The sequence below is a fragment of the Astatotilapia calliptera genome, chromosome 7 (genome assembly GCF_964374335.1).
Source record: "Astatotilapia calliptera chromosome 7, fAstCal68.1, whole genome shotgun sequence".
Classification (NCBI taxonomy): domain Eukaryota; kingdom Metazoa; phylum Chordata; class Actinopteri; order Cichliformes; family Cichlidae; genus Astatotilapia; species Astatotilapia calliptera.
In genome coordinates, this window is record NC_137428.1 from 3491194 (window position 1) to 3563282 (window position 72089).

At 40.9% G+C, this 72089-nt stretch overlaps 2 protein-coding genes and 1 long non-coding RNA gene across 7 annotated transcripts; 1 reads left to right on the forward strand and 2 right to left on the reverse strand.

The window, feature by feature from the left end:
* The first annotated feature begins 351 nt into the window (after window positions 1-351).
* On the forward strand, window positions 352-12713 carry LOC113025109 (troponin T, fast skeletal muscle isoforms-like). Of its 5 annotated transcripts, none has more exons than XM_080303382.1 (12): window positions 352-617; window positions 2453-2493; window positions 2745-2755; window positions 6479-6497; window positions 6633-6678; window positions 6770-6886; window positions 7348-7425; window positions 7754-7867; window positions 7938-8050; window positions 8248-8338; window positions 9330-9370; window positions 12401-12713. In XM_080303382.1, exons 2-12 carry the CDS (start codon window positions 2474-2476, stop codon window positions 12432-12434), a joined length of 684 nt encoding a protein of 227 aa, XP_080159508.1. In that variant the 5' UTR covers window positions 352-617; window positions 2453-2473; the 3' UTR covers window positions 12435-12713. The 5 variants fall into 5 exon arrangements, with proteins under 5 accessions (XP_080159508.1, XP_026028320.1, XP_080159507.1 ...); XM_026172535.2 differs by having other exon boundaries at window positions 529-683; XM_080303381.1 differs by lacking the exon at window positions 352-617 and adding an exon at window positions 620-683 and having other exon boundaries at window positions 2745-3337.
* A 3391-nt stretch (window positions 12714-16104) lies between these two features.
* Window positions 16105-19827, reverse strand: LOC113025108 (myoblast determination protein 1 homolog). The gene is made up of 3 exons (XM_026172524.2): window positions 19095-19827; window positions 18386-18467; window positions 16105-17687 (listed from the first exon to the last, which is right to left on the reverse strand). The coding sequence occupies exons 1-3, from the start codon at window positions 19680-19682 to the stop codon at window positions 17458-17460; spliced, it is 900 nt and encodes a 299-aa protein (XP_026028309.1). The 5' UTR covers window positions 19683-19827; the 3' UTR covers window positions 16105-17457.
* Window positions 19828-27440: 7613 nt separating this feature from the next.
* Window positions 27441-28516, reverse strand: LOC145429657 (uncharacterized). Its single transcript, XR_013909922.1, has 2 exons — window positions 28263-28516; window positions 27441-27689 (listed from the first exon to the last, which is right to left on the reverse strand). It is a non-coding gene; the product is annotated as an uncharacterized LOC145429657 (long non-coding RNA).
* Between the last annotated feature and the right edge of the window lie 43573 nt (window positions 28517-72089).

Below are 72089 nucleotides of genomic sequence, written 5' to 3' on the forward strand. Positions count from 1 at the left end.
ATATCATTAAATTTAACTATACTTCCATGCACTAGTGATGGCAAAACATTTCCATCTAGTATTTGCTTTTGCATTCTGGGCTACTGCAGTCAGAAAAACGATCTGAATCAGAGCCACTGTTTAGCAGGACTATATTTGTCTGTCAGATTGATTCTTTTAAACCAGCGAATCAAAGCCTCAAAACAAGAGGTGGTTCAACATGTTGGATTTACAGCTTGAACTGACAAATCTCTCAGCTTCTCATGCTCGCACAAGTATGCTGTACATTATGTTTATGTGTCCCAGACTTCTGTGGGAGGATCAGAAACACCACCTGCCTCGCTTCCCTGACGTCCAACATCTCTCGCTCTCAGATGAAATTTGCTTGCCTAATGCAGCAGCCCCAGAATAGCATCCTGGGGTCATTTTGGCTGTCCCCTTCTCCAAACTTGAGCCTCCCTCCTTAGCACTCGACCCATCCATCTCCTTATTGAGTGCCAGAGGAAGGAGGTGGGGGCAGCAAAGGCGTGGACCATGTTCTGCCACGGTGGACGGCCTCGCCTCTGAGCTCATTCTTTGGCCAATAGGGAGGCCGAGCGGATCGAGTATCACTATAACAGAAGGACATAATCAGCGCGGTAAGTTTGCAGAACCTTACAGCCTGTCTTGGCCAGCAGGAGCTCGTTTCTTTCAGCTTTTCTGAGGTAAGGAAGTAAGGGGAGTGAATGAGAGTGTGAATGGTAGCGAGGAAGCTCAGGTTTAGGCCTAATGTCCCCCAAACATCACCCAGCCTCAGGACAGTTGAGTCCACATGTGCTAAAATCACTGCCATGAGTAGCAGAGGCTGCTGCTGAGGGCAGGTGTGAGAAGGAAACAATTAATAGTGGATCTCGGAGTAAAAAAGGCCTCCCTCTTCTGTGTTTGAACCCTGTTAATGAAGTCCAGTGTTTGACGGTGCTGAGTGCCTGAAACCTTGGTAAACAACTTGTGTTTAGTGCCTTTCTGTATCTGTGAGCACCCAAAAGAAGCTCAGCCTTTGGATTACTTTTTAGCAAGTTTGTAATCTATCTAAAATCCTCAGCTGATGTTTCAGACATTTGAAAGTTCTCTAGGTTCTCACCAGACAAGCAGCTGGACTTTGTTGTTGTTCCTGTTGCTGTTTGGTTTGAGTCCAGTGACCCAGTGGGGGTTCATGCCTTTGGGATTTACAGTTGGCTTAAAGCCTCTGAAGCAGCTTTCCGCTTCAGGAGACAGAAGGTGACACTAACGAGTTATATAACACCACGAGAACTGCGGCGACTAATCCCGTTGTTGTTTTTGGTATTTGACCTCAGATCTTTTCTGGATTGCAGGTTTTCTCTTATTTACGTTACATTTTGGTGAAGCTGTGAAAGGGCGTGGCATGTTCTCAAACTGAACCTCACATAGCTTGAGGATAAACAGTTTATCATCTCGAACAGGAGCCGAGGGGCTCACGAGTGGATGTAAAGGAATCGTCATTTTGTCATTACACCGAGCTTGGAATTTATGACATTTGGGAATTAGACCTTCAAGGCGGCCTTCCTGGGTTTATTTTAATTCTTGAGCAAAGTTCCCCCAGGTGATAGGGATCCTCAGAAGGATGATTGAAGGAACCATGTGAGAGGAGAGCCTGATAAGGAAATGAAGGTGGAATGATGGGTTGTGGTCCAGGAGAAGGAACCCAATCTTTAACAGTGGGTGCACTGAAACTGGATCTGTGGGACCTGTGCAGCTGTCTCTTGGAAATAGCTGTGATGTCGGACGCCTTCATGGTGGTCTCACGCTAGTGAGGCCAATGGGCAACTAATCCGAAATCTAATCACTGGGAAATTAAATCATGCATAAATCCAGGTCATGTGTGTTTATCATTGCAGGCTTTTGATTAGATCTTAGATCCAAACCGGGATTTTCCAGCAGGATCAGGATACTGTTGATGACTGTAGAGTGGCAGCATCCTTTATTCTTTGACACATGGTGATGGAAAAGATTTAAGTTTCTTTAAGGTTTCTTTTTTTCACCCGACAGCAGCCCAACATCTATCCTCTGAGCAGCTGGAAAAAAGACTATTTGCATAAATCTATGTTTGGCTTCCTTCTCACTTATCATGAGAGAAGCAAATTCAGCCCTGAGGCTCAAATTTCAGTCGACAGTCTAATTATAAACTGAAGAAGATTTGGAAGCGACAGATCTTAGGAATGCCTTTAATGCAACATGCAAGATAAATTTTATTGACAATCATTTCTAAATAATTCTACTCAAAGATTTCTATATTATTATTTTGTGGAGGTGTTGGAGAAAACTGTGCAGGCAGGCAGGGTGAGGTATGGTCTGGGTGGAGCCACTGAGACATATTTAAGACATCTGCAACTTAATCCTGAGTTATAAATACATGCAGGCTGGGCAGTCGCTTCTTACACACACTTAAAGTTTCTGTTTTCTCTTCTGATTTCAGGTTGCAAAGTCCACTGTCATCATGTCCGACACAGAGGAAGTGTAAGTCAACCCACATTTTTATTCACAAATTCTAAGATTTTAATCTTCTAGCAGTAGATTGGCCAAAAAACGTTTGACTTAAGGCCTTTTTGTGAGCTAGAATCTTAAATTGCTGGACAACACTAATAAAGAAGATCCTGAGCTAAGATGATTTAGTCAAATAGCCGTTTTCACTGTAAACCACAAATTTTCATGTTTGATTTTGATGAGCTGCAACAATTCTAAGCATTCCTTTGTGTTCTGTTTTGCAGTGGGGTCGAGGGTAAGTAGCACCACCACTCCTGATTATATATCTAAAAAAATGATCCACTCCTAAAATTAGGTCCAGGTACAGTCGGGAGTTCCATGCTAAAGGCCCAGGATTACTTCTGAATCTTGTCTAACTGACTTTCCATCCCCTGTAGAGAGTTATTTGAACTGGACAAATTGCAGGTTTGGCTTGACTCCTCCAGATTCAAGTTGTGCAATAATGCTCTCTCTCCTTCAAGCAAATGACCACACCAGCACTGACAACAGGACAGTGCCTTTTATGCTTTGTGAGATTAAAATATAAACTTTTAGAAACATAAATCGCATAAAGCGGCGCAGTCCTGTTGGCAGAGAGTCCTGCAGCTCTGCATGACAATCTGCAAATGTGCAGTCCTCCTGAGCTGAACACACTTTGAAAACAACTTGGAAGTTTTGCTCCAATCAGCTCATGAGGACTGTTTTGTGTATGCTTAGCATGGATCCCCAGTGTACCCACATTTTGCTTTTGTATTCTGTCAAAAATGGGTACATATGGGATCTTTTGATAATGTTCTTCTGCTCCTCTCTTTCTCGGACGGACGTGAAGAATACGATGGTAAGACACAACCTCCAGACTCCGGATGATAAGTCTCACGTCACTGATACTAATTTGTTAGTCGTCCCTGAACAGGTTTTTGTGGCATGCTAGTTAACTCTAACATAACCTGAGATAAGTGAAGACACAGGTTGTAAACAAAGTTGGTTGGCGACAGGTTAGAATCTCTCTTTTGTCTTTGACTGCATCCAATTGCAGTGCAGGTATTTCCAGGAATCGATCACATTTCATCAATGAGTGACTGACCTTTTCTTTCCTGTAACTGCTTGCGGTCTCACCTGCTTTAGCATCATCCGGTGACAGTTCGTTTGAACTGCCTCACCACGAACCTCCTCATATCTCATATCTCACATCTCCTCCTTTCATCCACTGACCGCCTCCTCCCCTCTTCCATTTCTCCTGCTTCCATTAACCCTCTCACTGCCCTTCCTCTCCCCTTTTGACTCGCTGCATGTTGTGTAGCTGTAGAAGAGGAGGTAGTAGTGGAGGTAGAGGTGGCCCCTGAGGTGGCCCCTGAGGTGGCCCCTGAGCCAGAGCCAGAACCACAGCCAGAGCCAGAACCAGAACCAGTGGTAGAACCAGAACCAGAACCAGAACCTGAGCCTGAAGGTATGTGGCATGAAGGGGGGAAGAGGGTATTGGATCCTTTCCCAGGCGTCACATGCGCTCCGGCAGCTACAGCCAGTTAGTTCGATATAACTAACCCTGATGTGCAGCCCAGTCTCACTGCAAAATGAGCAGGAGCAATGCTGGTCCCCATGAGTGTCACAATAAAGGCTTTAAACATGTAATTATGTTCGTATACATGTAACTCCACAAGACATGATTGTTGAAAAGCCCCTAAAGTATTTCAGTGAAAGTTGACATGACATTCAACCTCTTGAGTTTATTTATATTTGACTTTACTGTCATTTCTAGTTTATGTTCAATCACCCTTTGGTTATGGTAAAAGGTAAATGGTCTGCTTCTTATATAGCTCTATCTGAGCACTCAAAGCACTTTACACAACTTGCCTCTTCACCCATTCACACCCGCACTTTTTTCTATGCTCTTTCAATGTTTGCAAACTAAAAGCATTTGGTTAATTTTAGACAGACTTAGCCTTTTCCCAACTTCTTTTCCCACAAAAAATGTCCACAGTTATACACCCTGTATTGTAAACACACAACATGTTTGTATCCTGAACACTTAGCACTGAACATTTTGCTGTGAGATTGGTCTATACCTTCTCCATGTCTGCTAATGTTAAGCTAACACTACCTTTCTTTTACCTCCACATGAATTCAGAGAATGAGTTCATGAGTTCATGCAGAAGCTGAAAATGCTATGTTTGAACTACTATGGTCAGAAAGTGAAAACATGCTAATAAGCTCACTCCTTCAGCTATAGCTAATAGAGTTGTGCTAATACTTTAACTTTCCATTAGCTCTCCATTCTAAAAATGTTATCTTTGAGAAGCTGGGACATGTTTTTGGAGTTATCTTTCTAAACACCATTAAATTTGCATCTGCTTCTTTAGTAACAAATGATTTTACAGTTCTTGCTAGGTGGCTTTTCCACTAGCCTAGCTCACTGTATGCTAAAATATTACCACAAAATCATTTGAGAGTTGAAAAATCTAAGACAACCAATAGAAAAATAGAAAATAGATTTTTTTTTATTTCAACCCTGTGTTTACTACTGCACAACATGCAACCAATTACTCTCTTTGATAGGATTTAAAAATTGGATAAAATTGGTACCATACCTGCAGGATAGGCTACATCTGATTGCTCCCTGTGGGAAGACAACCCTTAGTGCTAATAGGAGGAAAAAAAGATTTTAAAAAATAGACTCATTTTTCATCTTCCTCTTAATCTTGTATTCTGCTCAATCATGTAACATGCAAAAAATATGCCAAAACATGCCAAAAATAAAACATGCTAATTTGTTTTAAAACTACGTACATATCCCTATATCTTCTCAGTCCAGCCTCTATGGTGAAAAGGGTGAATGCAGGGTAAGGTGTAGCTGAGACCTCGATAAAAACAAGGACTTGGTGCAGCCAATCATAAATGATCAATTAATATTTAAGGGATGTATTTATCTCAACCCCTTCAGTAGAAATATGAATAAGTTTGGATTTTTTGACAGCTTATTCCCTTCTATAACTTTAGTAAACAGTTTGTTTGTTTTCTTTTGTAATTTAAAGCTAACATGAAAAATATTACCGTATACATAAATGTGATTCAGTACAAATTGAACTACTGTTTTACCATCTTAGTTATCGAAGTAAAGGTAAAACTTTGCCCTTATAAGCAGCTGGCTTTCTTAATCAGTTGATTGTGGTAACCAGTTTCTTTATTTTTTTTAAACATGCTAAGCTTGAGTAGATCAGCTGTGTGCCTTAGTTAGACTCTGTACAGTTTGCAGCTCCCAGGCTTCCCGCTAATGCTGTTCTGTTCTGCTTTTTGTTTTGGATGCCTGCTGCATGCAGACCCCACTGAAGAGGAAGGTATGTAGATTTAAAAACTTCAATCTTAAATCTGTCATTCTGGTTTTGGGAAGGACTACAGTGTCCAGGTCTGACATCTGTACTCAGGGAACGCCTGCTGTCTGTCCAAATTTTACCTGTCTGTGTGAATCCAGGAGCGCTGGCCCTAATTGGCATCCAAATATGAAGGTGAAAAATTTGGAACCACTAGTGGAGAAGGAAGGGTGAATGAATATGAAATGCTAACACGTGCTTCACTGCACAGCAACCCCACACTCTTGCTATGCCACTTGTCATCTGCATGGCATGAAGCCGCCAGAATCTGGGTTCAGATAAATGAAGGAAACAGGGAAATGTTTTGCTTGGGGTCAAGCCAAAAACAAAAAAAGACATATTCTCTGTATCAGTGTGAAACCAAAGACCAACGTTAACAATTCAGGTTTACTTTAACTGCACACCTGTTTAAACTGTTTGCAATACATGTTTGCTCTTATTTGACTGTTGTTCTAACCCTAACTTAAAAAGTGAATAGCCTATCCTTTTAAACTGTCTAATCTGTCACCTTGATCCAAAGCCACACTGAGTAATGCTTGGGTTTAGTGAAATAATCTGTTTTCTTTCTAATCTGGTGAAATTCACTCATCCCCTCTTCACTTCTTAACCTGCAGAGGAGAAGCCAAAGTTCAAGTAAGTTCCTTCTTATGTAGTCTGACTTGAAATGATTCCTGTAGACATTTAAATCGGAGTTATTTGGGCAAAAAAGACAAAGAAAGGTTCCAATTAGTGTGCCAGTACACTCAAAACCCCCACGCTCTCTTGCAGGCCCACCGCCCCAAAAATCCCAGACGGTGAGAAAGTGGACTTTGATGTAAGTCCGCCTGCAGTGTAGAAGAGATTTTGTTCATTTCCGGGTGTTTCTTTGCACAGCTGAATACTGCTTCTGTTGATCCGCCCCACAGGACATCCAGAAGAAACGTCAGAACAAGGATCTGATTGAGCTGCAGGCCCTGATCGATGCTCACTTTGAGCACAGGAAGAAGGAGGAGGAGGAGCTGATCGCCCTCAAGGAGAGGATTGTAAGTATTTAGCTAATGGGTAGTTTTATCTGTTCATATTTCCATGGAACTGGAAAATTGCAAAAAGCCTTCCACAATAATTCATCCACACAGGAAATACTTCCTGCCTTTTGCAGTTGGTGACTGGCTCTCATTTCTGGCCAAGGAATGGCTTCTAAAGGCTGAGCTCTGCTGGCTCTGCATGTCTTCTCAATGTGATTCATTTTATTAAATAAAATTTGGCTCACAGACAAGCTGATAATGACACAAATCAAATGGAGAAAAGACAAAACATCAACAATAAAAACACTAAAAAATATCATGGGAACAATAAAAAACTATATTTTTAATTTTTACATTTTTGTAATTAAAAAAATCTTTCAATTATCTTAGTAGAGATACAAAGCAAAAACAAGGACACTCACTGTGTGGTGTGTGAGTTATCTTTGTTTTCTAACCCAACGTTTGCTCCTGTCCCACAGGAGAAGCGTCGTGCCGAGAGGGCCGAGCAGCAGAGGGTCCGCGCTGAGAAGGAAAAGGAGCGCCAGGCCAGACGTGAGGTGTGTTATTTTCAAACTATGAAAATGTGACTGCTATATGAATATATGGAGCAAAGACAAAATGTCTTGGTGCAGATATATAAATATAACCTTTTAAAATGTTCCCTTGAAAAGAACGAACGTAGTTGGAGTTTCTTGTGACTTCCATTTGTAGGCAGCAAGTATTTAAAGCCAGTTTTTCCAGGTTCAGGATGAATAAGTGCAGCTAATGTTAGTCCTGGGACCCGATGTTGTAAGTACTCTGTTCAAATTGGTGGTTACCAGGGACGATCAGAGAGCGGGTGGTGGATGCAGAGGTCTCACTCTGAGGTATTTTTTGTCAAATCAGGAGGAGAGGCGGATCAGAGAGGAGGCTGATGCCAAGAAGAAGGCAGATGATGATGCCAAGAAGAAGTCAGCTCTGTCCAGCATGGGCTCCCAGTACAGCAGTCACCTGCAGAGAGTCAGTATACATGCAGACAGACACACACGTGTCTATGGGATCAGCTGTTGACCTGCATCTGTCCAAACAGGCTGACCAGAAGAGAGGAGGAAAGAAAGAGACTGAGAGGGAGAAGAAGAAGAAGATCCTGGCCGCCAGGCGCAAGCAGCTGAACATCGACCATCTGAACGAGGATAAGCTGAAGTACGACTCGGCTGTGAAACTAAAACTATAACCTTAGACTTTTACGCCTGTGTAAAATAGTTTGAACGTCTTAGAAATGTCCTAGAAAATGGTGAAAAACCTCAACAAAGTAAAGACAAGGAACTGAATGTGCCAGAAGCAAAATCCACCTGTCAGAAGAACTGCTTGGTTTATTTGTGTTCTTGTGTTTGCTGCAGGGAAAAGATCAAAGAGCTGCATGACTGGATGACCCAGCTGGAGTCTGAGAAGTTCGACCACACGGAGAGACTGAAGAGGCAGAAGTACGAGGTGAGACGGCGTCCTCGTGAGCGCCCACGATGGCGTCTCTGACTGAGAACTTCTCAGCCAATTTCATGCATTTAGACAAGAACAATAAGACGGGTTTGAGAGAGGTCAGTGGGATGAGAAAAGCATAATATTTTACATTTCTTTCATTTGAATTATTTAATACTTATTTAAATACCATAAAACTATTTTCCTGCTTTTCTTTGATTTCAGTTTAAAATGTGTTATTTCATTTTCTGGGTTTTCCCTTTTATATGAGACAAAAAGTTATCTTTCCATATATTTTATCACATTTTTTTGGTTTATTCCCATAATTAGTTGATGAGTTTATCCTGACATTAATCTAAACATGTTTTGAACTGAATGCTAAAATATGATTATGTTTTTAAAAAATTTAAGGTTTTTAGGACATTTTACATTGAAAATATTTCATTACAATTTCATAAAAACCAGAAGGTGGGATTTCTTTCACTACTAGTTTGTTCTTATTTACTTGATTCTCTTGATTTTTTTATAGTTCACTAAATCCAAAGATTTGTGGGACACCTAATATTTTTTATGACTTAAGAAATCATATATGTAAGTAATCATTTATGCAACAAATTATATTATCAATTATTGTATATAATGAATTATTAATTTTTTACATACAATAATTAATCATTGGTTACATGCAAATTAATAATTAGTATATAATAAACATTCAGCTACAGAGGACACAAATTTGCTTTTGTTGAACTTTTATCTACTTGATTGTTGTTAAACATTATGTTTATTTACAGACTTTTACTTTACCTCAAATTATCTTGATTAAATTAAATTTGACCATTTAATAATATAGATAAATAGTCATAAATAGTCTAAAGTTAAGAGCACAAATGACTCGGTGCTTCAGACGTGCCAGGTTTGTTGTAGTTTGGTTTTGGTTGATGAGGTTGGCATCCCAAGGTCACCTCGGGATTTGAACCCTCGATATACTCTTGATTTCCTCCAGGTTACTACCCTGCGTAAGAGAATCGAGGAGCTCAGTAAATTGTAAGTAGTGCAGCTGAGCAGCAGTCATGCCGGCTCCCTGCATGTTAGCACGGGGAAAGTCAGAGCAGAGCGCCCCCGCTGGCTGACATAGGAAACAACACACCACCTGATTAAAAAGCGAGAAAGACAAAAGAGGACGGAGGAGTTTGTTTCCAAAAGGTGACACGTGCTCATGGGATTCCAGGAACCTCTTATGAATAAGAGTGGGGGTTTTAACTTTTTGCCAGGATTGTTTTTTTTAAAACAAGGATCTCAGAGAACCAGTCTTAAAATGACTGGAACTGATTTTATATTCAGTGAGTTTAAATGTGGACAGAGGTCCTGCCTGCATATACTTTAAAAAATGGGCTTACCTGTATATAATATCTATATATAAATCTATTTATAGCCTCTATATTAGCACAAGAGCTCTCTGTTTATATTATTGTAACTACTACATGACTATGCTACTGTACTGTTTGACCTGTTTTGCAGGTGACAACTGCAAAGAAAAATAAGATATTTTACTGAGAAAAATAAAGAAAAAGGTAGGGGTGGTAGATGTCGTTTAGACGCTTGGCAAGAGTCTTTATAGGCCCAAGAAGCGCCTCTATACCAAGTTTGGTTGTTCAACTCCAGATCGTGTAGAAGTATTTGTGCATTATAGTAAAATATACATCTAATGTCATGCATTTAATGTTAAATGGATGCATTGCAGAGAACTGCAACCGCACTTTTAAATTAGTAAAACTCCAATATTTGTCGTAAGCCACAGTTGCTTGTACGTTGGTGAAACAAAGAGAAACTGGATGAACACGGTGCCAGTTTTGGACTCAAACTCTCTGTTTGCAAGCAGATGAATAATCTGAAGTGTCTGTAAAGGTGGTGCTGAGTGACTGTGATGCTCAGTTTTACATCACACAGCCTCAGCTATGTGTTTGAGCGAGCATAAAGGTAAGTCAGGGTTTGGTGAGGTTTCACAGCTGAGCTAAAGGGGAATTAAATGTTTGTGCTCCTTTGTGGGAAACCACAGCAGACGTGCTTAATTTGGTGACATCACAGGACAGAAGAAACTCTGGGTAACAAAAAGATTCTTATGCACGGCGCTGCCTTGGTTTCCCATGATGCTTTGGCCCGCAGCTTTCAGCCCACTGAGCCCGTTCAGCTGAAGGAGTCGTTCTCCGAGGTAAAGGTATCCTGCTGCAAGTTAAAGCTGCTGCTGTGTCATTTCCAGGTTCTCACGTACAGGATTCGCATTGATGAGTTGCAGAAGCAGTGAGTATTGTCATTGCTGACTTCGCCAGCACCCAATAATCCCCCCCAAAGTATAACTTAATTTAATTCCACATGATAACGTGATAATGTGATAACTCTCCCCTCGGAAAGACATAACTGTCATCACACTGAGACAGTTCATGTTGGTTTAAGGCTGAAAACTAATAGGGACAGAGTACATCAAGCTATGAAACACTAGACACCCTGCAGGGAAATTTTAGTGTCTAAGAGAGCAGCCTTTTATTGTGTGTGCAGGAATAACAGCTGAGTTATCACAGTGCATTATTTGTTTTCCGTGTCAATTTAGACCAGGGGTAGGCAACTCCAGGCCTCGAGTGCTGGTGTCCTGCAGGTTTTAGATCCCACCCTGGGTTAACACACCTGAATCAAATGATTAGTTCATTGCCAGACCTCTGGAGAACCTCAAGAAATGCTGAGGAGTCATTTAGCCCTTTAAATCAGCTGTGGTGGATCATGGACACATCTAAAACCTCCAGGACACCGGCACTCGAGGCCTGGAGTTGCCTACCCCTGATTTAGACCCTTCAGTGATAACACCCTAGCCTTGACCCTAACCATTTAATTTATCATTAACATTATAAAATGACATGAAAAGGTCTTAGAAAATCAAGCATGCATCTTATGATGAATTTTAGATAGAAGACTACTAGTTTTATCCCTCAAACAGTAATAATCATACAGTAAACACAAGAACACCTCAGTAACATGCCACAGATGGTTCAGTTCCAATCCCGGTCCAGACACAGGCCAAAAACATCTCAGCTGTCATGTTGTTTGGACTCTGTTGGTCAGCCAGACTAACGAGCACAAGTACTTAATGCAGAGGTGTTTAATAGAAGGGTGCAGCTGCATCATCACGCTTCTACCCTGAACATTAAGTACTCACCCTAAGACATCAAACATGACACATGAAACCTTTCACGATATGTCAGTTGCATTCGCTTTCTTTCTGGCAGCAGGTGGGCGGAGCTTTGGTGCTTACATACTGAGCTGCGTGCCTACGTTGACCATATTTGGGAAATATGCTCTTTATTAAGTATAGAAAACAAAAACTGTCTGGACGTTTCGAGCAGTCTAAGGCCTGAGCTTCTCACAGACTCACAGGTCTTAATTAGAGCAAACACGACTGTAACGGTGCATACACGATCGAAAATAAAGGGGATGGATTTGAGGTAGTGCCTTTGGATTAATTAAGCCCATGCAGGTAAGTACAGCATGAGTTGTGCATGCGAGCTGAATTTCCCGGGTTGTTTTTTCTGCTTCCAAAATCCCACTCAAAACATACACTAAACAGACCCTAAACAATTTATGAGGATTTTCATGTTTTTTTCTGAATTAAGATATTTTTCATATCTCAAAAAGATAATTTTAATATTTTCAGTTACTTTTTTGAATGATTGCTGCACAAAATTTTAACAAAAATCTAAATCTGTACGGTTGGATAAAAACACACCCATCCGTTTCTTTAACTGAGAAGAGATTTTTATTTTAAGCAGCCAGTTTCCTCAAGAGATTTTGGACAAACATGCTTGCAGCTAGTGAAATGCTCTCAGCTTCATATGTGATGATGCAAAACATGTTTTTGCACTCTCCTCGTGCTTGACTTCTACAAAGGAGTCTTTGAGCTGTTCACTGCTGTTCTCTGAAGTTTGAGTTTGAGTATAAATTTGCAAATCAGCATCGACGGCATCGCACAATGTGAGAACAGCTCAAAGTTCTGAAATATGTCCAATTTCTTTGCGTTTCGCATTACAGCAGCAAGAAGGGAGCCGCCCGCCGCAGAAAGTAGATCAACTCGGCCCGCCAGTGCTCAGAAACCAAACCAGGATAATCTCGGACACATGCCTGATGAAGCAATGCACGCTGTGGCAAAGGTCTTAGCTCAGAAGAAGCCTGTAATGCTGAGGTTTACCCTGCAGCCAACCAACCACACTATGAAACATGCAACCAGGAGCCTTTAGCTGCTCTTCAGTAGGAATAAAAACCATTAAACTTTGTTGCCGTCACGCTTCCTCACCCTCGACTGTTTGGTTCTCAGTATTTTTGTAAATAAAGTGTGACACTTCAAGCCATGTCTGTAGATCTGTTGTTCTTTAGTAAATCAATAAAGTTCAGTATTTTTAGATGTGTAATTTTAAAGTCGTTTCTTCAACACTGTTAAATGACCCGGCAGGAAACAGAGGCCCTGCTTTTATCAGAGTCTCCAAATATTTTAGGTTTTGCAAGTGATCAGTATGCACATTATCATTTGTAACTGAGGGAGGGAAACCAGTTTATATATAATACTACTTATATAAAAAAAAATCTTATTTTTAATCTAAGATAGGAGCTTATGAAAGCATATTAAATGTTGAATTTAATGCAAGGAACATTCCGTTATTTACCGCAGTCAATCTGTCCAGCTACTCTGGAGGAGGCTGTAAATGTTGTGACATGAGTCTGATATGAGTCAATGAGTCAGTGAAGCTCACTTCTGTCCAATGACAGTGCTGCTGAGGGGAGTTGTTGAGGATTTCCTCTACTTTTCTGTCGGTAACCGCTGCTATTTAGCCTCTGTTAGCTGCTGTTAGCTGCTGTTAGCTGCAGCCCGGACATCAGTTCAGGAGATGAGGCTTGAGGTAAGACAGAAGAGGATAACATCTTATTCAGAGGCCTGTCACACTGTCTCTTTCCTTTGCTTTTCCGCTTCTTTGATGACAATGAAACACGGGTATGATGCTTCATATCATGAGGCTGAAGGTGCAGCTATAAAATAATATTTGACTCCAGGATTCAAAATCCCCACAGGTTCTTGTCTCCTCTGCCTTTGGTTTTCTACATATGTGTCTGAAATCTAGTCAGATACATAAAGCATGATAAGATGGAACGGCGATGTCCAGCTCGGCCACTGACATGGCAACATGGCAGCTTTCACAAACAGGTGCCAGCTGCTGTTTATGAGAATGCATCAGTTTGGTTAAAGACATAATTACACACTAATCAATATATATTTAGGAGTAAAATATTCTTTTTTTCTACTAAATAACCTCACAAAACTTACTGTAACTTTACTAAAAATTATATTTAAATATCATTATTGTTATTATCTATTCATTTTTATTAGTTTTAGAAGAAAAGCTGAAAAAAGTTTAGAAAGCACATTACATTTTTTCATATTACTGATATTTACCTGCATTCCTGAACAGAAAAAAATTAGGAAAAAATGATTTATTTGTGGAAAAAAGAAAAAGATCACTTTCACTGTTATTTTGTCACAAGCTGCCACACAGCCAGTGACAATGGCGGGAGACAAGACAAGCTAAATTGCTAAACATTATTTTATTCACCAAAAAGGAAAAACACAAACAAGTATGAGGAGTCACAAATACCAGTGATGACACAAATGCATGTGTGCTGATGTTGGCAGCAGTGCAAAGGACTAAACACACCAAAACCTGGAATTGCTGCAGTTCTTCTGTAGAATCACATGATGGCGCTGTTGGTCTGTGTACCACGGAGCAGAGCCTCAGCATGTAAGTCAAGGTCACAGGAACAGCATCGGACAATGTTTGTGTTTGTTCAGAAGCGTTTTAAAGCTCAAACCTTCATTAGTCATTTAGGGATTTAAATAACTTGAATATTATAATTGTTAACAGAGTTATTGTGACAGTCACCATCACTCTTAACTAAAGTACTTACCCGATATAAAGATAAAAACCGATCTGTCAACGTCTCATTCACCTTGTGGTGCAGAAAGAGTTAAATTACGTTCTCTGCTGGAGTCCTTCCTCATTTGACAAACATCCAATGTGATTGGCTGAGCCTTTCAGGGAGCTCTGTTTAGTTTTAGCAGCAGCAAGCCTGCGCTGCCTGGACCTGCGAGGAGGAGAGGAGGACGGCAGCAAAAAGGAAGACCCTGGATATAAGAAAGTATTTTTCAAAGAAACCTGTAAGTCACTTAAAGTCAAGTTCACTCATAAAATGTGTCCGTCACAATAACGTTACAGGCTATGCTAGGCCCACATGCCAACCCTCCCGATTTTTCCGGGAGAATCACGAATTTCAGGAGCCACCATTCTACCGAATTTCTCCCGATTTTCCACCCGGACAACAAAATTGAAAAACCATATCCCATATCGGCCAAGCCAATTCCAGTTTCCAACAATGGCTACTACTGCATCTACTTAGTTTTAATATTGCTCTTATTACTCTTTCTGGGTCGTAAAATAAACTTTTAACATATTTTCCAGGGAGAAAGTAGCTGAGTAAACTTCAAATATCTGAGCCGGTGTTGTGCCAAAAACTGATTTCCAATGTTTCCGTGTGTTTTTTATGTGTAATATCGTTATGTATGTTGCTAAATAGACTTTGGTGAACAGGTATTACAAAGGGGTTATATATCAAATTAAAAATTTACCTGTTTGTCAAGTATCTTTGTAACTGTGTTATTGTACTTACATTATAATCAATCAGCTCCCGTTTGTCCACTTAAAATATATTTACAGAACTATTTTTGCATTTGTCCTCTTGGCCAGATTACTCTTGAAAGAGACATTTTTAAAGCCAACAATATTTTTTTTTTAACTGCATAAATAAAGGATACATAAAAGTCACTGCCAAAAAGTGATTGCGGCTTCTACCTTGTTACAGGAATGTTGTTTGTTGCTCAGGATGACTTGATACATTTGGGATACACTTGACATATGTTTCACATATTATAGACCAACAAGTTATTTATAGCAGTTTAAATACAGGCAATCAGTTTTTGGCAGACGATCACTTTTTGGCACAACACCGGGTCCTCAGGTGGACGCAGCCTCTGAATTTGGACATCCCCAGCTTGTTTCCGGCCGGACAATAATAACGGTGACATTTAACTTTTTCATCCAATAAATAAACATTGTAAAATTGAAGTTTTTTGTACGTATACCACTCCCCCCAGCCCTTTTGAAAAGTATGTGCAAGTATGTGCGAGGCTTTGGCCCACATCAGTCTAAAATTGTATGTAACCGTGAATAACGTGTTGCCATGTCCACCAGGAGAGACTGGACAGTATAGATGTAAAACAAATATGCCAGCAGTTTATCTCAGTTAACGAGAGGAGCAGGCATGTGTTTGGCTGCTTCACATAGTGGACATTGAGTTGTTGTGTGGGGAACCAGTCGTCCATGTCTGTTGCTGTAACTGTAGTTCATGTTTAGAATAAAAAATCCCAGCTCACTGACTTGATAGGAGCAATAGTGCCTAAAATGTTGCTAATTTTGCTGAGAGATCTTTTACTTTGTGGTAATCTTAGATGAGTAGCTTTATGGACAAAAACCACCAGCTGCTTTGAAATTTATGTGTTCAATTATTTTAAATATCAAGGCAATGAAAACGTTTTCTTGAAAATTTTCCCACAAAAAATTATAAAATTTTCTAAATAAATTCTGGACATTAAAAAAAAAAACAAGACATCATAAGTCAGAGTCATATGTATATATTTTGTATAAATAAGCATTTATTTGTCTTTAGACTGTCACTCATTTTCAGATGTATAAATATAAAGTTTAACATTTTTCACAACAAACAAAAGCACGTACAGACAGAAACATTAAATACATAATTAATACTTTCAGTAGGAACAAATCAGCTCTTATTTACAGAATATTTACAGAAACAGAAAAGTGGTCCTCCGCTGCAGTGAGTGAAATGACAAATGAAAGAAATTAAAAATCCGTTTTGGACAGGAAGGAGGTCTGAACCTACTTCAAAACTGACGGGAGGAAAAAAAGTCACTACAATACTTCTGTACCCGCAGGCCGGATTCTGTTAAGCTTTTACTGCAGAAATTTGTGCTTTTACATCAAGTTTCCTTCTAAAATGTCAAACAGTTACTGTAGTTCCTTTTTCCTCCTGAGGGAATCGAACAGCTGGGGCCTTTCGGACTTCAGATAGACGAAAGTGGAGGAATGTTAATGGGTGGTTTTTGGCCTCCGTCCTTCATCAGCTAGACTATACACAGAAGGCTGGAGTGGGGAAGGTGGGGGATCCATCTGAAAGACTAAGCTGAGGCTTAAAATATTTTTCATAACTTAAAATTAAATAAAAATACAGCAAGAACCGAACTGGTTTCTATTTAAAACGTAACTATAGAATTAAGTGGTCTGATCTCGACTTATTTCAGAAACAAGAAAAGGAATCTGGGGTGGCTGTGGAAGCTCATTCCTGTTTGGAAAATTAACTAATGTAGGTAACTTTGGAATGATAAAAGCAACTTTTCATTTGTATGACATACAAGGTCAAAATTAAGACTTCAGCTCCTGACTATGACTTTTTAAAATCATTTTTTTCAGGCTCCTCCTTTTATTAGCGTCTCCGTGTAGAATCAACAAACCGCATCTGATCATGAAACATTGAGATGTTTAGTTTGGACGCTTAAAAAAAATCTTTCTTTACATATAAGTTTGAAATCAGTAATTCTAGATTTTATCATTCCTTTGTTAAACATATATCTAATAACTGAAAATAAATCTTAGGTATGTGTACTTTTAATTAGACCTCACAGCCACGGGATTTTTTTCTTGGCAACTCAATTGAAAACACTTAAAATGATTTTTACTGCTGATCTTTTTTTCTGGCAGGAATGAGCTTCCATACATTGATCTAAAGAGAATAAATACATAAGAAGCAGCTGATCAACCATAGTGGTGGTTTCTCAGTTCAGCTGGTGTAAATAATCATTTTCAGTGTGTGTGTGTGTGTGTGTGTTCTTATGGCTGGATGGCTTGACAAGATTTGGGGATTTTTTTAATTTATTGTAATTTCCGAGTTGAATATCTATGTGTGAGGGTCTATAGGACTTGGTAAATCAGGCTGGGGTCCTGACTGGCAGTCGGAGACGAGACCTGAGTGGTCGCCGGGGCAGTGCCTGCTTCACCCACCGGCACAGTTGTCGTCGGTGGGGATCCTGGGCCGTCAGCAGGCGGCAGCAGGCTGCTGTTATCGGTGGAGATCCGCTCCACAATGCTGGACAGGCAGTCCAGACTGGACACCACTGAACTGCGTTCGCTTTTCAGACCGCCTGCACAAAAAACAAGACATCATAGTAAATAAAAAAAAAATCATTAGGCTACTATGAGTTTAAAAAAAAAAAATTATTTCTATCATTCATATTGGGGGACAAAGGTGACAAAACTGTTGTTATGGAAACACAAAAAACATAATCAAATCATCATCATCATCAAAACAAACCCCAAACCAATAATAATAATAATGATAATAATAATAATCTAGCTTTATTTTCAAATTATTTCGAATTAGTTGTTAGCATTAATCACAGATCTAGTTTAATTGTTTTCACGCTTGTTTTGTATTTAGGCTGCTTTACAGAGCTTAATTTAACTCAGAATATTGTCTCACTATTTCAGCTTCTGTATTATATATTAATCATTTACTGTCGAAAAGATCTAAAAAAAAAAAAAAAAAACGAAGAAACGCTCTCTTTTTACATCAGCTGAAATTAAAAATGAGCTTTTAATTCAGCGTATGGTTTATAATCTTACTTTTATACGTTGCTCCTAACATTAAAATTACCATTAACATTGAACTTTTACGTTGTAAACAATTAAATAAAGAATCAGTTCAAAGAAAGCACAGCATCAACTGTTTTATTTTTATTGGCCTGCTGCTTTTATTGCGTCTTCTATTTGTCTTTCCCCGCTAACTGCCGTCACTTTACTGCGTGGTTTATTTTAAACACGTATTAAAATCATTTCTTACCGTTTGGAGTCTCGGAGAAATAAGAGCTGCTGTCATAACTTCCTCTTCTGGTTGTCTGACAGGTGGGGCCGTTAAAATCCGTCTGAAGAAGAAAAGAGAAAATTAAATATTGACAGAGACACTAAAGAATCCACCAGAGAAACCCCGCAGAGTGATTAGAAAATAAATCTAAATAAGTGTGTGTGTGTGTGTGTGTGTGTGTGTGTGTGTGTGTGTGTGTGGTAATGGTTGAGTCACGGTAGCTGTTTGTGTCATACCACGTTAATAAAGTCCCTGAACTCAGATATTATTTTTTTCCATCCACGTCTCTCCGTTTGTTACATCTGGGGTCTAAAAACGGTTTAAATCTGTTTCCTGTGTGTTTGGTGAGACGAGACGAAAGAAAATGTTTTAAAGACACTTTGAAACTAAATTTGCTTCGTTCCGATTCTGACACAAAATGGCCAGTAATGAAAAAGTTACACACAGGCAGCTAAATGATTCTATTTTAAATCACTATTTTACATGAAATTTAAACGTCATGAATAAGAGAAAAAACGAATTGCTTGATTTGTCTCGATTCATCATAATAAAAGAATTAAATTAATATTAAACATCAGTTAAAATAAGAGTTGGAGCAGACAGTAAAATATCCCCAATTCCTTTGGCTAAATTCAAAAGATGGTCGGCTCCGTGCGCCTCTCTCACACCTGTCGCTCCTTGAACTCACCATGCCGTCGGAGCAGTTGGAGCGGGGGCTGGATGCGTCCGAGTCCCCGCTGTAGTGCTCCAGCACCGGGTAGAAGCCGTCTTCCTGGCCACCGCGCAGCAGCGCCTGCAGGGACTCGATGTAGCTGATGGCGTTGCGCAGGATCTCCACCTTTGGCAGCCTCTGGTTGGGGTTGGCCGTCGTGCAGCGCTTTAGGGTCTCGAAGGCGTCGTTGACCTTGCTGAGCCGCCGGCGCTCCCGCAGTGTGGCCGCCTTCCGCCGGTCCGCGTTGGTCGTCTTCCTCTTGCAGGCCTTGCAGGCCCAGAGCAGGCAGCGGCCCGCCTGGTGGTGCCCGCTGGGGGCGCGGACGTGCTCGTCGTCCTCCACCTCGGCATGGTGGTGGAGGTGCAGGAGGGAGGACGGGGAGGAGGAAGAGGAGGAAGGGGAGGATGAGGATGAAGAGGAGGAGTCGTCAGGCTTCAACAGCCCCACATGGACCAGCCGCGGGTCCAGGTCCTCGAAGAAGTGCATGTCACTGGTGTTAAAGCAGGGGTCGTCATAGAAATCATCAGCGGTGGGGATGGGGAAAGAGATATCCGACAACTCCATGGTTCAGTCCAGAACACAGCAGGAAGAAGAAAATCCAGTGATGACCAAACTTTTCTCTCTTTTTTAGGGAAGAACTGAAATGTGAAGCAGGATTCGGGGCTTTTGAGGGAATGTACAGTCCTGTCACAAACTGATCTGCCCTCCAGCCGTTGACCTGGATCCCCTTATACCTGGGACAGTGGGGGGCGGGTTCAAGATAATGGAGTCCACCGAGGTCTGTCCAATCAGCTGCTGGCAGGAGGGGTTTACAGCTTCACGGTAATTAGTGTCCGATTACCCCTCACAGGGCAGTAATGTACTGCTGCACACGGCGGGGGGCGTGTGGGAAATGTAAGTTTAATACATACATTTAAAAAATGCGTATCGATATCAGCAAAGTAAATATGCATCTGTTAAATAGCTGTCATTATTCCATGTGGTATACTTTTCTGTGTATTGGTTCATTGTCATGCTTTATTTGTATAATTTGAATGAATATTAATGACCTCTAAGGAATCATGACGTCATTAATTAAATAGTTTTATTCACGGCGTTATAATGCATTTAATTTGCAAGATGGACTGACGACATGTTCGAGTTAATTAATAACAAAACATATAAAAAATGAAAATATATACAGTTCAGTTATAAAACGCCTTTGTAAACCAAAGTAAAAAACGTGTCTATGCACTGGCGTTTACAATTATAATAATAACAAAGAACGGAAATTAGAACAATTTTTGAAAATTAATTATTAAAAAATGAAGATTTAAACTTGGTGGTAGGAGGTTAAAACTGTTGACAAAAAAAAACACAAATTAAAGGCTAAATATAACTGATGTAGGAAAAAAATCACAATTAATATTAATAATAATAATAATTATTATTATTATTGTCATAATGTGGTATGGGTTTATTATTTCATTATTATTTCATATTTCATTATTCATTATTTTATCTGTGTATTTATTTGTTTGTTTATTCATTTAATTCGACAAATATGTCGAATGTAGATATGCATGTAGATATAATTGTAACCTCTGACCTCCTCTGTACCGTCCTATCAGAGCAGAGTTATTCCTCCAAGAAAAAGGGAAAATACAGCTTAAAACACACACACACAAAAAAACAATTAATAGTATTAACAAATATATATTTATATTAAAACACAATAAGTGATGCATCACTCATGCAACTGTATAGAAAGTCTCCATACAGCGATCAGGCTTCGTGTCTTTGCTGCGCCGCTTTTCAAGTGTAAATACTGCATGAAAGTGTGAACCGAGCAATCAACTTAAATGTCACCGAGTTTATTTTTAGATGCAGTGTTTCCCCTGCGACTGTCTGCACCCAGGACTGACCTCCTCCTCTCAGCTGTCACCGCTGCACCCGCTGCATCCACAAACTGCAAAATGCGCATTATCCCTTTTCCCAAAACACGCCGGCAGCTGTGCAGCTGCAGTGCACAACTGCAGCAGCTGGAGGGCGCCGAAGAAGCAGCCATCAGTGTGCAGGATGAATATCGCGCTCTTCTTTACTCGTGAGGTGAAATTTGCAGGCTATGAACTCATCCAGAGGTAACAGTTGTTAGAGGCTGTTTGCTGAGATGATGCTTGAAGTAGGTTTTCCTATAAGTACGCGATAAAATGGGGAAAATGCAAAGAATACTTTTTATTTTTTATCACATTTTTTTTCCAGTTCTGTGACATACACAATGCACCAGTTAAAATGATTCACAAAGACCCCTGAAACTCCACGTTATTTTCTTTTTTAATCCAAGCTTCAATCTCTAGGGTGAAAAAAATAATAATGAAGGAAATGAAATTAAAACCAGAACCTGCAGTTCCTCCAATGTTCATCTGAGGCTTCAAATATGAGTTAATTGACTAATTCCCGTGTTTTTGTATTGTTTGGCCAGGCAGAAACACTGCTTAGAGAACAGGTTAGAGTGACTGAAAATAGAGATGGACATGTACTAACAAGCGAAGAGGCGTTGATCAGTGAGCAGCAGCACAGCTTCATGCCGAGAAAGATCCTTATACACATGAAGTTTGCTTCAAGAACATGAACACTGTGAGGAATCTTGGAGGCATTTTTGACCAGGATGTGTCTTTCAGTGCAAATATTCAACAAATATGTTGGATTGTGTTCCTGCAGAGCACTTCATTCTCAGACTGCTGGTTTATTCGTGGTACCTAGAATATTGAAAGTAGAATGGGAGGCAAAACCTTCAGCACTCAGGCCCCTCTTCTGTAGAACCAGCTCCCAATGTGGATCTAAGAGACAGACACTAGCTCTACTTTTAAGATTAGCCTTCAAAATGTTCATTTTTGATAAAGCATAGAGTTAGTGCTGGAACAGGTGACACTGAGCCCTCCTGGGGGATTGTCACTCTGTGTTTAATTATTAGTTATGATTAATCTCTGGATCTCTTCCACAGCATGTCTTTGTCCTGTCTTCCTTCCCTCATCCCCAGCTGGTTATGGACGATGTTTTCCCCTCCCTGAGCTTCTGCCAGAGGTTTCTTGCTGCTAAAAGGAAGTTTTTCCTTCCCACTGTCGCTAAGTGCTTGTCTGATTGTCGGTAACTGTGCTTGGATAATACAATTGATTTTCATTGAATTGAATTTAACTGAATTGCGGTTGGATCATCCATCATGGATGCAGTGGACATGCAGGGGGTTGGTGTAACAGAGGAAGATGCTAGGGATAGAAGCAAATGATCCATGGTGGCGACTCCCTATAGCCAAAAGATGAAGAAATTAAAATGTCTAATGTTGAAGCAGAAATAAACATGTTTCCAAGCTGCTGCAAAAACAGTTCTGTTTATGAGGTGCATGGCCACATGGAATGACAGGTGGGTGGAAATTCAGGTGGGTGTAGCTCGAGCTATTGGCTAAGCTTCACCTCTGCTAATCTGAACTTCTACTTTTGAATCTAATGTGCAGATTTCCACATTCCTGCTCCCAGAGGCTGAACTTCTGGTGTTGTGCTAATCCACTCTCATAGAGACCTTTACATTTTTCACTCTTTTCATAACAAGGCTCCAAAAACATGGTTCTCTCACCGATACATATTGCTCAAGGTTCTGAGGCAGGCCAGTAGACTCGTAAACTTTGTTTTTCACTGAAAACTTTCATATGGTATCAAAGATTGGCAGACCTTCTTTACACTTGACACTCCAACTAAGTTGACCCACTTTTGTTGCAGTGTTTGTAACTGAGTCTTTCTCCATGATATGTTCCTGTTATTTAAGCATCCTTGCTGTATTTAAAGCAGTCTGGGGATGTTATTTATGTCACTTCAAAGCAAAATGATCCTCAGCAGAAGTCTTTGCACTTTAACTGAATGAAATGAAACATAAAAACCAAACTAATGGGAAATGCTGTCCTGTGGAGGGACACAGTATTTGAGAGACAGATAACAAGGTGTCCCGAACTGCTGCTGACTGGGCCCGGGCCTCAGGCCTGAAGCAATTTTACACGACTCATAAAGCCGGGGCTGCGGTCGGAGGCCACGCTGTGACGCGCCAACGCCACCACCGCCGAATCCACTGGCCATCTGGAAACGCCATCAGCACCACCATCCCTCTGCCACAGCATTAATCTCGCCAATTTTCCGGAACTCAGGGGGGGGGGGAAATGTACACCCTGACTGGCTTATGGCCAGAGTCAGGGGCAGGTCTCCGGGGGTTTAACCTACCCTCACCCTTTCCTCCACCGCCTCACTCCGTCCGATCACTAACGCCTGCCCCAAATGAAGAGCTTCATTCTAAAATGAGATATCTGCCGTTTGAAAAAAGAAAAGAAACGCAGAGATAGAAACACCTGCTCTGACAAAATGACGGATAGCGGGGGGGAAATAAATCCTCGTGCTGAAACGTTCCGGGATGAACGTGAGGTTGCTGTCGGAGTAAAACGAGAAGGCAGTTGCAGACTGAAGCTTCTCTGTCTCACAGATAAAGTTCAGATCGTAAATATTGTTTCAAAATGGATCCACAAGTCAGCTCCTCATACTGGATAATTTAAATGGCCATCAGGACCCACGAGGCTTCTACCACAGCAGCAGTGCTCATCACGGCATCTCGTGCCTACTGAGGTGTCCCTGGGCAGCAAATGCTCTTGACCCTGACCTCCGGGTAATGTCTGTTTTTTCCATGGCTTAAAGTGAGAAAGTACATTAACTCAAGTACTGCTAAATACTGTATGTTTGACGTTAAACGTGGAATAGACAGTAAGACGCATTATTGCAAAATGTAGAAAAAGCGTGATAGATAAATCCATGGATGTGGATCCTCCTGCTCAGAGGCTCTGACTATGAGTTCAGACCTGTTTCTATATAAAATGAAAAACTTTTGAGCTGCTGTGGAAGAAATGCCCAAACTACAGAAGAGACCAGCAGTTAGTGTAGCAACAATACGTGAAATAAGAGACAGTGATGTGTACCCGGCTGGCAAATTTGAAGTGAAGTATTGAAGCTACGGCTAGGAGCAAAGGAGGCTGCTGGTCGACAGATGGCAGGTCGGAAATACGGAGGGTGATCGACACAACCAGAGCCTGGCTTGTCCACTAATGACTAACTGTGATAAAAAGTGATGTTTGATGAGCAAATCACTTCATACGAGGACAAGTCTTAAAAATCAAGGTATGACACTCCACATGTGACAGGTTTTTCTGCAATACTTTACTGAAGTGATTCATTTACTGCATCATGATAAATAGTAGTTTTTTAAAAGACAACTTAACATTACAGGCTGTCCTGTCACCAAAACACTAAAATGAGACTACACAAGTTTGTGTCACATAAAAGAAGATTCTTATTAAAGCAATTCATCAGAAACATGTCAAGGATGTGTTAAATAATCCTATAAACTACTCATATAGCTGAGCAATGAAAGTACTGTGAAACACTAATATGACGGACAGTAACAGTTAACTTATGTCCCTGACTTATTGAATCAGGTGGAGCGAGTGTAGATCTGCAAAAGACTTAGAAGACGTGTTTGTAGCTCTGATTTCAAGTTAGATTTTTACATGACAGGAAACTAAATAATAGTCAGATTTAATATTTTTCATTCAGGTTTAATATAAATTCCTATAATATAAATTTATTAGAGTACCAATCAATATAATGATGGGAACACCCATGTTTTTAATTAACTAAACATCCTGTCTCATAAATAGAGTTCTAGCTTTTTGTAACAACCGAAGTGATTGAAATGTAGTCAAAAATTCAAATTCGATAAACATTTTATCATATCAACATGATATGAAAGCATACTTTGCTAAGTTGTGTGTGTAGACACACCACTGGTTCATCTATTCATTTAAGTGTCCTTTTGTGGTGTTAAGTAACTTAAGGATTGGACTGAAAATGAGAGAAAAAGCAGCCAATTCCCAAAGGAAAACTTGGAACGACCTTCGGAAAGAGACGGCTCAAGACTTGCCATAACTAAGTATGAGTAGACGATGGGTCCTACAGCCATATTTCTGAATTTTCTGCATCTTTTTCATCTTGTGTCTGTGTCCTCTCACTGGCTCAGAGCTGAGCACCCTCCGTTCATCCTCCTCTGTTGTTTCACTTCGGCAGGATGAGTGACAGGAGGGGCTGGTTGGTCTCCAGGAGGAAATAAAGGCTGATTGTCAGCCTGGGACCGAGGTCAACAGGACTCACACCACCGATATAGCTGCCCCTGACCCTCAGACACATCAGTTATCACCTGAGCTGGACCCCACTGCAACAGACACACTGCAGGAGGCCGCTCAGCTTCCACCAGGTGATGCTGTGCTAAAGGAGGTCTGGCAGAGGATCTTTTATTTCATTTTCAAAGTCTTAAACACGACAAATAAAAAAATGAACAAGTACTGCTTTGTCTTACCAAATTCTACTTTATATTTTTATTAATGACAATAATGGACTTCTAATTCTAACAAAAATAAAAAGGGCCAGACCTGCAGACTGACAGCAGAGGTGTCAGCCTCCACACCTGCTGCCTGCTGTAAACCACCAACACTACAACTACTGCATTGTCCCCCACTGCTGGCAGATTGCTTTACACACACACACACACACACACACACACACACACACACACACACACACACACACACACACACACACACACAGAGAGAACAGGATTAGGTCGGAGCTACAGATTTACTGCTCTACAGTTGTTGGGTTTGTTGTGTTTGTGGACTGAAGCCTGAGACTTTAGACTGAACGTCCTTTTCTACTCTAAAGCCCAGTTTGACTTCATGTAACGTTTATTTATTGAGCGCTTTTAACAGAAAAACTGTCACAAAATGTTGTTCAACACAAAAGAGTGAAGTAAATAAAAAAGTACATGCCATAATAGCCGAGAAAAAGACGTCACGAGACACAATAAAATAAACAGGTATGTCTGGAGAGTTTTTCTGAGTTATGCGTTTCATATTAGACACGCCCACCAATGGTTTTATTGCTGTTTCGTTGTATTTTAAGCATTGTATTTATTTCCTAAAATGACACTGCATTAATTATACTTCAGAATGTGAGTCATTATGGTCTAGCCTGAAACATGATGTGAAAAACATAAACATACACTCAGTTTGTCCAGACGTTTATGAAGAACATTTAGGAAGAGCACAATTTATTTATTCAGCTGACATATATTGAAATGCAAGTTTGGTTTATTTCATATAGTTACATAGTTTACATTATGTATAAAGTTTCTTTTGTGAAGACAGCAGGGACATGTCCAAAGGGGGTACATGGGGTGGCACCAGCAGCTTCGAAATATGATTGACTTTCCTGCAACTGGAGTTCACAGAGAGGGAACTACATTAGACAGAAGAGGGGACTCAAAGGATGAAGGCAGACTCGAGAAAAGAAATTGATTTGTGTAAAAATCAAGTTTTGTGGAAGCTATTTTTATAGTTATAGTTCCTGAATCTCTGTGGCAAAGGTGGAAAATGCAGAGTTAGTATGATGGAGCTTGAATAGCCATAATACGTGGTAACAGATCAGGTTGGGGAAAGTCTGAACTGTACAGATGAGAGATTTTATTTGTACTTTTCTACTTACAACAGCTCACGATGAACCTATCCATGCATCGAGACATTTGTGATGCCTTTTCCTGTCACTGTGTTCTGTCTCTGCCACAGGGAGGAGTCTAAATACTAAATAAGATGGTTTTTACTAGAGATGTTCCTGGTGACTAATTTCTTAGTCAGCTAAATGAGGGAAAAAAGTCTAAAACTAAGAAACAGATATCAAGTTATATTTGAGAACTGTTTAATGTCAAATAGTCATTAAACAAAGGCATTTTTAACCATTAATCACATTCTTCATTAATGAATGGTTGTATAACATTAGGACACAGCAATTTACCATCATTGGGAATCAATTAAATGTAAAACAATTAGATTAAAGGACTAGTACTTCTGCTCCCGACTAGTAAAAATAGCGACGCCTACACAGCAAATCCAGCATGTCCAAATTAACACTGTCGGATTTGATTTCAACACTATTAAAGTGTCTATATGGGTCCACACCAGAGAGTGTTAATTTAACTCATTTTGGAGAGTTGGTACGTTAACTCTGATTTAGTGTTAAACACCAAATCTGTCTGGAGTTGATAATTTAACACTTGGTGTTAAGAGTTTATATATTAACTCTCAAAGAGTATTTTAGTTTAACTACGTAAGAGTTATCTTCTAATTCATTCTAAAAAGCGGGAATTTTACTGTTCTGATCTTCTAGAAATTTCTTTTGGAAATAAACATTTACTAAAAAGATGCAATGGTTTTTGAAAAACATTTATTCTGAACTGTGCACCACAATTTCAAAACATTTTCTGAAAGATGTAACAGTGTACATGTTCTCACTTTCATTAGAATTTTGTTTATCAAAAGGTCTGACATGGTAAATGCAAATAACAGCATTCTCATCACTTATTTCTTCAATACAATATGCATGTCCTTCATTCATCCCTTTGTGGAACTTCAACGCACTTCTGCTCTCCCCCATATTCCATCTTCACAAGCATATCCTGTGCGGAGATCGAATAAAAATTAGTTGACACTAATTAATGGCACAAATAATCCAGTAAACAATTGCAGCACAGTAAAAAGGAATCCTCTTTGAGCCATTACTTGTGTAAAGTATTTTCCCAAAAGACAAGGACACAGGCAACAGGTAATACTGAACTAAATGTAAAACCTCAACCTTTTTCATTTTTACCTAAACCGTGTGCACAAAACTCTGGAGGGATCTATGCTAACGTAGAATCCAGTCAGGACGTCAGCTACTGCTGTTTGCTCGCTTTTTTATGGGCGATCGTTTTCAGGCTTCAAGTAGCACCATTATACCAACATTTCACATTCTAGACATTGTTTTAGGTGTATTTGACCAAAAGTTTGACTGAAAATTCACATGCAAGCTTTTTTTCAAGGCTGTGGTATTTGCCCGCAAACAATACCTTTCAGCTAGCTAAAACAGAATATTATGCTATCAGCGAGCAACATGGCTAATGCCTTTCACACAGCTTTGTCTCAACTCCAAAGAGCCACAGAAGTAAAAGCTCATAATAACAATTGAAACAATCTTTGAAAAAATGACTTACCAAGCATGGCAAACAACTCAAATATGTAGAGCAAAATGTTCTGAAACGGCTTCACTTCAGCTTCGATTGGAGCCGTGCTGGGGGCGGAGTCTGTGAATTTACTCTGTTGGTGTCATAGCCCCTGTAGGAGTTCAGAGTTAAGAGGTCAGGAGTTAATGTTTCCATTGTAACACCTCCAGATTTGACAGAGAAACACTCATTTTTAACACTCGATTTTAACTACTATCATTTTACACCTCAGAGTTACATTAAAAGAATGTGACTCTGCTTAGAGTAAAATTAACTCTACTTTTGCAAGAAGACTATTAACACCAAAACATTTAACACTTTTGAATTTGCTGTGTAGTCGCAAACATCGGTAGTAATTTCATACTGCTTCTCTGGTCTTACTGACCACTCAAAGCATTGACATACCAGCGCCGTGCTTTATATTGTGTTATATATGCAATTAAACCGCTATTTTTGTTTTCACACACTCTGCACAATCTTTGGAGTTAAATATAAAGCCAACAGACACCTTAGTGTGGGGAGCCGGAGCTTTGTTGCTAATGCTGCTAACAAAGCTCTGGTTGGCTCAGCACGTTTTCCAGCCAAAGACTGAAAGTGATATCAATCCTGTGGGTGTGATAAAGAAAGCATACTTCTTTCTTTCACTTAACCTCTGCAGATCAACTTGTTCTGTAGTTTTATCATGTTGACCATGGCAGATTATTAATGCCGGCCTCTCCGGATTCCCGCAGCTTCCTTAGAAATCTGGGATCCAGCTTTGTTCAGAGGATCCCAGTGGACTCGTGGCTGTGTAGGAACGCCGGCCCTCACTTTGAATTCCTGTCTCTCATCACATGACCCAGCTTATAAATACGTCCCAGCTCTGGACTCATGTCAGGCATCATGTTTTCATGCTTTAGACCGAACAGCTGGGCCACTAAACACAACAAAAACAGATCATCTGACTCCTGCAGGGAAACAAAAACTCCCCCAAACTACATTCTGACTTTTGCTGTGTTGGGTGAACATTTGTGTTCAATGTTCACCCAACACAACAAAAGTCATGAAGAGGATTCAGTCTCCTGGAACAAGTCTGACCTTGAAATGCCATCAGTTTTCTTTACGGTTGCATCAAGCAACCCTTTGGGGCTGAATTACTGAAAGATTCTGAACATCTCATTCTGAACAAAGCCCATCTATGACAGCAAGCTCCTGTAATATATTAAAAGAAGAAACCAGAGAAACCAGAATATTAAAGTGTGATGGCACATCTTTGACCTCATCTAAACACTCTGACACTTAACTTTTCCTATCACAGTCTAAAGACTCTAGAAGGCGAGACATCAGAGTCTGTTTACATCTGAAAAATTAGCAACTGTTTTTTACACTTTAGTTATACATGCACGATGCAACAGGTTGCTCCACTCCAGTGTAGTAGGTGGCAGCAATGCAGGAGACTACAGCAAAGGAAGACAGTAGTGAAACTGAAACTGTTGTGTTAACAGCAAACCACAGCAAAGAATAACAGCAAACCACCAGAAATCCTCTGCTTTCAATAACTTTTTATGAGCTGTTGCTGAGGCTGAGCAAGATTTTGATTCAATAAGCTCAATTTTTGAGCTGGAAACATGCTGATAATCTTACAGGACTCTGTCCCAGGGGGCTGTTTCTGAAGTAAATCTGTAAGTTTCCTGCTGAATGTTGGCAAAATCTCCATCGTTTTTATCAAAGATGTATGAGATATGATCAAAATGTTCTGAGAACATATCCAAGAAAATCAAAAAAAATATTAAATTTCACATTCATTCTCGTGTGCGTCTCTGTACTATTTTCAACATGGCTGCTATTTTCAGATTTCTCAGAAGTTCTGTTATACGTGTTAACAATGTCACAGGATGGCAGATCTGGTGAAGGATCCAGATGGTGACTGAGGATTATGCTAAGTTTTCAAATGACACTGAGCCAGCGCCACTGTTTAGTTTAAATGGTTTGGTCAGGACATTACAGTAGAAGTCTATACTGACAGCCTCACCCCAGGGAACAAAAACATGGTGCAAAACCTGACACTCTGGTCTCTTCCTTGGGGAAAAATGCTTGGATGTAACCAGTGACTCAACTCTAATCATCAACAGTGACAGTCCACAGTGAATTTAGGTCAGTTTGAAAGAATCTGTGAAGTGCACACAGGTGGTGAAAACTGAGTTTCCAGTTTGCGATCCACACGACGCAGTCGCGCTGGAAGCTGTCCGGACATGCCCGAGCAGAAGACCTTGACATGCAGATGGGCTAAATTTTGGATTTTTCCCCAAACTCTTTCCATCATATAGGCATAGCAAATTGTAGTTATAGTTACATTATCAATCAGTAGATTACAGGGAGAAATATTACAAGTCCAATATTGGTTTTAAAAAATAGCAATTCAATTCTAGGTGCAGTTTATGTATCAAGCACAGAGTCATAGACTCGTTTTACAACATATAACAAAAGATTAACGTAAGGAGAAATCTCTCATCAAGGATGCACAGACAGGGAATAGTCCCACATAACAAGAAGACAGAAGTAATAATACAATATAGAGATGGAATGAGAATATTTAGGTACAGTTAATATCAATATTAGTCGTGTTAGCCAGCTGCAGAAATTTTAGTTTCTTGTTTTGGAAATCAGCGAGCAGCACCGGTGCTGGCCCAGCCTGCAGCGGGTCACAGCTGTCAAACCGATCAGCAGGACTTCTCCTGACACCGAGCCAGCAGCTGTCTGTTAAGAATCCTCAGGACCGTCATCAGCAGCAAACCCCTCAACTCACAACTCCTCTCATTACTGCCCTTAATGGAGGGAAGAGAGAGACAAGGTAAATACAATTACTGATCAGAGAGCAGGGACAGCCGAGCCCACAGTGGTGCCCCGTTTCACTGCTGGTACCTGACACCAGACTCTGCCTCGTTACAGGGACCGTAACCCCGTCTCAGTGCTGGCCCTGATTTCACGAGCCTTTGGTTCGGTTTGTTGTTGTTGTGGATGAATAAACCCCACCATTTAAAAGATGTTGTTGCCCTCTGAAATAGGAGGAAAGTAAATCCAAGGTTGGCACTGAGGTCCAGCGAGACTCCTCGAATGCCTTTTGAGCCAGACGCTGTGATTACCCAGAAAGCCTGTGGAATGCCCCCTTCCTCATTGAAGAGACAAATATAGCGTGGTGTGTTCCAGCAAGGGATGGAGGGTAAATGGATGCTGTGGTGTTATGTAGCAGAAATTAGACAATGATGAATGATGATGCTCAGAGGAGGGACAGGTTAAAACCAGAACTATTTCAAGAGATGGCAGAAACACATTGTTACGTATGTGAGGTGTCTGTGGGAAATTAGACCACCATGATGAAGGAAAATTCAGCTTTCAGGTTTCTGACTCAAATTCAAAATCGCAAAAGAAGATTCACAGACATTTGTATTAAGTGCTGCAAAGTGGAACCAAGTGGAGCCACCAAAAGCCAAAAGCTGCAGTTACTTTTATGTCCATTTGAAGGTGAATGCAGAAGTTTTCAGGCCCCTCTTCTGTGGAACCAGCTTCCAGTTTGGATTCAGGGGACAGACACTATCTCTACTTTTAAGATTAGGCTTCAAACTTTCCTTTTTGCTAAAGCATATAGTTAGGGCTGGACCAGGTGACCCTGAATCCTCCCTAATGCTGGGCAGACACTGTGCGATTTCTTCAGTCGCGCGATTCAGCTCCTGCTCAAACTGTACGATTGACTCGCAGGGGTTAGAAGTTCATAGGTCACGATGCAGGTCTCACACTATACGACCCGATGCTCTGATGCGACCTGAGTGCTCACACTGTGCGTCCATAAAATGAAGGTTATAACAGAAATTCTGTCGCTCGCTCTCTCTCTCTGTCTTTCACTCACACAGACACACCACCACCATCAACTTTGCTAAATTGCTAATGAAAAACATTGATCAGGCAGCTGTGATTGAGCAGCAGTGTAGATCCAACTATTTTCACGGTTGTTGTGGTCGTGATAATTTTGTGAGGCCACATCGAAAAGGCTCGGATGAGCTTTCCAAAGTTCTACAAGTTGTGCCTCCATCGCTTGTGTCCAGATCACACGCTGCACAGCCGTGCTGCGCCGTCTTTTTCACTGACATTTGTGTTTGCGCGTGCGCAGTGTGACAAACTGCGGTGCCACCCTCACGACGGTCGTGAGGATTTCAAACAGGTTTGAAATCCTCACGACCAAGCGATTGATGATCGGGAGCTGGTCGTGAGGTGTTAATCGCTTCTCGTTACCCCACGTATACTACACGATGCACGGCGCACGATGAAGGCCAAAATCGGGCCGATCGCCAAAACGGTCGCACGACTCAAAAATCGGCTCAAAATGGGCCAAAAATCGCACAGTGTAAGCCCAGCATTAGTTATGCTGCAATAGATGTAGGTTGCTGGGGGATTCCCATGATGCATTGAGTTTTTCCCTTTCCAGTCACCTTTCTCACCCACTATGTGTTAACAGACCTCTCTGCATTGAATTATATCTGTTATTAACCTCTGTCTCTCTTCCACAGCATGTCTTTTATCCTGTCTTCCTTCTCTCTCCAACTGGTCACAGCAGATGGCCCCACCCCTCCCTGAGCCTGGTTCTGCGGGAGGTTTCTTCCTGTTAAAAGGGAGTTTTTCCTTCCCACTGTCGCCAAAGTGCTTGCTCATAGGGGGTCATATGATTGTTGGGTTTTTCTCTGTATCTATGAAGCGCCTTGAGGCGACTTTTGTTGTGATTTGGCGCTATAGAAATAAAATTGAATAAAATTGAATTGAATAGAAGCTTGTCAGTCCCCATAGACACGCATGTTAAAATGTCCCAACTTTACAGCAGAAGTAAACATGTTTAATCCTGCTACAAAAACCCCCATTTTGGTTTCAGCTAATTTATTCCTTTTAAAACCTTGCAGAGGATTAGTTATCTTATAGATATCTATCTACTACTGGTTGGTGCTTAAAGTGAAGGCTTAAAGTTAGGGATGATTGAGAGTTGTGCTGATAAAAGCAGCTGCAGATCATTATTATTATCATTATCTACAAGAGTTCTTCTCTGCTTAGTCAACTTACTGAACTGAAGGAGACATTGTGACTATGTTGGTAGTTTGGGCATCTTCTGGATCAGTTTTACTTTCACAAGCATTCTTTTATATACACACCACAGCATTTCAGTCAGCCTTTCTATTGGTTAATATTTGCATTAAAGCATTCCTGCCTAGAAGAAAAAAAATAAACCAAAAGCATAAAAATACCATCTGATGTATGAAAAATGCATACTGGCCTGTTTTGATCAGAATCATTTAGAACCAGCATTCTTGTGCAATCTCTATAGAGTTTGGATACTGTGATTGTAGAAAACAGGAAGGATTGTGTCTGAGATCCAAGGAGGAAGCCAGAAGAGGCGTAGCTTTCCAAAGTGTTTCTACAGGAGTGATGGAAATTTAAAGCAAATAAATAAAAAGTGACGAGCTGAAACAACGGCAATTATTTCCCCTGAAACACTCACTCTGGTTAGTGTAAAAAAAAAAAAAAGATCTGCAATCAAAGTAGTTGTGAAAAAGACAAACAGACTTCAAAGAAAAAGAAGAAAAGAGAGTAAAGGTGGTTTGTCAGCCAGAAGTGAGAAAAAAATCCAGATTCTCCAGCATTGATGACATAATGCCAAGAAATGGTACTGTGAGCGACGACGTCCAGCAATGATGAAAGTCATTTTTAATAAGCAATAAGAACATTTAAGAACATTGACAATAAGTTAAGACAAGAAATAATAAAATGTTTAAATTCAAGTGTTAAACCATAAACCTTTGGCCTTTAGTGGTTTTTTTATTCACATGCTTTTCAAAAATTTTAATTCTGAGAATTTTGCGACTGTTTTGGAAAACTATTAACAATGACCTACAACCAATAAAAGGCAATAATAAAAATAACAACAATAATTATTGCAATATTAAAAGTAGTGTTCATTTTAAATTGATAAATTTAAAATGAATACATGTTTGTTGAATTCATGTTTAAATTCTTAAGGATGCCAAGCTGGTATTTGTTTGTAAGCCTGGTCAGACTGACTTCTGATTTGTTCCTGAAGTACGAACAAATCCAGGGACAAAAATATTGATAAATCACAGATTTGTGGGGGAAACATTTGTGTGCACAGACTTGTTGTGGGAATCTTGTATCTATATCAGCTGTAGCTTTGCGAAGCCTTGACCTTGAGGTGAATGGGCTGGGATAAAGACTGGAGCACACATGAATTCTCCAGACCAGCAAACCTCTAAAACATCTGTTTCCTGATGATCAGGTAATTAAGTGCATTTGATAAGCAGCACCTGGCTGATACCTCCTTCTTAATTCTTATTAGAACCGTAAAGGAGGACTCAGTTTTGAGGTCTTTGGAAATCTCCACCGAAATTCTCCACCTGTTACAGCTCACAGTGTCAGTGTGTTGTCTGTGTGTGTTTGGGCATGTTTAACACACCAGTAGCAGTAAATACACTTTGTTGTCTTGTTGTGTGACACAGCATTTATTGTTGTGATGAGCAGAGAGCAAATCACAGATGAGACTCAGATTACACCGAGTGTTTGGAGGTTTTGCAGTGTGTGTGTGTGTGTGGGGGGGGGGGGGGGGGGGGGGGGTCATGAAGTGGCTCCGTCTGTGTGGTCTGTCACCCTTTAACCTGCAGGCATGAGGAGGCTCCACAGTTTGAGTCAACACACTGAGAGCCTCGCTTCACACTTTAAGCACACCAAACCGTGTTCACCTTTGAGCTTCCACTTACAACAGAAAGCAGCAGAGTGGAGATTCAGATGTCAGAGTGACTTTTCTTCTATGTGACTGACATCATCTCTGTGTGTTCCTTCTGGGCCACTTTATACAATGAAATCATGCAAGAATAGTGGTTTTATTAGGGAAAAGCTACAACCATAACTTGAAGATTATACTACAGCGAGGGGCACTCATGTATGCTAATGTGTCCAGAATGGAGAATATGATGGTGGGGTGACCTGATGGATATGTGACGTAGGTGCAAATTGCCCTTTCTGTGTGAGGAAACTTTGAGTCTTTATTCAATTCAAGAGAATTTAGTTTAGTTCAACTTTATTTATATAGCGCCAAATGACAACAACAGTAGAGGTAGATATCTTACAATAATACAAGTACATGACCTGCTATGAAAAAACACTTGGCAACAGTGGGAAGGAAAAACTCCAGTTTAAAAGGAAGAAAACTCGAGCAGAACCAGGCTCAGGGAGGGGTGGCCATCTGCCGTGACTGGTTGGGAGAAAGAATAATAATAACTCATATTTAAATGCAGAGAGGTGTGTAAACATGATGAGTGAAAGAGGTGAATGAAGAAGAAACACAACATGTGCAGGCAGTTTCAGAGGTGACCTGTGTGCTACTGGAGTTGGTCTGGTCCCTGCGGACAGGGTGTTCCCCTGGATGCTTGGCACTGTGGGGGCTCAGCAGACCTGCAGCTAAGATCACAGAAACCTGTGTTTACTGACCGTTTGAGTCCCTGCGTCTTCTCAGACTTCCAGCTGAGCTGCCAGAGGGGACTCACAGCAAGAGGAGGTCTCCAACAGATCTGATGGGACTCCAAACACGGACACAGATCCAAGCCAAGAATGACCGTCCTCTGGATGTCAGAGCCTAACGATGGCTCAAAGGTGTCCTGTAATCTCTGTCCTGGTGGTCCACACACTTTGTTACATTCTTGTTCTGTACAAATGGTGAAGTATCCATCAAACATCAACACCCTTCCAGGACCATTTGATCATCTGATGAGCTGAGAGTCGGCAGTTTGGATCCAAACATTCTTTCGATGGTTAGAAAAACTTATTGTACACCAAGTGTCACCAGAGTCAATAAGCAGAGTTATTTTAGGAACAATCCTAACCCTATCACTGACTCTTATTTTAACATTATCATAAAAAACAGGACTGCAGTATAACCAAACACACGCAATCCCTGACTGTTAATAATGAAGCTGGTAATTAAAGAGAAAACCAACAAGAATTATTGTCAGTACTCAAAGTTTTCCAGCACTCTTTCATCAGCTTACACACTCGAATAGAAAAACGTTAATTTTTTTTACAAACAGGCTGTTATAGATAGGCAATAAAAAGAGACATACTGAGGTTTATGACTCAAATGTTCCACAAAAGACAGAAAAAAAGCTCTTTTTGTTATATTTGATCATGTTTCTCTCTTTCCTGCATTCCTCATATCTCAAACAGAGCTAGCTCTATCTTGTCATTTACATCATTTTCCATTTTTTTCTTTTCTCTCATTTGTTATCCAAAGGTTAAGGGTAGGAAATAAGTAGTTAAGTATTGTTTCATCTGTTGAGTGGCTAACAAACTAACTTCCTCTGAATTGCTGCAATCAGGACTCATCACACCTCCAAACCTCTTTCCTGTTTGACAGTTGGACACAGTTTGAGTCTCTGACATCACTTCAGTTGAAGTGTGATAGGTAAAAGCACGCTTTCAGAGGACTCTCTGCACTACAGTGAAAAACTAAATACATCATTGAATCATCAGTCAGTTACTTGTAGAAACACCTTTAGCAGCAATAACTTGCAGCAAAGCCACACTTTTTCAGTCTTTTTATAACTTTACTGTCATGAACTTTAATATTTAACATGCTGTCTGAGGCCTGTGGAGACTGTGTGAGTTGTTCTGACAGTTTTTTAGTTTTATACACTTTTTAACATCCTGCACAGAATTTGCATGTTTGATGGGAATAATCTTGCATCTGCTTGGTTAAATGTAAAGCCTGAAATGTAAAATGGAGTCATTTGCATGCCAGTGTGGTTCTCTCATGATGCAGTGCTGTGTACATGCCAGTCAGCAGAGCTGCTCATATGTTTCTTTTACATGGATGCGGAATTCCCTCGTCCTGGAAAGCAAAGCGAGTGTGATCCAGCTCTTTGCATCATCTCAATTTCCTACCTCCTCCTTCTTCTTTTTCTTCTGGTTTCTCCTTTGGGACAGAGGGGCAGCGAGGAGCAAATAGCTGTGACAAAAATGGAGGAATGCTCCATCCTTTGGCAGTAAAAGGCCGTCTAGCCTTAACTGCAGTGCTGTAACTGTAGCACGCTTGCCATAAACGCCCGGTGCGAGGACAAGGGAGGCCCAAGGAACCAATGGGGATCTGGTTTCAGCATGTGCACCATGATGAATTCTACATCCTGAGGTCTGAGAGGGAGACACAACCTGCTGTTAACAGCAAATAAACCAGCAGCAGAAGGAACAGGCAGGGATACAGAACATCAAATTTTAAGCTTAAGATTGAAGCTGCATTTTAAAAATCTCCTTCATGCACACTAAGAAACATGATGCATGTACTGGTCCACCTTGCTAAGGATCAAAACACCTCCTGTTTTTTCTTGCTTGGAATGCATTCAGAGACACAGTGTGGCTTTTGTCCTGTCTCCCTCCCAAGACAGCACAACGATATACTGTTGACCAATATGTGCTGTAAGTTTTGGATAGCAGAGACACGTGTTCGCTTGCTGGGAAGAGGTCCTTCCTACGTCACTAAGCACTGCTTTGTCTAATATTATACCGCTGTCTGCATTTCAGTAGCATTAATGAAACTTTCCCATCAGCAAAACATCAGTCCAGTACCACTTACCTCCTGTTCACCGGTGCTTTTTCTCTTCCCAGTGTGACTAGGGAGGCACAAACATCATTTTCTTGCTGAAAAGTTGTAGCATCACCTTTCACTGTTGAATAATGATCTAATCCACCCATAGTTCCTACATGTGTTACATATAACGCCTCTCTGTGTATGCCTTGCTCTTATGTGTGCTTAACTTCAAACTCCAAGCTATCATTCCAAATATGTGTTACCATTGCACTGACCAGCTACACTACCCACACACCCCAAATGATCTCCAAGCTACGCAAGGCCTCCGCAGGCGGGGTCGCACAGAAGGAGAAAAGGTGGCTGGAATGACATCATTTCCAATTTCCAACATCTGTATGATACAAGTACTGCCTGGTGTCTTTTTCCCCTTCCTTTTTTCTCTCTGCTATTAAACCTCAAGGGCAACTTTTCCTTTTGTTTTGGTGCTATGGTTAGCTCTAACTTTACTCTCACTTTGTGGCTTTGATTTTCCAGCCCGACATGCCAATGGCAGCTTATCACACTCCAAGTACTCAGCACTTAATGCCAGCTTATCGATTCTCCCGCAGTCCTCCAGTGACTTCCTCAGACCTTCCTCACTGTGTCTCCAGGACATAGTGAGGAAGGTCTTTACTAAAAGCCATAACCACCCTGAACTCGCACATGCACTGACAACACATTCCATCCCCCCAATCCAAGGACAAGAACAGAGACTACACAACTGCCTAGGATAGTGGTTCCCAAGCTTTTTTTGCTAGGCCCCCCTTTGTTTTACAAGAAAAATGTTGCCCCCCCCTCCGCGCGCACACCCCTATTTTGTTCCATTGTGGTTTATTTCACACCTCAAATACAAGTAATCTGCAATAAGTTACAGGTAGTAATAAAATAAACTACTAACTCTTTTACGCTACGTCTACACCTACACGGGTATTTTTGAAGCTGTTTCGTCCACACGTAAACGCCGTTTTGAGTCACCGAGATTTTTCAAAACTCCTTTTTTTGCGTTTACGTGTGGACGAGGAATACAGAGTTCGTCACGCAATGTCAAAGGTATGTGCCTTTTTTCACGTCATGCTGTGCGCCACGTTATTGTTTGCATGAGATGAATTGCAGAATGGCAGATAGAGACAAAATACTGACTGTCTGCAGGTTTTACATGCTTACATTTACACGCAGTTACTGTCCCTCCATTTAGAAAGGCAGAGGCGTCACGGTGTGATTATTTTATGTGTAGATGTTTTTTTCCTGTGTAATAATATTCAACATTGCTATCAATACATTTTTCAAAAAATGTCTCTCTGTGCAAAATGGGTTCAAAAACATAAACAGCTGTGGGATCCTGTTTGTCTGTGATTTGAACGGTGTAACTTTACTGTATAAAGAGCTAACATCTCCAAAATGTCAGGAGTAGTTAGTCATCACAAGAAGTGTTTGTGAACTAAAGATCAAGAATATAGGATCCTGTTTGTCCGTGACCTGAACAGCCCAGCGCTGCTCCCGACGAAGGGAAAACCAACCCTGCAGGGAAGACCTACCTCAGCACTCGTGCAGGTGAAACCACAGGGCAGATATATTATTCAGTGATGTTTCATCTTCTGCTTTGCGTTCGTGTGGGCGCCCCGTGCTAGCAGTGTCCAACCCCCCCCCCCCCCCCCCCCCCCCCTTGCAATGGCTCTGCCCCCCCCCACACACACACACACACACACACACTTTGGGATGGTCTGGCCTAGGAGATGCTCTGTATCTCATTGTACATGTGTATAGTGACAATAAAAAGGTATTCTATTCTATTCTGCAAGAACAGCTTGTGCAGTGAACCTTTTCTGGTACTCTGTGCCCAGTGTCAGCATTTGGTATCTTGAAGGAATAGATTTAATGTCTCTCTTTAAAGCAGGCAGGTTAAGCTAGTCAGGTGAATTTAAAGTACCTTCTCTGAAGTTTGAGCAGTTTGGATCATCTCAGTTCATTCTTAATTTTGACAAATGAGTAGAAAATGTTCTCCTTCACATCTGTTTAACCCAAAGAGGTCTGGATTTTCATTATGTTGTGATTAATCTAATATAGCCACAGTTCTGTTCTAGAAAGAACAGAAGTGCTATCTCTTGTCCTGTTTTCTGTCCATCACCCCCAACTGATCAAGACAGGGCCTGGTTCTGCCAGAGGTTTCTTCCTGTTAAAAAAGTTTTTTTCTTCCCACTTTCTCCAAATGCTTGCACAAAAGGGGTCATTAGATTGTTGGGGTTCCTCTGTATTATTGTCGGGTCTTTATTTTAGAACATAAACCACCTTGAGGCAACTGTTGTTGAGATTTTGCACTATATAAATAAAATTGAATTGAATTGAACTGAATACTGTGATGGTAATATCAAAGGTAATGATTCTGGTTTTAAACTGTGACCTGTCCTAAGAGATTGAGCCGCCCCTCAGTACACATATAATGAGCTCATCACTCTTCTGAAGAACAACCGCATGCAGAAGATATTTTCCGCTGGCAGACCCACCAAAGCTGACGCTTTGTTCCTCCAGCTTCTACTTTTTTTAAGCTGCTATTAGCCTCTTGGCACGCGGTTCTCTCTGCATTATGGAGTTTGTCCCTATCAGCACTTGCCTGTCTGCCAAAATCTGCCCTCAGCTCTGCCGCGGCTAAACAAAGGTCCTTAAGTAGCAGAGGGCTGGAGCAGGATGGACACATGAAAGCTGGAGAGAGCTGGTGGCTCTCAGCGAGACGAAACACGAGCTGGTGTATTTCCAAAACAAAATTATGGAAGAGACAAAAAAACACAAAAACCAAAAAATAGAGGATGGAAGTTTGTGTGTGTGTGTGTGTGTGTGTGTGTGTGTGTGTGTGTGTGTGTGTGTGTGTGTGTGTGTGTGTGTGTGTGTGTGTGAATGGCAGAGGAAGTCAAACCAGTTGGCTGTCATTTCCATTTGGCTCTTGTCACACTCTCTCCATTTCTCATAGAGAGCCATAAGGAAGGCCTCAGCATGACCAGTTCCCAGAATGCCCCCTCGCCAGCCACCCTCCACCCCCTCACACACACACACACACACACACACACACACACACACACACACACACACACACACACACACACACACACACCTCCTTACCCCTTCACCACTCCCCAGAGCCCTCATTTAAAGCCATTTAAACCCTCTGATATGACTCGGATCAAGTGTCCTGTGCAGCTCCACGAGGAGAGCAAGGCACGGCTGTGGTGGAGGGTTTGAGTCCCTTCGGGGATGCAGACACTGCAAATATCTTCGCTTAAGCTACTGCAAGATGCTTCACACAGGAAATGTCACATGTGTGTAGCATCTCTATAAATGTAGTGCGTATTCCTGTATGTGGTGTATGTGACTGCCTTTATTTAGAACTCAGTCAGAAAACTGCAGCTTTGTGAGAATATAGTTGTGCTTTAAACTAAATGTTGAGGGCGAGTCAGAACCTCTGTATCAAACCTTTACTTTTTATTTTAAAAGATCATGGAGCTCAAAAGATGCAAGAAAACCACAAAGAAACAAAAAAAACACTATAAAATACAAAATGATAACTAAGGTCCAAAATGACCAATAAAAGTAAGAAAATTAGCATTAAGAGATTCAAAATAACCACAAAGAGAGACAGCATGGCCTCTGGGACACAATGTGACAACCAAAAACTGACGACAAAGAGAGAAAAAATGACTCACAAATTCAAAAGGAGAAGTTGTATAACTATAGAGCAATGCACCAGAGTATTAAATCCAGCTGACTAATAATGTGTCAGTCCAAAACAAGCATGTTACTAATCAGGGAATCCATGTTATTGCTACCAAAATTGGCATGTGTCCTGATGTGTCCTGATGTGTCCTGACAAGGAGAGTAATTGAGTAATTGGCCAACGTGGAACGCGGAGCCAATGAAGTTTTATCCATCCATTAATTACTAGTACATATATATAAACACCCAGCACACCCCTGTGGGCGGTTTATCCTTCAAGCTCGGGTCCTCTACCAGAGGCCTGGGAGCTTGAGGGTCCTGCGCAGTATCTTAGCTGTTCCCAGGACTGCGCTCTTCTGGACAGAGATCTCCGATGTTATTCCCGGGATCTGCTGGAGCCACTCGCCTAGCTTGGGAGTCACCGCACCTAGTGCTCCGATTACCACGGGGACCACCGTTACCTTCACCCTCCACATCCTCTCGAGCTCTTCTCTGAGCTCTTGGTATTTCTCCAGCTTCTCGTGTTCCTTCTTCCTGATATTGCTGTCATTCGGAACCGCTACATCGATCACTACGGCCGTCTTCTTCTGTTTGTCTACCACCACTATGTCCGGTTGGTTAGCCACCACCATTTTGTCCGTCTGTATCTGGAAGTCCCACAGGATCTTACCTTGGTCATTCTCCACCACCCTTGGGGGCATCTCCCATTTTGACCTCGGGACTTCCAGGTTATACTCGGCACAGATGTTCCTGTACAGATAGACCCAGCCTCTATGGATCGTGCACACAGAGCTTGTTCCTGTGCTGCCATGATTAGTTCCTCCGTGCTGTCTTTCAGTCCAGCTTTGTCGAGCCACTGGTAGGATTTCTGGGTATCAGCCACCTCCGCTATATGCCATCTGCAGGGGCCTGTCCTTCCATGATGGTTCCTCACCTTCCTCCTCTTTCTTGGGTTTCTGCTGTCAGTTGGGGCCATCTTCGTGATTCATGGATGTTCGTTGTCTCATCCCGGACTGTGGTGCTGACATTCACCAGTCCCGGCCTCCTTCCTTCTGCTTAGCGTACAGCCTCAGGGTGCTGGACTTGGGGTGAAACCTTCAATACATGGTCAGGAGCTTTCTTGTCTTGATGTCAGTGGCTTCTATCTTGTCCTTTGGCCAGCTTTTATATATATATATATATATATATATATATATATATATATATATATATATATATATATATATATATATATATATATATATATATATATATATTAGGGGTGCAACGATATTCGTATCGATATTGAACCGTTCGATACAGTGCTTTCGGTTCGGTACGCATATGTATCGAACAATACAATTTTTTTCAAATTTTTTTTTTTTCAATTTTTTTATTTTTATTTTTATTTTTTTTTGTGTCCCGTTTGGATCTATAGCCATCAGAATTGTTGTCTTGAGGCCAAGAAAGATGCCAAGAGGATTTATTTTAAGTGGATCATCATATTGGTCCATTTGATTGACCTTTATTATAATTATGAATTTATTTTATTTTCAGTTGCAAACGGGACAGACATGACTGTGGGATAGGACAGGGGGAAAGAATGAAAGAAAGAGGGGGAGAGAAAGAAAGAAAACCAAAGGGGAGAAAAAAAAGAACAATACAAAATTTGTAATTTATTTTATCAACTTTCCTTCTGACGATGCTGTCTGTGTTGAGCGCTCAGTGAATCTGCATTTGACTACTCCGCCTAGGCTCGAGAGTGCAGCCTAGGCGGAGTAGTCGAACGCAGATTCACTGAGCACTCAACACAGACAGCATGGTCAGAAGGAAGAGCGCAGGGCAAGCTAGCGAGACAGAAGTGGACCTCCCCACCCTCATTCAGATCTGGTGTTTGGAATTATTTTGGTTTTCATGTGACGTATGACCCTGAAGGTAAGCGAGTCATGGACTAAAGTAAAACAGTATGTTGGATGTGCCATGCAATGCTCAATTACATGGGTGGGAGCTAGTGTGTTAGCGCAGTTAGCTCGTTAACGTGTTGGCCGTCTAGCCCCTCTGTATAGGGTAGCTCGTTAACAGAGATTTGCCGTGTTGTGGCGTTAAGGTTATTTCAACGAGATTAACCTGAAAGCACTAGTGGGAACACAACGAATATGACTGCACATTTACACCGACATCATCCTAGTGCAAAGACAAAAACAACAAGCATGCTACAAACTTTAGCCGAGTCATTTAGACGTCCCGGGGCTATCTCTGCCCTGCCTGTCGGGCTATTGTAGGAAGGAAAAATATATGTCAATGCTTTTGCATTCTTTCAGAAATGTAGCTGGGTAATTATGTCATTGGGTGAGCCACTGTCAATATGTGACATATTGAAATCGTGTTTGAATTTGCGCTTGTTTTTTTGCTTTCACTTTGCAATCGTGCGAACTGTGTATAGAGAGCGACAGCACTGATCTGTGAGTGATGATAATTTGTGCACCAATTCCTCTGACATGGTCTTATTAATTGTTAGCTTACTATGCAAACATGACAAGTGAAATCTCCCGCAGCTTAAACATGTGAGAGGTTGATCGCGCAGAGAATCGCTGAGCTTATGTGAGTGCGGCAGGATATATATTTCACTACGATGACCTGGATGACTGAGAACCTTCACAGACAGATATATATTTTAGTTCTGCTGAGCCAAATAAGACAGGTCAGGGTGAAGAAGTGACAGCCAAAGAAAAGCTTACCACAAAACGGAGAAGTTATGACAAATCAGACTATAAGGCAAAAAGAAAGTGCAGCTTTATGGTTTCATGGACAAAAGAATTTCTGTGGCTGCAATATGACGAGCTAAAAAACAACACGCACAAGGGTTAGGGTTAAATTTAAAAACTGTACTTTTGTGTTAAAATATATATTTATAATTTTAATAAATGACAAATTAAAAAGGCATGAACATTTTTTTTTTGTATCGAAAAAATATCGAACCGTGACACCAAAGTATCGAACCGAACCGAACCGTGAATTTTGTGTATCGTTGCACCCCTAATATATATATATATATATATATATATATATATATATATATATATATATATATATATATGTATATAACATCTTTATTACAAACTGTTTAGATATCAAATGGGGGAAAAAAGCAAACAAGTCATGTCATTTGCCTCGGATCACGGCTCGTTGCCGTTGACACAATTTGTCTTCTAGTTAAAATCCATTGGCTGAACAAATCTCGCTAAGTCTAACTTGATAAGAGTAATCTCTGTAGCCCTTTTCAAGTTTAAGAAGTGTAGTCGGATGGTAACAAAGAGAGGGAAGGTAGTCAGAACTGAGGGGATTGAACTACCAGAAGGCAACATTGCAGACATAGAGGACAGTTACAAGTACCTGGGGATCCCGCAGGCAAATGGGAACCATGAAGAGGCCGCTAGAAAGGCTGCAACCACCAAGTACCTGCAGAGGGTCAGGCAAGTCCTGAGGAGTCAGCTGAATGGTAAGAACAAGATCCGGGCCATCAACACGTACGCCCTGCCCGTGATCAGGTACCCTGCTGGGGTAATAGGCTGGCCAAAGGAGGAGATAGAAGCCACTGACATAAAGACAAGAAAGCTCCTTACCATGCATGGAGGGTTTCACCCCAAGTCCAGCACCCTGAGGCTGTACGCTAAGCGGAAGGAAGGGGGCCGGGGACTGGTGAGTGTCAGCACCACAGCCCAGGATGAGACAAAAAACATCCACGAATACATTGGGAAGATGGCCCCAACTGACCGAGTGCTCAGTGAATACCTCAGGCAGCAGAAACCCAAGAAAGAGGAGGGAGACGAGGAACCATCATGGAAGGACAGGCCCCTGCACGGTATGTACCACCGGCAGATTGAGGAGGTGGCTGATATCCAGAAATCCTACCAGTGGCTGGACAAAGCTGGACTGAAAGACAGCACGGAGGCACTAATCATGGCAGCACAAGAACAAGCTCTGAGTACAAGATCCATAGAGGCTGGGGTCTATCACACCAGGCAAGACCCCAGGTGCAGGCTGTGTAAAGATGCCCCAGAGACAATCCAGCACATAACAGCAGGGTGCAAGATGCTAGCAGGCAAGGCATACATGGAACGCCATAACCAAGTGGCCGGCATAGTGTACAGGAACATCTGTGCCGAGTATAACCTGGAAGTCCCGAGGTCAAAATGGGAGATGCCCCCAAGGGTGGTGGAGAATGACCGAGCTAAGATCCTGTGGGACTTCCAGATACAGACGGACAAAATGGTGGTGGCTAACCAACCGGATACAGTGGTGGTAGACAAACAGAAGAAAATGTCCATAGTGATCAATGTAGCAGTCAGCAACATCAGGAAGAAGGAACACGAGAAGCTGGAGAAATACCAAGGGCTCCGAGAAGAGCTCGAGAAGATGTGGAGGGTGAAGGTAAGACTGGAAATTCAGTTTTACAAGAAGCAGAAAGTTAGAGTACTGAAACTTGAAATAAACCAATAATGAAATGAAAACTGATTGTAATTTTAAAAAAAAGTTTTTTTTGTTTAAAAAAAAGAAAAAAAGAAAGTTAGAGGTCATCCAGGTCTTTATGTCTTTAAGACATACCTGCAGTGTTATAGAGAGCTTTATAGATACATTTACAGATAAAGGATAGGTAAAGCTGGGTATCATCTGCATAGCATTGAAAATGTGCTTTGTATGTATGTTTCTTCTAATGATTCTGGCTATGGGAGGTATGCGTAATGTAAACACGATTGTTCTTAGCATGGAACCCTGTAGAACTCGAACTTGTGAGAGTGAATGAATAGTGGAATTGTAAAGTGCTTTGAGGGTCTCGAAAAACGCTATATAAATGCAATCCATTATTATTATTTATTATTAACTCCATAATTAGCTTGGTCTATGCTCCGGGGAGTCTCCGTTTACATGAACAAACTGGAGTTATAAGATGGATATGATTCAAACCACTGCAGCGCAGTATCGTTAATGCCTATGACATGCTCTAAAGGCTGTAGTAAAATATTATCAACAAATAAAATTGAATTGGACAGATAATAATAATGTGTATGTGTTAGTCCCCATAGAGAAATAGTTCTTCTGCATTTAACCCATTCACCCAGTGAAGCAGTGGGCAGCACCAATGCAGCACCCAGGGAGCAGTGTGTAGGGATGGTACCTTGCTCAGGGGTACCTCGGGGTAGCCATTCAGTGGAGTTGAACCCCCGACCTTTCAATCATGGGGCCACCACTCTACCTACTGAGCTATCCCTGCCCCCAGATCAATGAATACATATTGTAACAGTTGCTACTGTTGCTGTTGCAATACAGTGTATCGCCACATGGTGGCGCCACTTGTCTTATGACCATTAGGTCACCTTTTTTTCACTCTTCCTCATTGTTAACCCTCATGTAACGGATTCCTCCACCTGTAGTCGCACTGGTGTGCTCTCCAGTGTGGTAAAGCTGGCACTTTTACTTTTGATATGTAAAAATAAATAAGTGCTTGTGGAAAGTTACAAGTCGTTGCTCGATGCACCCGCATACCTCAGTGGCTAGCTTCATCTCCATCTCCACATTACATATTTATGTATTCTATTCATTTGTTCGTGTTTTTATTATATTTTTTTTCCACTGAAAATTGACACATTCCCACAGAAACATTCATTTACTTTATCCATAGCACTCCTCTTTTAAAAACACAAATTTTATGGTTACCTCCATGTTTTTCTTTTAAGGAAGATCTGTAAACTGTAGCATCAAAAAATAACTTGTCAGAAACAACAGTAGTCCCATTCTCTGAAAATAAGAGTGAATATGTGATGATATGAATATGTAACATTACATAACATTAAAAAACATTACCTTGGACTTAAAACGACCAAAGTTCAGGGATTTCATGTTATTGAATAAATAACTGTAACATTTGATCAGTGTATTGGCTTTGGCTGAGGTCTCCGCTGTCCTTGTGCATTTCTATATATAGTGTTTCTGCTTTTATTTTTTTATTCATCAAACCCAGGTCAGATTTCAGTTCATTCATACATTCAACTGTTTATATCATTAAAATGTTTGAATTTCAGCCTCATAAAGCTCCACCTGCTGCAGTCAGTGCCTGTTGCTCTGCTCTCTCGCCAGCTGAATACCTCAAATGTTCTGTAATGGTGTTTCAGGCTCTTAATCAGACACCAGCCGCAGAAAAAACACAGTGAGAGCTTTGCTTTTCCCCCAGTCAGTGGATTTAGACAAACCGCAGGACATAATCCCATTTTCCACTCGCAGACAGAGCTCTGAACCTGGTGAATTTCGTTCTCTAAGTAGTGAAGGCGCCGTACTGCCCTCCGCAGTCCGGCACTCAGCCAGGGGCAGGGTGGGGGGTCCCCAGTTCGAACCAACCAGGGACAACAGGAACACACCCACCCGACAGGCTATCTGGGAGTGCAGTGTGGGGTCCAGATGATGATAGAGATGAAGAAGCTGTGAGAACTGGGCTGGCTGCCGGAAAACAAAAGTTTTCCTGAACCAGCGTTTGTGGTCAGAACTTTCCCCTCAGTGAACCGGATCATTTTGATATAAATATGTGTGATTCTCACCATGGCTCAAAGAAAGGGGATTTTGAAGAAGGAAGCTCAGTTGTTAAAAAAACATATATGCCAAATCAAACTGGAATCCCACCTGCTCTAAAGTCCTCTCTGTTAACAGGTGGACTCTGAGGAACTTGATTTCTTTCTCAGACTTTGCATCAGCACTGGACGGCAGGACCACCAGTCGCCTTCGGGTTTAACATCAAACCTACTGAAGCTCACAGAATCAGTCGATCGAGCAGTGCTGCAGGGTCTGAGGGTGTAACCTGAGCAGGCATGGAGAATTAGACTGCAGCCTCAGGTGTGTTTTGACTCAAACTTCCTCTTTAATGTGAGGAGACAGAGGACAGCACTTGTTTCATCCAAATGTCGCAGCAGAAAAAAAAAAACCCTCAATCCCATTTTTCCAGTTTTCAATAGTTTTAGTCAGCCTGTGTGAACCTCAAACCTCAGTTTCCTTTTCTTCGGAGACAGGAGTGGCGCCTGGTGTGGTCTTCTGCTGCAGTGATGCTCTTCTGCACACCTTGGTTGTAACAGGTGGTTATTTGAGTTATTGTTGCCTTCCTATCAGCTGGAAACTGTTTGGCCATTCTACTATTTCAATTCAATTTTATTTATATAGCGCCAAATCACAACAACAGTCGCCTCTGACCTCTGACATCAACAAGGCATTTTTATTTCATGGAGTCCAGATACAGTGAGTCAAAAAGCATCAGTACTGAAACTTAACAAATAAACCTGTAAATGAAAGCTGATTGTAATTAAAAATACTGATCAGTATCAGGAGGATTTTATTCATTGCATTATAGCACATATAGCACTAGTTTTAAAGTCTTTGCACTGGCTTCCTGTCAACTTCAGAATAGATTTCAAGATTGTTTTATTGGTTTCTATTGTTTCATGATTACAGCAGAAAGGATGCTTGAATTAATTTTACCCTTTTACTTCTGCTCACACCTTTGACCTTGTTTAAATTCTTTATTGTGCTTTTTATTTTTGGTGCTTTGTTATCTCAAGCATATATATATGTATATATATATATTTAAAAAATTTGCCTGGTCTCTGCTTTTCACTCACTGATAGCGCTTCATGAAGTTCAGTTTTAAGTGTTTTATACAGTGGGTCCAGTAGGAATATATGTGTCTCTGTGTGTGTGTGTTTCATTGTTATTTCTTCTTTAGTACTTTTTGTACTTTATTTGAACCTTTTATTAAATTACTGTTCGTTTTCTTACTGGCATTAAATGAAAAAATGAAATAAATTGCTGTCATTTCTGTGCTGTGTCCAGTTTTTCCCCCTGTAGGATCCCTACTTTCTCTTGTGCTTTGCTGATGTTTTGGGTTCCCAGGCTGGTTGTGGAGAGAGTGGTCTACCATATTGAGTCTGATGTAGAAAACAAGACTTCCAGGTCACGTCACCCTGATTGGTAACATGGCACGATCGTTTGGCCTCCCATGGGAGTTTCCTCCTTGCACACTTCCCTCGGGTCCTCAAGCTTACTGTTGTCCCCTTCCCTCCCTGTAGGCTCTCAACCTGCGGCCTTCAGCCTGTAAAGGGGGTGGTGGGTGTTTGCAGGCTGGCAGCAGTGTCAGAGGTGGAAGTGGATGAAGTTTCCAGATGCTCCACCAGTGTTTGGACTGCTGACACTGCAGCTTTGGTCTGTTTGTGTGCACTTAATCCTCAGTTTAGGGTTTTATATTGTTGGTCTGACACAATCTCCGTCGTTCATACTGTGCAACAAGTGACAAGCTGAGGCTGATTGTTCTATTTATTTGTCATAAAATCAGTTATTTACTTTGAGATATCCATATTCCTTGTGCATATGCAAGAATGTATAATAAGAATGCCTCCAGACAAAAATCTGAAAGTTCCCAAGTTAATGTGGACAAAAGTGCAGTAACATCATAAAAGATGATTTCCTCTAGCAGCCCCATTATTTTATTCTGTGCAAATATACAGTATCTGGCACTATCCAGTATATGTCTAACATATATGTGACATATAATATTCTCTGTGTTGTTTCTGAGTTCTTAATTCAGTAAAGATGAATTATATTTGTATGCCTGTATTTCTGTCTGTTCAGAAGTCATTCATAGTGTTTGCATTTCCTTATGACCTTTGACCTGCTAACAGTGGCTCCCTGTCTCGGTATAACAGGTGTCTGCCCATCTGTGAAACATATAACAGCTCTGATTCACTGTGAGCCGTTAACAGCCCTGACTGATCCTGATGGATAGACACATGTAAATTATGTATATACGTAGTGAATTATCATCATATCTCTAGAGAATTTGATTTGAAAAAATAATAACAGTGGCAAAGCTGTCTGTATAATTCATCTATAATTTTATTTAATGAGTGTTGTTTTGTCTTTTGTTTGTTTGTTTGTCTTTTGTTTGTTTGTTTGTTTGTTTGTTTGTTTGTTTGTTTGTTTTGCTGGTGTGCAAGTGTTTGTTTTGCTGGTGTGCAAGTGTATGGAAGCGGCAAGAGAACCTGTAGCCATAACTTTACCACATGCATCTTCTGGCTGAGGTCTTTTGTCTGATTCAGCTGAAAACTAAACAGGTGTTTGCAGTCAGGCTCTGGAACCACAGAAATCAGGTTGGTGGAGTCACTGGAAAGTTTCAACTTTTCATTTAAGGCAACGGTGTAGGTACAGGGTTTGTGTAATCTTCTTCTAGTCACTTATTTTTCTGCTGTTAGAATCTTCTGTTCATGACAACTGTTGACAGGTATTTTAACCCTCTCAAGGCAGGCGTTGCAGATTTGCAACAGTTAAAAACTAACAACCTGATTACCCCACATACATATTTTATGAGTTTTTTTTACTCAGAAGTACCACTGCATGTATTCTTTTGTGCATTAGCAACAAAAACTTAATTTGAGCCTGAGAGGGTTAAAGTAGATTATACAGTTGATTGTAAGAAATAAAAAAAATAAAAACTCTGGGGAGAAAGACTCCATACTCACACGCATCTGTATCCTGAGCAGCACAGAATGGTAACTGGTTGACCAGGTTTCCCCTCTTTTGCATCTCATGCAGCATTCGAATGGATTGAACTTGTGGGGTTTATTAGAATGAACGTAAGGTGTCCCTGGTTTAGACAGCATTACTGTCCTTTACAGTCAGCTAATCAGACGAAGTACAGGAAAGCAGATCAAACCAAATATCAGCTCAGTACTAGAGTGATATTAACCATATTTTTGTTTCTATCCTCTAAGTTCAGTATGTAGTCCGCTAAACTGTGTTAAATATAAGAATATACCTCAAACATGCACTGTGAAAAATATCTGATAAAAAATGATAGTTTTCAGATGTGCATAATGTAAAGCTGCTCTATAAAAATAAAAATATAAAATGTTAACCCTGCACCACATATTCTTTTTTCTTCCCTTTTTCAGTTATAGAAGTGACTTTTAGGCCTTTAGAGCTTCTCAGTCCACTTTTAAGGTGACATTTCCCACACTGGCTCATTCATCTTTATTGCTGAGATACCTAGCAAAAGCCTACATCATATACGCTGAGTGTTTTGTCTCTGTAGTTTGAGAGTAACCAGTGAGAGGATAACTTTAAGTTGTAGGTTGCTTCCTGTGGCCCCTGGATCTCCAGTATAGGCTGCTTTGTGTGACTAACAGCCTCATAGTCTTCACAGGCTTCATGAAAGCAGAGGTATTACAGCTAAAGAGGATTTAAATGAGCTGGATACAGATGTAGAGTGTGGGCATGTGCTTTGTTTGTTGGAAAGTTGTTATTAACCAATGTTAGACATGTCCAAAATCTTTACTTAATTTACAATATAGAAGATAAAATATATCCCACTTATTTCTGCTGTTTTTGCAAAAACAACATGTGCAAAAGCTGGTCAAAGTTTAAAGTCTCACTGCTCACAAATATTCTCGGGTCTCATTACAGTCCACCAAAGCTATGAAGTAGTGTAAAGTGTAAATACCTTCAGAGAACACCTCTCCCTCTTCAGAACGTCTCTCTTCACCCAATATGCTATTTTAAGGAGGAATCTGGTCCCGGGCTTAGAGGGTGTCCATAGTGCACATTCCCGACCGAAGACATTCAGACCTTTGGGGTTTATTTTGGGGATCATGCAACTATTCCGGTTCTCTGCTGCAGAGCCATGACTCCTATTTCAACACAGAGCTTCCTGTTATGTCATTTAATGTAGTTAATATTAAGGATTTTTCTTTACAGGCTATAAATAATAGCTTGACTAACATTGTAATTAAAAAAACTTTTAATCAGTGAATTGGTATAAAGCTTTCAATATTCCAGTATGGGCTTCCTTTAACACAAAGCCCAGTTGAGGTGCCCAAATTACCTCAACTGGCTCCTTCGTATCAGTCGAGGTGATTTGGGGAACTGATTAAAGTGCATCCTGAGCACATCCCTTTCTAGGTTTTCCAGACACACCCAACCGGAAGGAGGTCCTGGGGTAGACCCAGAACCCACCGGAGAGATTATATCTGTCATCTGGCCTGGGAATGCCTTGAGTTCTATTATTAGGAAGTGTTGCTGGGAAGGAGGACTGCAATACCTGCTTACCCTGTTTCCACTGCAACCCGACTTTGGAACGGCAGAATATGATGGATGGATTCCAGTTTTGTGTTTTACTTTTCATCTGGAAATGCCATCTCAGTTAGATCACTTCACATCTCTCACTAACAGCGGTGATTGTTCATCTCAGTGTCACAACTTAACAGTTTCATCACTAAATTAATTAACTTTCCCAAAAAAGCATGTAGCACAAAACCCATGGTCAGTACTTTACCATAAACAAAGCTGCTGCTGCTGCTGCTCTCTCTCGCTTTGCTCTCCTCTGTGAAAACATCCAGATGGAGGACATTCTGCTGCTTTGAGCTTTCTCGCAGCCTTTAACTCTAACTATGCTGCATGGAGATTTTTGCCAGTTTTAAAAATGTGGTGTCACTACGTCTACAGAATTTGGATGAGCGAAAATGTTGGTAAAATCCTGTCTTTGGGTAGTCAGTAAGATTATTCTTCAAGGGACCCATTTCTAGAAAATGTCATGGTGGTCCATGTGTTAGTTTGAGATATTAACATTGCCATCCACAGAGACATGCCTCTGTCATGGCCAGGGCAACAGCTGGGCTGTTCAAACTTCAGGAACAAATTGTACCAGATGTTTGATTTCCGAAAACATTTAAGAAAAAACATTTGTGGCAGATCCTTAAAAGGATTTGGGCTTTTAGAGTTTTGTTTTCCAGCTTTAAAAAACTGTCTGAATTATGTGAAGCTCACAGGTTTTTTCTGTATAAAGTTATACGTTCAGCTTCAGTTGTTTTGGAATGGTGTAAATACGAGGTGTCGTCTATATTTCCTAATGGTGCTTTCTTCTGGGATAAGTTCAAACTATTAAATACAGCAATATTTAGTGTGCGTGTGCTTGGAGGACTTGCTGCTGGTTCATTTTTTAAATGTACACATGCAGAGAAATGCAGGTTTCTGTACTTACCTTCACCCAATAGCTTGCTCTGCCTTGAGCAGCTGTAGTCAACACTCAGCACTGAAAGAGCCCGAATGCAAAATACAGTTTCTGAAAGATAACCTGATAAAGATAACCTAATAACTGCTTTTGCCAGCCTTGGCAGCAAGAACTGCAGACTGTGATAGCTGTACTTCCTGGTTCTTTTATGTTCATTTGAAGAATTGAGTCGAGCAGAAGCACCAGGAGACAGGGCCTGAGGAAGAGAAGGGCAGACGTGACTCCTTGGAGTGGCTGATGCAGCAACAAGCTCCTGTAATTGAACTGAGGCTGGGAACTGGATTGATATTGGCAGGTGAGAGGATTTATCATAGCACAGTGGTTCTCAGACTTTCCTTGCTAGCCTCCCCCCTTTTGTTTTACAAGAAAATCAAAAAGTTACAGTTACAGCAATAAAAATAAACCACTACCTCTTTTAAATAACAGAAGAACAAACCATCTTTATGGTGTAATTATTGTTCGTGTAGTTGGGTTTTTTTGTGTAAGAATAATCAACACTGCTATCAACATTTCTTAAAAAATGCCTCTCTGTCAGGGAGACCTGCCTTGGCACTAGGGCAGGGCATCGTCACTGATTTTCATAATCAATTGGATTCTGATTCGATTCCATTTTGACTCAGACAGTCAGAAATATTATAATTCTGATCATTTATCATGACTGACACTTGTGAGATTTCATCAGAGGTATAAGCGTCACAGCAGATGTCTTTGTGTCATAGTAACTGAGGATAAAACAGAAAAACATTGAAGCAGATTTTCTTGGCCTGGCTTTTTATAGCAGATAACCTTAAAAATGTTCTGCAGTAGATGAAAAACTGAAGAAAACAATGAATCAACACATGAACATTACCTGATGCTGCTGAAGTGAAGCAGAGCAAAGTTTTATTAGAGACACAGCTCAGTGTTTTGTTGTTTGACATAATTTTAAAAAGTTTACATTTCTTCAGTATTGAACAGCAGAAATGAGGCTTTCTCGTCAGAGGTCATTCTTGAAAAAATAAAATAAAATACAGCGGCCGACAGCCCAGTACACAACGGTAGACTCGTGCATAATAAGCAAGCAAATAATGGAAAAAACTGAGATTTTTAGATGGGAAACTGTTTTTGAATTACACAGAGAGAGAGAGCTGTGCAGGAAGTGTGATTTTTATTGTGGTGGAAGCAAAATAGCAAAAGTAAGAGGGAATTAATGATCTTCTTTTGCTGCTGGTTCAGTGAATTTTGATTGGAGAGTGACAAACTGTGCAGCAACAGAATCAGTGAGATGTCGGCTTTCAGCACCGACGGCTTGTGCGTGTCGTTGGGTGAGAAAGCCAACATCTCACTGATTCTGATGCGTCGGGTTCGCGCTTGTGTTTACGTCGGTGTGGAATCCGTGTACCTGCTCTCATTTACTGTTTTAGCTGTTTGGTGGTTGTTGAAAAAGTTTTGTGAGCTTTGACCTGAGATTCTGAAGTTTTGGGCAAAATACATTTATATTCAAAAGTCGATTCAGTTTTTAATAAATCGATTGGAAAATTGATTATTGAAACCCACACTTGGTACCACCGTTCTGCAGGTGAAGCCAAAGGCAACATATGCTTAATCATATTTTCTAGACTTTGGCTTGAAAGGAAGTTGGTTTGGAAGCATATTTAGCAATGCTTCATCTTCTGCTTTGCGTTTGTGTGGGAGCCCCGTCAAAAAACCTGTCCATTATGCTTTTTTTTATTCATACTGCCTCCCCCCACCGCAATGGCACTGCGCCCCCCTAGGGGGCACGCTCCCCACTTTCGGAACCACTGTCATAGCAGATTGTTGATGGGAAGCAATGAAAGAGCTCCTCCTCCTGGAAAGGGAACCCGTAAAGGAGGTATCCTCGAACATGTCAGCAGCAGAATCAGACATCATTGATAAGAGGAAAGACAGCCCTAGAACTGAAAGCAACCAACACACCATTGCACGAAGGCGTCTGCAAAGTAGAATGACCGATGTGCAGATTTAAAGTACGTGGCATGACTGCTGATTGGCCTGAAGAAGGCTGGGAGAAATATGATTGGACAAGACCAGTGATGTCCCAAACAGCTTGACAGCATGGGAAGGTGGAAGCGATGTGAAGCTTGGATTCAGCCAGCAACACCTAGGAGACCATCGATTTTCCTTATTGAACTTACGCATAAGCTTCATTTAATAAGTTCAAACTCATAAATAAAATTTGGGAATTCCTTGAGAATAAATGTATACAGAATATACACCTGTACTATTATTACTGTTTGCAATTTTACACATTTTGGTCAATAATTTTGAAACTCAACAACACGGCAACGGCCATTCAGAATGTGGAGTCCAAAACCATCTTTTATATACAGTCTATGTAAGAATATCATTATTTTGAATTTGTCACATCTAGTTTTCACCAGTTTTGATCTTATTTTCAAATCTTTTTCAAATTGCTGAAAACCAGTTTTTAAACTTTTTTTTTAATCTTATGATTTATAATCTCGTCGTTTGTGATACACAACCTCCGGCAGTGGATCGGTGCTCTCCACTGAATGCCACACATCACCACAGGAGAAATCCTCGAGGATAGCTGACCTGTCAGCAGGTGGCTGGCCTTGGTTCTGAGTGCTTTTGGATGTAAGGAGAGAAAAGTCGACCCCCATCTCGATGAAAGCTCATTTAAAGCTCTGAGCCGGCATACATGGCTGCACCATTTTTAAGAACCCCTCTTTTAACACTTGCAGAGAAGTGCAGGAGAATATGTGCTGCCCTGCGAGTCCTGGGTTGGGGTTATAAATGGATCTCAGGGGACCGCTTCTGACTGACGAGGGCCAAACTGCGGAGGACGCTGATGCTCTTGTGGCCACTGCCTCACGGGACGCCAGAGAGAAAGCTACTGGATTCAGGCCGGAGAAGAACTGAAACCCAAGCATCATTGAATATTTCATCGGCCATGTGGAGAGTCACTGCTGTTTTGGAAACGTGATAGTTTAGTGTCAAACAGTGAGTCACAGACATGCAGGAGGATGCCAAGTTCAATGCCAAATTAGAACAACAACAAACAATGTGACGTATCAGGTTTCATCAAGTTATTCATGAAAAGCAGCTCGTCTTGGCCTTTTTGATCCCAATTGGAAGACGGTAAAGTTGTAGCACTGAAACAAATTTTGAAATTCTGAAACTAATAAAACTATTGTGTGGGATTAAAGTAATACAATTGTACAAATACAGTTGCTCTCCTTCTTAGTTGTGGAAAATTTTTTAACAAGCATTAATGTATATATGCATTACTGTGTATTATCAATGAGGACAACATGCATCCGTCACTGGATTTCTGTATCAGTCTCTCGCTGGCCCACTCTCCTTTATAACAATGCTTTAGTTCACTGAAGCTTCCAGACTTTGTCTATGCACAGCTCTCTTATGGTCCTGCCACAGAATGTCAGGACACAGCATCCTGTTGGAGATGTGCTGTTGTGCTTGGGGTCATTGTTGTGTTGCACGACCCTTCAATTTGTTCAGATGCTGTCACGGTGGTGGACGGACTCGGGCACAGACTGAGGTAGCACGGTTCAATCACTCCGGTGCGCTAGGTACACGTGAAGGGGAGGGGGGGGGGGGGGACGGACACCAGGGTCCCGGGGATCAATAGGCCGGGGAAACACACTTCTTCACACTTGCTCCGCTCCTTGTCCAAGCACTCCTCACACGAGCAACCCACTCACACTCACGGGGTCCAGGAGTCAAAACGGCCGGGTCCAGATAAACCTATAAACATAGACAAGGGTAAGTCGGCGGCAAGCACGGGAACAACTGATTCACAATGAAGCCAGGCAATACTGACGAGGGTTACTCAATATTCCAGCGACGAATAGCTCAGAGCCCCAGCCTTAAGAAGAGCCAGAGATCAACTGCAAATCACTCGAGATCAGCTGCAGGTGCGTGGGCCAAGGGCGGGAGCCCAATCAGAGCTCCGCCCAGGCAGACAGGTAGGAGAGAGAGAGAGAGAGAGAGAGAGAGAGAGAGAGAAACCACAAACACTTGTGGCCACACTGGGCTGGCCGGGGAGGCACAGGGACCATGACAGATGCAGCTTTGTAAACCTAATTCATGCTGCCTTGCTCTTTATAGAGAAACAAGGTTTTCTCCTGGCAACCCTTCCAAACAAGCTATACTCATTCAGTCTAGTTCTGATTGTATTTTCATGAAATTTAACATTTAACAGTTTTCTGAGGTCTGAGGTTATTTGCAACTTAAGCACGATATAACTTTGGGACAAATTTACTGACAAGTCCAAACCTTAAAAGATTGTGGCATTGTGTTAATATACACGTGAATATTTAAGACCAACAAAGTGCCAAAACATCTGCTTTGATAGATGTGGTTACAGAAGCTGATGATCAGTTAATCATCTGTGATTAGCAGCAGTGGGCTAATTTTCAAATTCCACAGCACTGCATAGAGTCCTTTTGAAATCTGAAAGTCGCTCAAAACAACACAGGGAAGTCCGCATTGTTTGGAGTGAAGTTGTTTTCCCCTGAGTGTTTTAGGTCCTGACAAGATTGGATTAACTCGCTGATTCAATGACAGACTCAGAACTGCAAAAGGATGGTCGCAACAAGGTCATGACCTTTCTGTTCATTTCCTCTTTTTAGCTTTAAAGAGTGGATAGGGAATTCAGAAACACAACTAGGATATGTTTTCTCTGATTGACTCATTGAATGGGAAAAACATTTTAAGATTGCTGGATCTTTAACCACAGATCTGACATCAAATCATGATTTTGTACCAGTACCAGACTTTCTAAGTATAGATTTTTTCTGAATGTCAGGTTTGGAAAGTTGGCTTTTGGTTTGCTTTTGTTGTAATTTGAATGACTAGAGTTGTGCTCACATCCTTGGATACAGTTTTTGGATATTGAACACTGAATTATATCATTTAACACTTCCTGCTGCAGTGTTTTAGCTTCACTAAAGTCATTTTAGGTGTGTTTTAATGGAACCCAATGCCAGTATTTTAATTAGACAAACATGTAAATATTTCTTGTCTGTGGTTAAAGTTTGGGGGAACTTTCATGTCCAGCAGGTCACAAGTTGACCTGCAGCGAAGCCTCCACTCAGACAGGATCCTAGAGGAGACATAAACACCCCAGCCATGATCTGTCTACTCTACAGTCAGTGGCACAAGTCAGAAGTTTTTTTTCTCTTTTTTTCCTTTTTTTGCACATTCGTATGTCAGTTTGATACGTGACAGCAGAACTCAGATGCTGCCTGTGTTTACTCTGAGGTGAGGCCAGCAGCCAGACTGAAAGCGATACCCCAACTGATGTTTACTCAACTGCTGTGTCCTAACCTTGGTACCTACGGTGGCTCCTGACATGATCCCCCTTAATACTGACAAATGACTTTCTGACCAGGAAGATCCAGAAGCAGAGAGGGGAGGACTGGTTGATCAGTCTGTCAAGATGTTAAAGAATTTCATTGGTAAGGTGAAGCCTAGCTGTGCATCACTGATCATAAAGACTGTGATCAGTCTTTATGATCACAGGTTGAACAGCGAAATCATTCTGATGATAAAAGTTTTAAACCGTTTTAAGGTTCTCTCACATTAGTTTATTTCGGTTAAAGTCATCACTCACTTTTTTTGGTCCTGTAGCCAGAAAATGGTCCCTGCAACATTTTTGTTTCTGTAACGACTGGCAGAAACTGACAGGAGTGTGTTTTAAGAGATAAACTGTGTAAAAGTGAGCACTTTATTAGTGTTTCTATAAAAATGTAGCCTGGTCGTAAGAACTGTGGTTTCTCATGATGGCCTTACATGTCAGATACGTGTGAATAAATGAATTTAAGAGTTTTCTTGGTAAGATTAATGCCAATCAATCATGCTCTAAATCTGGTAGGAGTGTTCCTACTGACCGTCCAAATTTAGACATTATGGATTTAGTTTTATTATAATATAGCCGATTGTACCAGGAAGTTTGGAAGCAGCTTGGTGCTCTGTGCAACTATTAAATAACTCTGTCATCAGCATACAGCTGGATCTCGGGTCAGGATAGAGCAAAGGATGGTTCCTGTTCTTTTAGATTAGACTGTTTACAGCCAAGACACAAGTCTTTGTGTCCATTGAAAAATCTATTTTAAAAAAGTCTATTTAATCTTTACTGAGATGGTGAGAAGAGAAAACAAAAGATACCATGGCAAACAAATGTGTTTCGTCAACATCAATTCAGAAAACATCAAATTGGGACTAACCTGGGTTTGAATCTTTTTATCTTTTTCATACTGAAACACACGTGCTGATGAATGTTTGGGGCTTTCTTTTTAGATTAAATGTTGGTTTCTTGCCATCGTTGAACACTTGATTGCTTTCTGTACCAGAACATGTTTGTATTCAGAGTGCGAAGCCTCATTGTCCAAGGTTGTGAGCACAACTCTAGTCATCCAAATTACAACAATAGCAAACCAAAAGCCAACTTTCTCAAACCTGACATTCAGAAAAAATCTATACTTACAAAGTCTGGTACTGGTACAAAATCATGATTGATGTCAGACACTAGTAAATTTTGGGGGTCAAACTCTTCGACTGCAACACCTTGAGCTTGTTAATCAGCTGCTCCTGATATTTGGACATTGGCCTTGACCTCTGTGTGACCTCTCCTAACTGAATCCTTAGTGTCAGGTTTCTCTGTCCAGCTACTAGGAATGAAGCCTGGGATGATGTGGCAGTGCAGAAAAACCAGATGGAGTGACTCACACTGCAGAAAAGATTCAATTTGATGAGTGATTACATGTAATATTAACTGCACTTAAAACCCTTTCAGTGAAATTCAGCTGGGTTCATGTGTTTATCTTAAATCAGGTGATGATGCTGGAGACTCACATGTTAGGTGAACTTGAGCTGTTCTAATGACCAGCAGTCATGAACAGTGCTCTCCCTGCCCCAATTAAACGTGATAGCTAAAAGCAAATGTCAGCTAAGTGAGCTGAAATGGATTGTTCAGCTCAGAAAAGGAAAAGCTGAACATTATAAAGATTCAATCATGTTGCTTGGCAGTGATCACAAGGATTGACAATGGTGGTCAAACGTATAAACTATTGTATAACCTGTTAATAATGTTAAACTGATTTCAAATGTAGCAATTTTTTTTTTTAATATTATATTTCTTACTTCATGGCTCCTGCATTTCTGTCACATGGTAGTGAAGAAGGCCGTTTGTCTCCATTCAGTAACTTTGTGTTACTGTGTCTGTTTGTTGGTCAAACACAGCTCCGTGTGTGCGGGGATGCCACAGAGTGGGGAGGGACAGGTGAACAGAATAGTTTGAGAGCTGATGACAACATGCTGTGCTACTGTACACGCAGTGAAAGCTTCTCAGCAATTTTTGATAAATCTAAAACGGTCTCACAGGGGAAACTATGGAGCAGAGTACGCAGCCCTGGGATGTCAGAGTTGAATGCTGTAAAGGCTTTTGGAAATCAGGAGTGACACGTTTGGGACTGGTTAGAAAAGTGACTTTAGAAGAGAGCGATGATGCAGTTTATATATGGTCAATCTAATGTAAAATATCTGCAGCAGTTGGTTCAAGTTACCATGTAAGCTTTCTAAACATATGTATTTTTTGGCTTTTGTTCAAATTATTTCCTGTCCGTGTCTGTTGCTGTCACAATGTTCTGTTTTAGTTGATTCTGATACACAATCTAATGAACCGTGTGCCAAATACCTGACCTGTTTAAATCCTGATACAAATACTTGAACCAGGGGTCTGGAACTGAAAGCCTTAACCAGACTCGAAGTACATTTCCATTTTTCTCCTTTGTATTTAAATACAAGACAGTTTGTTCACACACACACACACACACACACACACACACACACACACACACACACACACACACACACACACACACACACACACACACACACCTGTCTTTCTCTACTGAAGCTGTGTCTTGAGAACATATTAGTGTTTTACCCTAACCCCCGTCCGACCACATCAGCACTTTTTGCTGAAGGAGGTTATTATGAGTTCACTGGACACCATGTTAGAGGTGTTGGGTCACTTCCTAAGAAGCAAATGTCACACGCTGTCCCTACATCATCGTTTGGCCAATCACTTTTCAGCTTTCTCTGCATTTGTTCCCTTGGTTATTGTTGGGGTTTTGTCAAATCTCTAACCATCACCTGTCTCCTCAGCCTGCGGGCATTTCAACGCCAAATGTCTGCTTTGAGTTTTCTCTCTTGTGTCTAAAAGGGAGTTCTCAAAATGAGCCTACACAAGCAGAGGAGACCATTTTCCCCAAGAAGGCTGACTTAAATACGATAATAACATGGTTACATCTGTAGTTTTTACATTTCTACATTTTAAAAAGGTAGCTTGAATTAAAATGTAAATTTGCTAACAACTTTCCACCTGTCTGCACTACTGCATACAAACCAACGTACTGGAACTGGAACTGGAGTTAAATTGCAGTGCAGGCTCACTGCCTTCATATTTCTTAACCTAATGATTACTGACTTACTGACAGTAAATGAGTGAGCACAACCAATCAAATCTCCGTTAACACAAGCCAGCCTGGTTAGCAAGCTGCATTCATGAAGTGTACAGTGTAACTGTCTGGTATAATGCTGAAAATCCCCTTGTTGTGATATGAATGGCTGTGGGGGGGTCTTTACCAGGAGGAAAAGCTGTAAAACGTAGAGAAATATCATTAAAATTCCCAAAATTTGTGCCCCCTTCATATCTGTCAAAGATGTCTAGCAGGCAACTCTTTTTCAGACCTTATGTTTGACACCCCGTTTTGTGCAAGCAGTATCTATTCACATAACTAAAAACATTTAAGAGCTTGTAAACAGAGTTATTTCTGCTGTAAAGTTGGACATTTTGATCTGGAACTCTACAGGGCCTGGGATACTTTGGAGCCAGCATCAACTCCCTGCTGGAGGAAGTTTGGCCCTTCAGGCTTAAATACTTAGTCCAGAAAGTTGCTTCATGTGTTCTTGTGAACTAAATTATTCCAGAGCTACTATAAGGGACCGTTTGAATTTTAAATGACTGTTTTAGACGAGCAGACACAACCTTTGAATATTATACCGGACAGACACGTTTTGTTGATACGTGCATGTGGCAAATGGCACGGTGCAGTCGTGGTGGGGCCTGTGAGCTGGGTGTAAGTGAAGCCTTTGTCTGGTCCCAGCAGGCTCTTTACACGTCCAGCTGCTAACTGCAGGATCAGACCCAGAATTATGTTTCCTTGTTGTTGAATGTATGTAGAGTCTTTTCTTGTGCCACAGTGGGACTGAAGGAATGGTGTTTACTGCACAGAGCCAACTGGATTGCACCACTTGCACACACACTGTAACACACACATCCATTCACACACGTTTCCTGAAGTTCGTGTGTGAATCTGGATCTACATTTCATTTCAACATTTAATTATTTTCTGTCTGCATTTATTTATATTTACAAAAACAAAAGAACCGTACTGGAATGTTGTCACTCAATATGAGCGCCATTAGCTGCACAACATGCACACATACGATACACACACACACACATAAATCCACAAATGTACACGCCGACACCCCCCTCCATCCACCGCCTCCTCACCCACTCCCTCATTGGCTGAACGTGTCGTCACGGAGACAACAGCTGTCTCCAGGATGAAGAAGCTACTTTGAGGGTGCCAGCCAGTCTGCAGGCCTGCAACTGGAGAGTCCCACGGGTCCCTCATGGCCTTCAAAGACACACACGTACACACACGCACTGGCAGTGCAACAGGATTAGCGCCCTCTGGAGACGAAAGGGCTTTTTTCGCCTCTGTGCAGAACAGTTTGCTCATGCTTCATGTTTGTCCTCAGTGCAGTGAAGGCCTGAATAATTTGGACTGCTGACAGTCATAGCATTAGTATATATGCTTGATGTAAAGTGATCATATGAAGGTAAACAAGTTCATGCACAGATTGTGTAATAACTGCAATCACGCAGCAGAAAGAATTTGTGTGCTTTTTTAAATTAAAATAATTGTGGCTGATTTCATGCACAATAAGTGCAAATTGAGCATCAAATAAAACTGCAGCTGCATCTTTCTAGTGGAGTTCTCAGAGTTTTCAAGAAGTCTGAACTCTGGGCAAACTTGTGTTTCTTTTTTTTTCTCCTCTAAGCATAAGATGAAAAAAAGTTTTCCTTCATGGCCTGCAGAACTTTAAAACAAAGATTAAACTTAATTAGAAGATGAGCTGAGCTGCCCTGCCTCTGCAGGAAAAAGGAAAATAGATTTTTCCACAAAAATCCTTTAAAGGGGATTGAATCAGTTTATTTTGCACTGGCGGGCTGTTTCCTGTGATGATATCAAACTGTACAATTACTCAAAGATTTTATCAGTGGACACAAAAAAATTCAAGGACACCATAGATATTTTCAGGATGGGGATTAAAGCTTGGATTCCTGGAATTATAACTTGAAAGATTTTTAAATTTGTTCTTAACTGAAAATTTTAGTTTAACGTGATTAACAACGTAACATACATTTGCTTTATTCTGGTAGTGACTGCATGAAACATTACATGAAAAATCCTTTTAGGATGACACTTTGATTTTTCATAACTAAAACGTTATCATGCTAATGACGAGTGAAAAACAAAGGCTTGTTTGAAGGAGACCACTGTTACCTTGAATTATATATTGTTGTCTTTGAAATCAAAATGAAAGCTGTGTAATACTGAAAGTGTACTTTTGACATGACACACACACACACACACACACACACACACACACACGCACACTGCTGACTCACCAAAGGGTGGATGTGTGTGTGTTGCATGTGTTGTTTGGGGTCGACTGCAACTGTCAGGACAACGGCCCATCTAATCTGCACCTGCCACTGACACAGCAAATGTATCTACACACACACACACACACGCACACACTCACACAACCAGCCTTTAGAAGAGACAGACGGAGCCGGTTGCAGGGCATTCTGGGAAATAGTGCTTGGATAACTGGGATCATCTGTACTGATACACGCTACATTTACTGCTTCTTATTTTCCTCCCTTGTCTCCTTCATTTCTGTTGTCTGCTTTTGTCTTCTATCAGCCAGAAACTGATTTTAGTGCCTTTATTGTGTTTGTCATTGAATTATTACAGCAACTTTTTAGTGGATTATTTTGTAATAGTAGGGTGGGAAACCTCCCACAGATTCATTTCTTCATTTAATTTCCTGGTTTGTGCTGTCAGATTCAGTATAAGTAGAATAAACTGAAGATTGAAGCTCATTTCCTTCTGTTTTGTGTGCCGTTGCACTTCATTCATGTTTCTTTTTTCTGTTTTTAATGTTTGCTAATGTTTTTTAGCTCTGAACAAACCCTTGAGTCAGAAAGATTATGCAACAGCTTGTCTTAAAATTTTGAGAGGCAGAAATATTGTGGATGAAACATATGAGATATAAGAAGCTTTACAGTTAAGCTGCAAATTCACGTGTCACATACCAGTTGTTGCATTAGGTTCTAAGAGTTTGTATAAGCAGAAGGATGTAGATTAGTTCAAAATTCAACCCTGGTCACATGTCAGGAAAAACAGCTGTCATGTTGTTTAAATCTTCAGAGCAATAATCTGATCACACACATCCTTTTTATAGTATTCATGTTCTTTCTACATTTCCTCTTAAAGTACAAAGTCAGAGTGACTTCTCAACTCAGGATCTAAGATTTACTTATTGCACCTAAAATCTGTAGTGTCAAACCTCATGTTTACCTAAAAACCTCATTTTAAAAAATCCGTATATTTTTTTGTTTTTTTGGTCTTGTCATGTTGAAAAAAGCTCAGAATGTTCATAAAATACTCAAGTTCTGATTCTAACATAACTGTTCATAAAATCTTAAACCTTAAATGTATCTTATGTATCACTCACTCATCTCTGGAAACTGAAAATATCTCTGCGTTTGGCGCGCCTCTAAAACCAAACCCAGGTTGTTGCTGTTAGAAGTGAAAGAAGTCTAAACTATAGTTTGGTCCATCTGTCTAACTCAACTTCTCTAATCTCATTCAGAAAAACAGACACACGCACACACGTGCGCGCTCACTCACTGTAACTGCACACTCGTGGCTGGATGCTGATTGACAGGCGGGGCAGGTGTGGCCAGTCTGCAGCGGCGACATCCCACCTGTCAGTTCGACCCCCTCCGTGCCCACAAACACACACACACCCACCCAGCCACCCTTCTTACCCCTTTACCCACCCCCTTGACCCTTGGCCCCGTGACCAACTACCTATCCCTGTGGGCAAGATAACGACCCCCTTGTCGCCCCTGGCAACCATGACCCAGGCCGCGGCTGTAGCTTCATAAATAAAACTCAGGCTGTACCTGCCTGCTAGAGCCCACCAAAACTGTTTACAGCCGCCCCATCTCCTATGATCTTTAACCTCTGCACTCACCACACACCCCATTCTGACACCACTGGGGGACGACAGCCTTCATTACAGTGCAGTTCAATCTTTATTTCACCCTGGAAGGACAAATTATTTAAACTTTACCTGAGCAGTCTGAAGTCCTACCAGAGATTAGTTGTCCATGTGTGACTCAAAAGGCTTTTTATCCAGTTTATATGCTTAGATCACATTTGTTTCAGGTTAATTGAAGTGGAGTTTGTGCAGGCATCAAGCTTCTTTTAGTATGACTGTTTGCTGGACATAATATCACTGCAAAGCAGCAGGTAACCTGTTGACTGGAGGATGATCGTCACAGCAGATGGCAGAGATCTGTGTTAAACCTTCAGTTTCTGGCTCTTGCCAGTGATGTTTCATGTAGTTCTGATATTCCAATATGCACAAACTACAATGAAATGTCTACTTCAGTTTTCAGCACAAAAAAAACTGATATAGCACTTATAAATGTGGGAGCATGATTCAGTTAGGATTTTTATTTTGAAAACTTGGATTTTATGGCTTTAAGTGAATCCTGGTAAAGGTAACCACTGGGTGTCGGTGGTCATGTTTATATCCTGTGATGAATTTAAACATCTGTACTTTTGTATTCTGTTCATTTTTTCTAGTGGGATGCTGAGTGTCTCAGTATTTCGGTTGGATCTCAGTGGATGTTTTCACAAAAAATTGTCTTTCTTCAAGTTCTTTGAGAGGAAAACGTGTGGTTTTCTTCCAGCTGACAACTGATCTTAAAACAGAGGTTCTGATATAATAACTCCAGAAAAAATACATTGTTAGTTAATTGTTAATGGTTCAGATACACTGGAGATACACAGATACTCAATCCCATGATGCATTGAGTATTTCTTCTTCAGTCACCTTTCTCACTCACTATGTGTTAATAGACCTCTCTGCATTGAATCATACTTGCTATTAATCTCTGTCTCTCTTCCACAGCACGTTTTTTATCCTGTCTTCCTTCTCTCTCCCGACTGGTCACAGCAGATGGCCCCGCCCCTCCCTAAGCCTGGTTCTGCGGGAGGTTTCTTCCTGTTAAAAGGGAGTTTTTCCTTCCCACTGTCGCCAAAGTTCTTGCTCATAGGGGGTCATATGATTGTTGGGTTTTTCTCTGTATGTATTCTTGTAGGATCTATGTTACAATATAAAGCACCTTGAGGAAACTGTTGTTGTGATTTGGTGCTGTGTAAATAAAATTGATTTAATTGGAGTATAAGTATTCTATGTGACTAGGGAAATTTGTGGCTTTCCAGTTATTGCATTGATTTTTTTTCTGCTAGGGACCGACTGCAAGTAGTTGCAGTGACTTAGTTAAAGATTTGTTAAAGACAGCTCCACTCAGTAATGTGTGGAAAAGTTCAGGAGTACATGAATGAAAATAGCTTAATGGCTTTTGCAACTCAGTGGTGAACACAGAAGCAGGCATGGTTTTATTACTGGAGACAATGGCGTTACTAACATGGAGTTCAGAAGGCATTCTTTTCTTCGTGTTCTGGCTTCATGTCAGAGATGGTGGGTTCATTACCGTCCCAACAGTAAAGTGGAAAGAATGTCTATGTTGGAGCGTTCAGCCTCTTTACCGTGCAGAATCGGTGAGGTAATCCTGGTTTTTAACAAGCACTGACTCTACTCTCGAAGCACGAGGGTGTTTCACAGCGATGAATTGTAACTGCAGAGAGGAGACAAATTGCTGCAACAGATTATTCTCTAGAGTCCCACTCACTGGAGGTTTTTACTGTGAGTCATGTGCCGAAACCGGCGTGCTTTCAATCTGTAACACGAGGGTGGTGGCTTAAGGGGGGGGAGTATCATCGGGCCGATTAAAGTTGAACAAGTAATCTGTAAGTGGAATCAAAGCTCTCTAGAAGTCTCAGTTCCAAGACATTTAATGTCTTTAAATTTAAATGTTAGGGTTAGGGTCAGAGTCAGCGGGCTCAACAGTTTATTTTATATTGTGAGCTTCTATTGTTTACTTGCTTGTACACTTATTTCCTTATGACTTGTATCAATCTACTTTGGCTGGTATCAACTCCGATGTCCCCTCTGTCAGCTGAAAACTGATCACCACTCAACATGACTCAACTTGCCACAGAGGGCCAGGACCGTGAACAAGGAGAGTGTGCCCAAAGCTGTCACCTGACACAATAAGTATAATATTAGTCTGTATTTGGAACTCAAACAAGTTCATATAATGTCATAGAGTGAACTAGTTTTATTATTTTAGTATTTTCCTTTGATCCCAGTGAACATCATCCCTTGGACGTCCTCCTTGGATTTTCCAGAAAAGAGGAAGTTTATATGAATCAGAATCAGAATAATTTATTAATGATGTGGTTACAGTTGCTCTAAGATGGTAAGACCAGTAACCAACTAAACTAAATTAAGTAATACATTACTTAACAAAGCTGCAAAATATAACAAAATGGCTCTGATATGAATTTTTTTCATATTACCATTCAGATGATAATGGTGATGGTACCGTGTCAGATGATCCAGACACTCTCACTTGTGGGATGAACAAGAAACTGATGAAAACATCCAGGTTTGTTGTGTTTACAGGTGAGAGTTGCTCCATGAAGTTTACAAAGTGTCTTATTTTCCTTAACATCAGATGTGAAATGAGTTCATATGTCTGCTGTTTTCTTCCTCCCAACCACTGACATGTTGTTGTATTTTCACGAGAAACTGCAAGCTAGGCAGATCAAACCTGGACATCTAAAGAGAGAATTGTAACTGGATCACTTCCAAACACGTCCTGCCTTTTCTACAAACCTTAATTACACTGATCGGCTCTCATCTCTCCAGAATATTTCCTTCTTGTTTTTATTTGTTGACCAAAGTGTTAATACATATTATTTAGTTATTGTCTTGTTTTCGTGAGACGAAAAAGGTCCTTGACAAAAACTATTGGTCAATGAGATTAACAATGCAGTCCACACAAAGTTCATCATGAAAAAATGAGACAAAGTGTAGATGTATGTAAATGGTATAAACAAGGTGTAATAGTATGTATTAGAGATGGCACGATACCACTTTTTTATGTCCGATACCGATACCGATATCATAAATTTGGATATCTGCCGATACCGAAATGAATCCGATATAGTGTTTTTTAATCAACAAAACTGTTTTTTTAAATATCTTGCTGCATTTTGCAAGTCTGCAAGTTCATACTCAAGTTTAAAACAACAACTACACTAAAGCTATTCTGTTATACCTGTATACAAAAAAAATATTTCATAGTTCAGCAATACTGATCAATCTAATAAACTTAGACCTACACCATCCTCACTATTCTGGTATTTTAAAGAGTACTTAGCGTAAATATTAAGCAACCTAACTAATAGGGTTCCAACTCCCAGCAACAACAAAAATAAATAAATAAAAAATAGGGAACCACCCCTCACGCTCCACCTCATGATGCTTAATCGACGTAATCAACCTTAATTTGATGCAGTGTGAAAAAAATGCACAGAAATCAATTATTTTTCAAGAAATATTAAATAGATTCAACATCTTTCTTCAACAAAATTGCAGACTGCACAGATGGTACCTTCCCAAAGGAAAAAGTACTATAGCTTACTAGGGTGTATATATTAGACTTAATAGTCACTATATACAGTAATTGACTTCTATTCATTTTACATCAAATTAAAACTTTCGGTGTAAGATTCGGATAATTATTTATTAAAAGCTCGACATTTTAAATGAGAATAAGAAAGAAAAGTATGTCTTTGTGCCCCCTTTTCCCTGTTAACGCCCTATCGGCCCCCCTGGCTAAACTTTGCTAGATCCGCCCCTGCACAGTTACCAGCGTCAGCTACGTAGAAAAAGATCCTCGAGTAGAAAGTAATATTAAATAAATTCTAACAACAGCTTATCAAGCTTAAACGTGCTGCTGTTGTTCAGCCGCTGGTTTCCTCTTTCTGGTGCAAAGTGGGCCAAAAACAAACAAGAGAGACGGACTCGCGACAGAAAAGCCGATCAGCTGATCATTAAGCTGTTTCATGATTGAAGTAGCAGCCGGAGAGCGAGAGGCAGTCGCTTGTTAAGCTTAATGCAGGAATGCTTTACATTCAGAGATGGACTTACACACTTGCTTTACTTCTCTCGGGGATAACTTTGTCGGAGATGAAATGCCAGGTTGCTAGCGAAGCTCCACATGCTATCCAGACCACCGACAGGTCCCGCATGCCACAGCCGCTCTATCACGTGATGCATACTGCTCCGACGTGCTAACGTTCTGAGGCGAGTTACGGCGTGTTGCAAGTTTTGTGAGGTGCTTTCGTGATATTTAATGGATCGGATTACATTTTTTATTTTTCTCCGATATCCGATCCAGTAATTTAGGTCAGTATCGGACCGATACCGATACGTAATATCGGATCAGTCCATCTCTAGTATGTATACATTGAGTGGATGTTGCGTGGCCTTTCGCAACCACCCAATGACCAAATTAGTTTTGTGCTTTGCTCCAGTGGGGGTGCACTGTTGTACTTGGAAGTATTTTAAACATCTGTCCATTTAAGGTCCCGTTTCAGCCACCAAACCTGCAAAGCTCCCCCAGTAAAATAACTGTACTGTATAAAGTGCAGTATATGGCCTCAGCAGGAGGTTCTGTGATCTTATTGGATGGGGTTTGCCTCTCTCTGCAGCTCCCCATTGGTCATTTGTGATGATACCTACCTTCTTTATATGTATATTTTTATACAGTACATTTGCTATTTATTTAGTGATGCCTACTTAACAAGGTGAGGACCTCTTTCTGTACTGCATTGTATGTTTCATTAAAATTCTCTCTTTGTAATTTGAATTACTTGCACAGCAAGAAAATCTAAACTGCGTTGTGTGTTTTTTCCAAACAGACGGTGACTTTTTAAAAAACATTTTTAAGACTTTGCATCTCAGTCTCTGATTCTAACACGGCTGCTTCACCATGAAGGTTTAAGATTTAAGTTTGGGATCTAATGAGAGGCTAACCTAAATGTTAAAAACAATACATTAAAAATAAAACCATGATGTATGATCATAGCTGGAGTTATGAGATTCTCTGGATCTGAAATCGTAACAGATGTGCAATTAAAATCAAAGAGGTCATGTGGAAAAATAAAGCTCTTTATCAAACCTTTTTTAAAGGCCTTTATAACCAAATTTAAATAGAAACATTGAAGCGAAGCATTAACTGTACTGTAAATAAAAACAGTTACTGCTGTTGAGAGAACTCGACTTCTCTCTTAAAAAGAAGCAAAAAGAAGTAAAGAAATTCCTTAAAAGTTGGATAGTGTTTCATTGTCCAACCAAGCCCTCTTACCTCAGCCTTCATCTTTTTTGGGGGTCATGACGGCCTTGGCCCGGCACGCCGTGGCTCTGCCTGCCTGCAGGCGTTTGCCCCGCGAGGGATTATCCAACCACACCCGGAAAAGACGTGTGAAATTGTGACGGGCACGAAAATAAAATGACAAAGTTTGCGAGGCAGTACATAAAGAAGCGTGTTAGCTGTTGGCACGCACACGGCTGCGTAAGCCGATATGTATCCGTGTGTGTGCAGATGCCCCGTTGGTGGTTGGGCCAACTGTGAGGCCGGTGTGAGTCAGTGGGTTTTCAGCTGCAAAGAGCTGTGATCACAGCTAATAGCAGGTGCTCTGAGTGGGAAACGTGATCAGATCAGCACGCTGCAGCTGTATGCTGTAATTGATTAGAGTGAGTTTTACGACAGTAAGACCTCAGGCATGCAATCAGTCGGTAGCTCTTAATACCAAGACTTCACCCCGTAAATACCTTGGACCTACTTTTAACTCATTGTGAAATGTAAATGATGCAAGAAAGACTGAGAGGGTGCTGACTGACGAGCGTGTGAGTCATGGCGAGACCTTGTTAGATTTTATTCATGTTTAGGAAAGAATTGTGGCAGAGGTTATGGATTTTGATATGACTCGTATCTTATGGTTAAAGTGTGTGTGTGTGTGTGTGTGTGTGT

Coding starts and splice junctions, on each gene's coding strand:
- LOC113025109 (XM_080303379.1), top strand. CDS start 3,274: ATGGGATCTTTTGATAATGTTCTTCTGCTCCTCTCTTTCTCGGACGGA. Junction 7,426..7,753: donor AGCGCCAGGCCAGACGTGAG/GTGTGTTATTTT, acceptor TTGTCAAATCAG/GAGGAGAGGCGGATCAGAGA. Junction 8,339..9,329: donor TGAAGAGGCAGAAGTACGAG/GTGAGACGGCGT, acceptor GATTTCCTCCAG/GTTACTACCCTGCGTAAGAG.
- LOC113025108 (XM_026172524.2), bottom strand. CDS start 19,682: ATGGAGTTGTCGGATATCTCTTTCCCCATCCCCACCGCTGATGATTTC. Junction 18,468..19,094: donor CCAACTGCTCCGACGGCATG/GTGAGTTCAAGG, acceptor TTTCTTCTTCAG/ACGGATTTTAACGGCCCCAC. Junction 17,688..18,385: donor TTTCTCCGAGACTCCAAACG/GTAAGAAATGAT, acceptor TTTTTTGTGCAG/GCGGTCTGAAAAGCGAACGC.